Raw genomic sequence first — 51,285 nt, 5'->3', positions numbered from 1 at the left:
TACGTTATGTCTGTTTCAAAGGGAATGTGATAAATTAACCTAGAGAAAAAAAATGGTAACAGTAGTTTGCGATCATTTGCATACCATGTAATATTAACAAATTTTAAGATGGAGTTGTAAGACCAGTCTCCACAACCATCTGCCGTAAGACATGGTGTCACACGTGAGGGGTACATATAAATCGCTTCAACTTCGTTGATTATTTTAGCCTTTGTGTCTATTACTCTGGAAGAATGTTTCGCATCTTTGTACTTTCACTCATAATTGAGCCAATATTTTAACAAATATGTGAACATACATATTTAAAGCTCATTTATGTATTAGAACATTTCTTTCGTACAGCCAACATATTCGTCTTGGGAGAATCAGCAACCGTATTAATATTTAAGACCATTCTCATTTATTGTTCCATCTCAGTCGCACATTTTTCATTAGATTCCATGTTTAGATCACTCAGGATCCTCCTCAGATCTAAGTAGTAGCTCCAACAGCCCACTTTGTCTGCTCAGAACCACATATCACAGCACTGTGATGTATGGTTCTGATTGGCCGGCCGCTGTGACCGAGCGGTTCTAGGCGCTTCAATCTGGAACCGCGCGACCGCTACTGTCGCAGGTTCGAATTCTGCTTCGGACATGGATGTGTGTGATGTCCTTAGGTTAGTTAGGTTTAAGTAGTTCTAAGTTCTAGGAGACTGATGACCTCAGATGTGAAATCCCATAGTGCTCAGAGCCATTTGAACCATTTGTATGGTTCTGAGCAGACGTGACAGGTTGCTGAAGCACAGACTTGGATCTGAGGGTCATCCCGAATGATCGAAACACCTAGACTAACAAAAAATGTGCCACTGGTGACGGATAATAAATGAGAATTATGTGGAAAATTTATTTATATTCCTCAATACGTTTGACATGTGCCCAGTCTCTGACCGCTACACGTCAGTAGATCTGCAATTATAAAATACAGTGGAAGAACTTAGTACTTAAGTAAATCTTTAAAATACTATGAAAAGATAAGATTTATGTTATAAAGAAAAGTTTAGAAAAAACCACGGAGTGCTCTTAGTATTTTCTTTTGCTATGCGCTTTCTATAAGAGAGCAGTTAATCAGAAGTTAATATTGCTTTTGGAGTTCACAAACTGATGAACGCCAGCGTACTTGGGAATGTCCTGTTAATTTGTCGGCAGAGGTTCTTATTGCTACTAGCTTATCGTTTTAGTAGTTGCACGGCTTTTCCTGAGTTTAATCAACTGCACCACTGAGTTAAACGACCATATCACGCGGTAAGATAACGGCAGAGACCACATCGGAGCAAATACAGAAGTACTATTTGCAAGAGATTTCCAAAGAAGCTTCTAAAACGTGTAAACTTGTTTAATACTGAAAGCGATATCAGGGTAGATAAAGACCACTTTCACTTCTGTTTCTTCCTTGTTACAATGTGAATTAAGCTGTTTGGCCCAACATGGAACTTTACGTTTGACAAGAAGTTTGTTTCTAAAAGCAAATAATGGGTAAAAGGTATGTGCGTCGATGAAAATACTACCTAATAAGAAATATGGCTCCCTGTGTTGACAGTTACCATTAATGATAGCGCCCTATAGCACTTAACAGATATAAGTTACCATCCTGGAATGGAATATTAAGTTTTTAGAGCAGCTTTCCTTCTGAAATATTAGATATTTATGTTCTATTTTAGTAGTTTTACAGCAGTAGAAGACCTTAGGCTACACTAACATTTTTCGCAGTATTTGTTCCATATAGAACTAATTAGTGCACGATAGTGTCACCAATTTTGAAAGCACCGTGTTACAGCAGAAATGATTCATCCAAACGTAATAGATAACAAAACAAGCACAGCATTTAAGGCGACAGTTGTGAGAGACAGTGTGTGTAAAAAGTCCCGGAATGAGTGGTAAATTTTCAGGGAAGTGAAAGGGCCGATCATTAGAAGCAAAGACGTTTAGCAAACATGATTTCTAAAATGCATTCTTTAAGAGCTACGACCATCTGTATATCTTTGCTACTCTGAAACGCTTCTTTTCTATTGAATCAGTGTTCGTAGCTCTGAGGGTGCGGATTTTAGAGCTCGTGTTAACTGGACAAAATTGCTTCGAATGAGCGTTCGTGTCAGACCCTTGATCAGTGACCATTCCTAATGGGACAGCCAGTATGCTTGTTACCTTATTAAAAGCAAAACCGAAGATGATGATGTATCAAAGAAGAGAAGTGAACAAGCGTATCAGGTACGTACACACTACTGATCCATTGAATTAGATGTGCCCAATACATTAGTCAGACAGTTGATCCGCCACAATGGTGGGAGACGTAATTACATTCGAAAGTTTCAATATACTTAAGTTAATTCCACCAGTCTTCAGTGTCGGTGGATCCTGAAGTTAGAATACAAGGATGCCCATATGCATACACGCAGGAGCCAGGGCGGGGGGGGGGGGGGGGGGGCGGGAGGCAGCTAATGGAAAAAAATAAATATTGTGTAGTCAGGTGTTTTTCCTTCAAAAAAATTATTTAAAAGTCGGTATTACGCAGGTTTGTAACAGGTTCGGAACTTGTAATAATTAGGCTACTTATAAGTCACTACCGGCCGGAGTGGCCAAGCGGTTCTAGTCGCTTCAGTATGGAACAGCGTGACCACTACGGTCGCAGGTTCGAATCCTGCCTCGGGCATGGATGTGTGTGATGTCCTTAGGTTAGTTAGGTTTAAGTAGTTCAAAGTTCTAGAGGACTGATGACCTTAGAAGTTAAGTCCCATAGTGCTCAGAGCCATTTGAACCATTTTATAAGTCACCATTCGTCTTCTATTGCATTAAAAGTACTCCATACTCTAGGTCTTACACCCCCGCCCCCCTCCCTAAAATCTATCGCACGGGCGCCTTTCGGAGGCTATGTTAATGAAACGAATAACAACACGTTGAATTGTTAAACGCCAAAATGAAATCAGTCATGAAAAGTATAATACAAATAATAATGAACACATAACACAAGACTCTTTTTTTATTTACGTAGATACGTGGAGTTGATGGTCTAGCGGGTAGAGTGCTAGATTCCAGCCCTAGAGTTCCTGCGGTCAATAGTGGAAGCTAGACTCCAAGTGCCATTAGATTCCAATTGTAAATTTTCCGGGTTCGGTACCGGGTGGGAGCGGGAAGTTTTGTATGTTTCAGCTCTCCACGACAGCCCTAGACCGAGTAGGTCCTCTATCGGGGGATCAATCCTCGACGGAAAAAGGCGATCGTGGCTATGGAGTCGTCGCCCTCCCCCTCCCAGCGGCACGGTGAGCGAGAGTCTGCTCTCTGCCTGCAGTCAGAAGTTAAAAACTAATATCCCTTCCCTGATTACTGAAATGGGATACTTGTTCTAAGATTTTCACATTTATTATTATTTTCCATGTGCCTGGATTTTTCCTTAGAAAGCAGTTATATTAGTCTTATTTGTAGGTACACTGAAATTGTAATATATTGCTTTCTGGCTCAATCTATGTACTGCTCTTTCAAAACGATCTTCACTTTCTACAGTTATCTGTTCACTAGCATCAGGCACAGTTTAATGGTGTGCTAGATCTAATTTCAATTTCTAACTTTGTTTCATCTTTCCACTTCAAAACGTGTCACCAATACACTAATTAGTTAATTTGAGTCATGGGCGAAACTTCTGTCGAACACTATAGGTTATTAAAATTTCATCCGACATTGCCCCAACTTCAGGAGACTTATAAGAGGAATGGTAACGTTTTATCAACGCTGAAATGAATTGCCGAAAATGGTGGAACTCTACATCCTGCCGTGATGCCCATACAATTATTTTCGTCCTATGCCTTCCAACAAAGTAACGCTAAGATGGATAATAGGCGTGAACCTTAACGGTAATTCCTAAAGCATATGCCATTCGTCGATACAACGACAGACTCCACGCCACACTCAATTTCCCTCCTCCAACTGCGGGATAAAATAAATTTTTTAATATGGTGAGGTAAAGAGCAGATTATTTGACCACCATTACAACAAGTAGTTCGTTAAAATAGATATCATCTCCATAGCGTGGTAATTTGTTAGTGGAATGTTATTCGTATAATAGTCAAGATGAATTACATTGCACGATTTCTAAACTCCAAGTCTCTAGCTTCGATCTTAAAGAATTTACTTGCTTAATGAATTTTCCATTTTATTGGTCTGCGTGAAAGAGACATTAAAATGCATGCTGTGTTCTTCTAGCATTGTCAGTTATGTAAGCTTACACATAAGAGGACAGTTAAATCTTTCAAATTGTGCAAAACAAATGTCCTGTTTCATCTGTGTTATACTACATAATTGTATCCGATATGTCGGCGGGAATTCAGATCAAGCTCAGAATAGAAATTTAATATAGAAGACCTTTGCCAGCAACCAATAATAGAAGGGAAATGCATATGGCCACTCAGTGTGAAGCTACTCATAGTTGTAGGAGAAAGATGCACTCTCTCATAAATATCGCTGTGCTGTCATCACATATGCGAACAAAGAGATTAACATAGTGATGGCAACAGTTAATGGGATTATAGAAAAAGTTAAAATCAGCCATAGATCAGGTTTCAACATTTTGCATGGCGCACCCACCTTAGATGATAAAGGAAGCCGCCCTATGGGATCCGCGACCTCTCACAACCATTCAGAAGCTTGATGAACACAGGCAGCAGCAGCAATGTAGGAGCCATGTCGGACTAATCCGGATGACTTATTCAGGCGCTTAACCAAATTTTTGTTTTACTTGAGAAAAATTAGATATTACTAACTTTAAAAATTAGTATGAAGAATATGAATTTAGTAAAAGGCAAATACAAATACATCTGTCTTTACACGGTGAACAAATACATGACACAGAACTAACTGCTACACAGTAAAATATTATACTCATTGTTGAGATCCTTATTCACACGCTCAACAGTATCCATGTAAATGTATCGCACTCCATCTTACCTCCTTACATTTATGTTGCAATCAAATTACATGAAACATTCCTGAGTATTTTACAAATTTATCCTTACTCAAAGATTTGCTAAAAACGTTTGTTACATTGCTTTCTGAATCGACTCTACAAATGTCTATAATTCCATTCATATAGCACTCATTTACAAAATGGTAGTGTACCACACTATGTGGTTAATAACTGGGGCAATCCGACCAACACCAGTTTATTTGCTTCCTCTGGTGAACATAATCTATCCACCCACAATTCGCAGAAAGTGGGGGGGGGGGGCTTGCTTAGGAAATACCGCAAGCTATAGGAGAATCTGGAACTGCCCATACAGGACGACATACCAAGTCTACGACGAAATAGACTCCGTTCAAGAAACCCACCATTACTGCAAGCAGAACAGCTAGACGCCAGTAATACTTAAGTGGAAGACCTGTGGGACCAGAGCTGTCACCTTATTGAAAATCCTGAACAGCGTGAGTGGTTCCAAACGTGTAACTGTGAAACTGCTGGCACATGACTCGACAGGAAACTACAGGTCAAATTGAACAGAGCTCACACTGGGCATGGACGATGTGCAGACTCTTTAAAAATTGTGTGATAAGAAACTATGGGACCAAACTGCTGTGATTATCGATCCCGAAGCCTACACACTACTTAAACTAACTTCCGCTAAGGAGAACGCACACACCCATGCCCGAGGGAGGACTCCAACCCCCGGCAGGGGGAGCCGCGCAAACCGTGACATAAAACCTCAGACCGCACAGGTACCACACGTGGCGACTGTCTTTACAAATGGCGTCTTACAGTGTATCCTGTTTGTGATTGTGGGGCTCCAAATCAGACAATAAAACATCTTAGAGATGAATGCCCCTTTTGTTCCTAAAAAGGGAGTTGGAACAACCTCATGAAAGCCAATGATATGGCTCTTATATGGATTATGATCTTGGATACTTACATTTAGATAGTTTTATATGTAGTTTTGTATTTTCATATTCATGTTATATATAGTATAACTAAAGTTATATATTTGTATTTTTAAACGGCATGTGAGCCATACGAATAAGTAAATAATAAATAGCTCAGCAAAAGTAAATTATTTTGTGAAATTTTCTTCTTTCTTTGATTTCCAAAACATTAAATTTCCAAATAATCTAATTACATAACCTAGAGTGGAGTTATAATCTATAAATCCCTTGTCCAAACTACATCTACAAAACTATTTGAGAAATCAATATTTTCAGCTCTTTCAAATGTTAACATGAAACCTTTTGTTTGATATAAATATTTCAGAACTCACAAAGCATATTTACAGCAGTATTCTAATAGTTTTGAAGTCTACTCAAATAGTTCACACTGTAGCATATATCTGGCTGTCTTCTTGAGCTGATGTACAGGAGAGCACCTACTCCATATCATGACTTAAATATTGTGCCACTTTCAGTGTGAAATTTTTTTCCATTACAGTGCTGTGCAAATTTGAATGTTCAATCTGATATTATTAGCTAGAGATCTTGTATAGTTTCCCTGACTCAGAGTCATTATATCCTCTGCATAATTATAATTAATATTTATACAAAGATAATTATTTAACTTGCTCAATTCTTTCATCTGAAATCATTTGGATATCAGATTTTTATTTCTTGTAATTTCACTTTATCTTTAAAATAGATTAGCATGTTACTAATAAACATAATTATGTAAATTGCAGAATTTTCTGTCATCAGTGCCTACAGACATTCATTACATTTACTTCTTTGAAACCCGTGATCTGTCAAAGACTCATTTAAATAGTCATACGATGCTATGGACTTTCCATCAAACCAAACAACACATTAAATAACTTACAAAGTCTATCTTTTCTGTCCTTGTGCCCAGGGGCCTGCTCCACATAAACTTCCGAGAAGATTGTACCACTATGAAACTCAGTCATACATCCATTTGTCCTACACTTAAACCCTTTATTAGAACAGAATGACAACTTAACTTCCAATGTTTGTGTCAAATGGTTCAAATGGCTCTGAGCACTATGGGACTGAACTTCTGAGGTCATCAGTCTCCTAGAACTTAGAACTACTTAAACCTAACTAACCTAAGGACATCACACACATCCATGCCCGAGGCAGGATTCGAACTTGCGACCGTAGCGGTTGCGCGGTTCCAGACTGTAGCGCCTAGAACCGCTCGGCCACCCCGGCCGGCTGTTTGTGTCATAGCTGCTGAAGAATAAATATCATCCACTGTTTCTCTCTGTTGGAAGCGCTTACAACTAATCTTGCTTTAAAAGTATTACCTGATTTTCCATTTCACATGAAGAACAGTTACACTCACTGATTTAGTTAATAGTTTCTAGGTATTATATTTATTAGAAGTTCCAATTCCCGATTATTGCTCGCTTCCAAATTTCTTATTACTATTCATCATGGATTGTCAGCACTACAGACGTTTACATAGCTGAAGATACTCATGACATAATCATTAAAGCTACCAGACCTGCATTTTCCAATTGACCTTCTCAACTCTTGTTCCTGTTTATGATTACGATCGCTTGAATACTCTTCGTTATCACTATCTTCCAGTTGCTAAGTTACTGATTCACTGTCTATGCTGTTTCACTCAGAATCAGATTCCTTAACATCAGTACATCATTGTTGTTGTGGTCTTCATTCCAGCAACTGGTTTGATACAGTTCTCCAGGATACTCTATCTTGACAATCTGCAAGTGACTACTGGAACCTACATCCTTCTGAATCTGCTCAGTGTACTCACCTCTTGGTCGCCCTCTACGATTTTTACCCTCCACACTGCCCTTGAATACTAAATTGGTGATTCCCTGATACCTCAGAATATGTCCTACCAACCAAACCCTTCTTCTAGTGAAGTTGTGCCACAAATCCCTCTTCTCCTCAATTCTGTTCAGTAACTCGTCATTAGTTATGTTATCTATCCATTTAATCTTCAGCATTCTACTGTAACACCACATTTCGAAAGCTTCCATTCTCTTCTTGTCTAAACTATTTATCATCAATGTTTGACTTCTATACATGACTACACTCAATACAAATACTGTCAGAGAAGACATCCTGACACTTAAGTCTATACCCGCTATCAACAAATTTCCCTTCTTCAGAAACGCTTTCCTTGCCATTGCCAGTCTACAATTTATATCCTCTCTACTTCGACCATCAGCAGTAATTTTGCTTCCCTAATAGCAAAACTCTACTACTTTAGGTGTCTTATTTCCCAATATAATTCCCTCAGCATCACCTGATTTAATTTGACTCCATTCCGTTAACCTCTTTTTGCATTTGTTGATGTTCATCGTATCTCCACCTTTCAAGATACTGTCCATTCCGTTCAACTCCTCTTCCAAGTCCTTTGCTGTCTCCGACAGAGTGGAAAACCTTAAAGTTTTTATGTCTTCTCCATGGATTTTAATTCCTACTCCGAATTTTTCTTTCATTTCTTTTACTGCTTGCTCAGTATACAGTTTGAATAGCACCGGTGATAGGTTACAAGCCTGTCTCACTCCCTTCCCAGCCACTGCATCCTTTGCAAGCCCCCTCGGTTCTCATTACTGCCATCTGTTTTCTGTACAAATTTAAACAGCGTTTCGCTCCCTGTATTTTATCGCTGCCACCTTCAGAATTTGAAAGAGAGTATTCCAATCAACATTGTTAAAAGCTTTCTCTAAGTTTACTGATACTAGACACGTAGGTTTGCCTTTCCTTAATTTGTCTTCTAAGATAATTCGTAGGGTCGGTATTGCCTCACGTGTTCCAACATCTTCCCCGAGTTCGGCTTCTACCAGGTTTTCCATTCGTTGGTAAAGAATTCGTGTTAGTATTTTGCAGGCGTGACTTATTAAACTGATAGTACTGGTAATTTTCACACCTGTTAGCACCTGCTTTCTTTGGGATTGGAATTATTATATTCTGTCTGACATCATCTTCCATAATATAAATGATAAGTTTGTGGTTAATCAGTACTCTGTATGGAACTTCACTATACCATATTAAAATGCCAACTTTGAGATTTTCAGCTGTTATGGTACTCGTACAAAAAGACCACTTCCATAAACCTTTAAAAGTTTAACATCAGGTTTCTTCCCAAACAACATCTCATAAGAAGTTTTCCTTTAAATATATTAGCTGAAGCTCTGTTTCAAGGCGTTTAGTTGGACAAACTTCTTCAGGATAAAGTCTCCTACCTACTCTCGCTTCAGCTAACAGGCATCTTGACACATTTATAATTCACCTGTTGTATCTTTCAGCTGTACAATTTCATTTATGTATGCATGGAGGACATTCATTTAAAATGATTCCTTTCTGTCTTATAAATTGATACATATCTGAATTTAAATATTCTTTCCCACTGTCAAATCTCTGTTTGTTAGTAGTTTCAGGAGCTTCATTTTAAATTGCAGTTACATTTTCTGTGAGACAACTATAAACTTGACTTTTAAATTTGACTGTGTATACTCTAGCTGTTGTACTATGATCGTCAGTAAAAGTGCGTTAGCTTTACCCATGCAAATCATGAATTGATGAGGTCCATTCTAATCATTTCGAATAATCTCTAATGTTTCTATTGCTTTGCTTCCATTGTTTTCGAAAAGTAAATCGGTCATTTTGTTTTCAGTACAGGCTTTATACCTCATAAATTCAGCCTCTAAATTTGTTGGCACTTCATGAGCTACCTGATGACTACACAACGTTTTAAAATCATTAAAATTTACCTCTCCAAGTGGATGAATGCATTTGTCCTTTACCGACATATTATCTTTACTGCTGTCACTATTGACTTTAATCACTTTCTTGTAAATTTTACTTGTCGTATTACACAGCCTATGTCCTTTCAAAGCAGTTGTAAGTAAGTTATTTTGTTTATCACAGAATCTTCGAGATCTCACCTATAGCTACAATTTTTTGTTTGTTTTTCTGTTACTTTTACTCAGGTAATCAAATTTCTGTCCATGCATCTGACATAAAATATATTTTTCATTTCGAATGGGACCATGTCATCATAAACTGTAATACCCAACTTTTGTAGCTGGCAGAACTTCACCATTCGCTATTTTTACATCAAAAGGCTCCATTAAGTTTATGCATTGAGACATATAGTTCCCTTTATTAGCAGTATGATCTGAACAATCGCTAGTCAATAATCGACCAGTCTGTAAGTTGTCACTTGACTCAACATTATTAGAGCTACATACCATTGTAGGTTGTTCCTCCATTACAAACCTGCTCATGCCAGTTAGTTCTTTTGACATTCTTAGCGTCCTGGGTGACGGCTACCTCTTGAACCGTAAAGTTTACTCTGACGACATGACCAGTTATTGTCCCCACTGCGATGATCGCTTTGTCCATGTTGCCAACAGTTGCGACCGCCACGTAAATGATGCCCGCCTCGTATGCATGGGCCTCTGCTAGTTCTTCACTGGCAACAGCCACTTTTCAAAGCTCTTGGTTTGCGATATTCATAACGCAGCTGCTTCTTGTAACTCGTACTTTTTCCCTTTTAGCGAAAAGTGACATGGATATCACACTTTCCCTTCCATCATTTCTCCTAAATCCATCATTAGAAGTTCAGTTTTAACATATTACATTGTCTGATCGTGTTCTTCTTTCAAATCGTCTATCTAACCACCAATATAACGCAAGGATTCCGGCAATGTTCTGAACATGGAGTTTAGCTTTTTCCGCCACATTCGCACATGCTAATTTTAATTTATTCGCTGTTTTTTTTTTCAAACATACTTAGGAATGTTGCCACGCCACTATAGTCCTTTAACTTAATTTGTTCAGACTATTTCTACACACAATTCGTAGAACTGTTCTTTGGAGTATAGCTCCTAGAATTATTCATGATCTCAAATGCGGTTTCCTCATGGCTTACCAATTCTAGTTGCTTGTTCGAGACTGATACGTATACGTCGTTCATTGCAGTCACATTTTCTTTACCCACATACCCACCTATTCGGTGCTAGTTTTTGCTCCTGAAGCCGCTGCATAGCATTTCTTCGTTTTCAGACACATTTCCATTCTCTCTTTGCAGTTACCATGGTCTGCATGTCAGCAATGTCCAGTTCACAAAGCACACAGCTCGAAGACAACCTTGTTTTTAGTTCATAACCGATCGCTACTTTCGCAAATGATGCTCTTCTTTTTTAGTTTACAACCGCAGACTACTATCATCTGTAGAATATTTATTTAGAAGAAGGTAAATACAAATAAATCTGTCTTTATACAGTGAACACATTCATGGCACGGAACTAACTGTTGTGCAACAAAAATATAATACCCATTGTTGAGATCCCTATTAACACAGTCTGTACTATCGATATAAATGCACCAATTAATATACACAGGAATATAAATTTGGAACATAAGCATTTAGAAGAAAAACACAAAGATTTTACCTTGACTGCATCTCGGTTTTGTTCCTTCATTTGGGAGCATTTCAGCTTCAATCGACCACTGTTGCGGACTTTTGGTCCATAGTTAGAAAAGTGTGACCGTTATGTTCAGCATGTTGCCAAACAATGTTTGGTTCTTATTGTGGAACCTTATTGTTTGATGTTTGAGTTCTGTTTCTGGACAGTAATCATTGAAAACGTCTGGTCAGTCGTAAAGTATGTAAACCGTCACGTGTCTGGTCTTCAACATTTTTGCGGTTTATTTGGATCGTGGGTACTGCAGCTTTCGCGGCCTTATCATTCCCTCTGTGTCTACGTACAGTCCCCTCCGGATGTAAGACCTGATCAGATGCGGATCCTCATGTCAACCTGTCAATTAATGCGTCGACTTAACCGTATATTTCAAAAGTAAAAGTTGTGCTATGATGGAGGTAGTATTAATTTTTCGTTTTTGCTCGTTTTCCTTTGACGGTCGTGTACTATATGGTTTCAACATAACATGAGGTGACAACGCTGTGTAGATTCCTCCAGACGACGTTTCATTTTATCTGAGGACAGAGACCTTCTATATGATTTCGACACCTGTTGTTCGTTAAAAAGTCGTAGATCTATTTGTTTGGTAAGATCTACTAGGGGTTAGGGTTTTTGCGTACGTAGTTGAACTCTAAAATACAGTACCTAATATTTTGTAACGTCCTTGGTTTCACTCTTTTGTCGACACCCGGATCCATCCTCTCTGGCTCCAACTCTTGGTTATGGAATTAATTATACACTGAAGAGCCAAAGAAACAGGTACACCTGCCGAATATTGTGTAGGGCCCCCGCAAGCACGCGAAAGTGCTGCAACACGACGTGGCTGGGATTCGACTAATGTCTGAAGTAGAGCTGAAGGAAACTGCCGTCATGAATCCTGTAGGGCTGTCCGTAAATCCGTAAGAGTACGACGGGGTGGAGATCTCTTCTGAATTGCACGTAGAAGGGCATCCCTGATATGCTCAATATTGTTCATGTCGAGGGAGTTTGGTTGCCACCGGAAGTGTTTAAACTCAGAAGAGTGTTCCTGGAGCCACTCTGTAGCAGTTCTGGACGTATGGGGTGTCGCATGGTCCTGCTGGAATTGTCCAAGTCTGTCGGAGTGCACAATGGACATGAATGGATGCAAGTGATCACACAGGATGCTTACGTACGTTTCACCTGTCAGAGTCCTATCTAGACTTATCAGGGGTCCAAGATCACTCCAACTGCACACGCACCACACCATTATAGAGTGTCCACCAATTTCGAAAGTCCACCGTTGAGATACAGGGCCCATGGATTCATGAGGTTATCTCCATACCCGTACACGTCCATATGCTCAATACAATTTGAGTCGAGACTCCCCCGACCAGGCAACATGATTGCAGGCATCAACCGTTCAATGTCGGTGTTTTACAGGCCCAGGCGAGACGTAAAGCTTTGTGCCGTGCAGTCATCAATGGTACGTGAGTGGGCCTTTGGCTCCGAAAGTCCATATCGATGATGTTTCGTTGAATGGTTCGCACGCTGACAGTTGTTGATGGTCCAGCTCTGAAATATGCTGCAATTTGCGTCCTCTTCAGTCGTCGTTGGTCCCGTTCTTGCAGGATCTTTTTCCGGCCGCAGCAATGTCGAAGATTTTATGTTTTACCGGATTCCTGATATAGAAGGTACACTCGTGAAATGGTGACACGGGAAAATCCCCATTTCATCGCTATCTCAGAGATGCTGTGTCCCATCGCTCTTGCGCCGATTATAGCACCACATTCAAACTCACTCAGATCTTGATAACCTGCCATTGTAGCAGCAGTAAATGATCTAACAACTGCGAGAGAGTGTTGCTGTCTTATATAGACGTCGCCGATAGCAGCGCCTTATTCTGCCTGTTTACGTATCTCTGTATGTCAATACGCATACCTATAGTAGTTCCCTTGGCGCTTCCGTGTATGGAGGCACTGGGTGTGTCACCATGATGCCCAGTCAGTGTTATTGCTACTGCCCTTGTGAAGTGCTAAGAGATCGTTTTGATTAAAGGTCTGAGAGTGTCGAAGGAAGTGTTTCTGCTCCACGACATCATCTCAGCTCATTGCGTATAGGACACAGCGACACACGACGTATTTTTTGAGATAACACATCTTACCTCAAGCTTAGTATTTTCCAGACATAGCACCAACTGACTTCCTACTCTTCCCTGAAAAGCGAAAATGCAGGCTTCTATAACTAAGATCTTCGTCAAGTCGTGAGGGAAAAAATGTCGCACTTCAGGATGGATGAATAGAGAAGGATTAACACCTTCGCCTAGTCTCAAATTCGTATATCGATTTTTACGAGTCGACAATTAAAGTTTTACTCCTCTCCTTCATATTTCAATAACAAGGAATGGAACTGTTTTGTTTGTCAGCGAACTGTGAACCTGATTTTACTGTCATGTGCTTGAGAATTCTGTTGCTCTCTGCAGGACCATGAAACACAGAAAAAGCGACTCCAGCAAGGTGCTGGGTTCTGAGGCGCTAGTGCTGGGCCTGTTAGGTCTTTGGAGGCCGCAGCAAGGTGGCGGGAACTTGCCTGGAGTTCTGCTGGCGTCTGTAACTCTGCTCTCCGTCGCTGCAGTTCCTGCTGGGGCTGCTCTCAGACTGTGTGCTGATTTTCCAGAAGAGCTGGAGGATCTGGCACTCTGCAGCTACATGCTTATTATTTGCTCAGGATCTTTCATCAAGGTGAGGCTCACAACGTTTCATATAATGACAGCACTCGGAAAAGTGACGTACGGATTTGAAGGGCTGTGCAGGTCACCATGCCGATATAGCTGGTGTTTCATATTTTATTTTCTTTCTAAGTTTTCGCTTTAATATTGTTATGTAATGTTCAAGTAACAGTTGGTTCTTGCCTACGTGCCATGCAGGATCGTCCATTCAGAAATGATGAGTACACAACAGGATGCTTGCGAGAGAAGCCACTTATTGACTGCTGGCCACTATCTTGAGTGTCGGATCTAGACTGGGCTCTCTCTCTGCCACCGGGTTTCAGCTGGCAATGACATGAGCGACCTCCTCACCGTCCATCCTTCCAGAACACTGGAACTATGATCTTTTCATGATCACCATCACTGGCTGACCATCTCACTAGCCGACCAAGGAGGCCCCTTATCTATATAGCCTAAAGAATGTCTCTTTTATTGAAGAAACTCGCTCTAAAAGTTCAAATTCCTGCCTGTCGTGGGCAGGTTCCTCTCTGCACCTGAACACAACAGCTCTGAAAGAAATGTTTCTAGAAGATAGCAAATTCCCTGTGTTAGGGTTCATTGCAAAATTTTTGACTGTATTTTCGCACTGATCTAAACTCACAAATAACTCTACACTCTTTCACAGAAATGGGCCTGGGCGAGAAGAAGAGCCCTTGGTCAGATTTCACCAGGGCACTACATCTCCACTGCATCCCCTCGCCATTCCATTCTATTCTTCCCACGTGTCAAATTAGGATTATAAATCAGATCATTGATGTTTGTCAGGTACTTTCTACCAAATGACCACTTGATTACAATCCACTGATCAAGTGAATTTGTGAATCTGTCAAGACACTTCTTGCATAAATCATTAGTTTATTTTCTTGTAATATTTTCCTGGAAATTATAGTAGTGTACAATAATGTAACATAAAACTCCAACTCTTAGAAAAGATGCCCGGATTGAATGAAATCTTAGAGGAAGTTTATGAACACTGTACCAGCAGTAAATGAATGAATTGTGTTCACTCTGTTTCAACAACTCCCTCTCTTGTGTGATTGGAAAAATCAGCATTCTCCAAGTTTCTTATATAAAGCGCCATTGAACGAAGCAGGGAAACTAAAAGTGCTGACGGGTAACATTTAGTCTTTTAGAGATCAAATAGTGGTGTACTTGGAACCAGAGAAGGTATGATGATCGTACACAGTGACAAAATGGTACCAGACCATGCAGTTACCCACATGATGGGATGAATGACATCCATACTTCGTAATGCACTATGTAGCTTCTTTGGCTCGATGCAAGTGCACACACTCCATTGCATCGACGTTTAATTTCCAGAAACTTTGACCGCTCACCAATGCAATACCAAGTGAACCCTGTGGGTGGGTCGGCCAGTGAGGACGAACGGTTCTAGGCGCTTCAGTCTGGAATCGCGTGACCACTACGGTCGCAGGTTCGAATCCTGCCTCGGGCATGGATGTGTGTGATGTCCCTAGGTTTATGTAGTTCTAAGTTCTAGGGGACTGATGACCTCAGCTGTCAAGCATACCAACCTGTGGCTGGTATGCTTAATAGCGGACTGTAGTATGCTATAAAGGAGTGACGCTCCTGCAGTGACAGCATGCCTATTAGCTGTCACTATGGTGACCGAAATCTGACATCATGCTTTGCTGACTGGTCAGCCAGTCGATTGTATTTTAGCGAATCGGTTAAAGAAATGTATGTCAAAGGTATCAGGCACTTCTTTCAAGCACTTTCCCTACCTACCATCCCAGACCAACTTTCTGGAAAGAAGCAGTTTACTCTGATAAAATACGGTGACATGGGATGCCATCAATGCTCTGCTGAATAAACAAGCATACTCACACCCCAGTGTCAACGCACAGTGTCAACCAATAGCGAATGGGTGAAGTGAGTCAAATGTGTGGTTATCAGAGGGTCTTAGAGGGCAGAGTGGATTTTCATCTCCCACTTGCCGCCTAGTCGTCGTACAGAGCGCACAGTTTCTTGGTCTCTAGCTTGTGGACAGTGTGGGTGGCCTCGTGCAGCTCACCTCTGGCCTGCTCTCCAGGACAGGTCACCAGCCACACAAGTGAGAAGTGATTCCTCTCATTCTTCCTGTTTCTTTTCTTTGTTCACGGCGCAGTTAGACTGGTTGTCAGCCTCTGCTCTTGTACTGAGAATGAATAACTGTCATTGAGAATGAATAACTCTTTTATATCACCAAGTCTCTTTTGACCTTCACCAATCTCACTACATAACCTGTATAACTTGTATAATTATCGTTAGGTCTCGAGAATGACTGCGAAGTTCTCGGTTGAAATTGAAGCTGTGTGGCAGGTCAGAAATCGTCGCCACTGTTACCCACACTGTCTGGGTGCTGTGGACAGGCTAGGAATGGGTCGTGTTCGCACCTTCTGCCACGCCAGGGTCAGAGTCTAACTGTTCGTCCACCAACGCGGCTTGTGAACTGAGCCATGGGTTCACCATGCAATGGAGTGCAGCACAAAGTACACATATTCGCGACATGCTTTCCAGTGCCTGCTGTGAGTGGGGAGCACACGATTCCACTGAATGTAGCCTAACGCTGCCGCTCACAGCCATCCTCCCCTTAGTTGGCTGTTGCCCAACGGAGTCGCTCACCACGTGCCTGCCTGCTGGCTCTACTGAGAGCGTCGCCAAGTCTACCTGGGCACCACCCACCGGTTGCCGCACGACTTAGCCTGCCAGCCACGTTGTCGATACCGCAGACCATAATGTTCAATGCCACTTAGTCATTTGGCACATTTCAGTCCGTTAATCACTGATCACCAGCATTATGATACCGTCACCAAAGTGGCATCAGGCCGCTGCAGTCTATAGCTGTGTAGACCATCAGCTGATACGTGCTTCCCGTCGTTGAGCTGTGCCAAGTCGCTGCCGACCTGTAGCCACGTCTTACTTGCTAGTAGCCGCTTGCTGCAAATCATACTGCCATCCAGTTGCACGGCCTACATTGCTCTGTGCCATGCGGCCCATCCGTCACCTGTCTGTCGAAGCAGCCTGCTTGCAGCTGCTCTGCCTGAGGGTTCTAGCATCTTCCCGAAGGCCACATTGCTGTTGCGCAGTTGCAGCACTGTTCACCCTGCCAAAGACCTTCTGTCACATGCATACTCTCTCTGCTGACCACGCGTGTGGTTGCTGCCATCAAACACAGAATGGATAAAATTTTCACACTGCCCAAGTCCATGTGCCACATGCATACTATTTGTGCTGATCACACGTGCGGTTGCTGCAATGAAGCACAGAATGGATACGTTCCCTTCACTGCTGGCTCAGTGATAGCGAAAAGGAACTTCTGAGCAAAATTATAGCTTTAAATGGACAAAAACCCAAAGAACTTTCTGACTTCACCAGCAATTGTATCATTTGGAGAAGGTTGGTGTGTGCTGAAATGCAAATCCCATAGGGTTAAACTAAATGGGGACAGATTAGAAAATAGGTTTATTTCACGTGACTAGTGGCTATACAATGACGGTAGTGATGCTACCACTAGGAAGTGATGTATAACGTGGTACATGGGAAGGTGTCGGCGAGTAGCACCTTGTCAGAAGAGGTGGAAGTGTAGACGACCCAAAGTGCTGATCTAATATCAAAATTATTAACAACCAGACATGACTAAATCAGTATATCTGCAGCAGACAGCCATCAGGTTGCTGGTAATATCCTCAGTAACCGACAGCATAGACGGCATGGATGCGACAGTTTCCGATTTGGTCACCGTATAGGCAGGGGCGTTGACCGACTGATTGGCTGTGACTGCGGGCTGACTTTGGGCCTCGGCTTTTCTTCCACGCCGCTACTGTTCTATGCTGCTACAGATACATTAGTGACTGGTGAAGTGCTGTAATTGGCACAACATTTAGTTTGTTTCTCATGTACTCTGTTGCACTACCCACACGGTTTTGTTAAACAAACGTGATGAGCAGTGAGGACACTGCCATGAACAGCATTGTTTAGCGATGTATGCCCTTAAGTGTTATTTTTAAGTTGGCTTCTGTTATTGAATTTTCTTGCTAATAATATTTATTCAGTGATTGTGGTGTGGACTATTAGGGAAAACCCGTGGATCTGTATTTCTTAGAAATTATGTTCTTATTCTGATTATTATGCAGTGTTGTAAACTACTTTCAAGGACCTTCCGCCTGCCAAGATGTTGATTACCAGCTACGGAGTGTCCGAGTTGGACGTGGCATTCCCTTCTGATTAGCTTAGGTGTCATGACAAACACTGTCTCTTTTATCTTTCCTAAGAGATTTATTACTGCTAGGGAGTGTCCCTATTAAATTGTCTAAGGCAGAATCGAAATATACTATGTACACAATAGGTGGCTGTAATTTTTAAACCTGGTGAGACTGAGTTCTTACTTCAAGCCCGGATACCGAAGCTGCAGTGACGTGCAGGCTTCGGAAGGTAAGATTCATACCATTACACTCTTCATTCCTAATGTGTCTTTCAGATTACCAGCGGGAATAGGAGACTTTGGGCCCATCGGTACCTGCACTGTCGTTACTGACGATCAGCATCTGCTGCCACGGAAACCAGCAAGACACTGTGTGAAATGCCAAATTGTGGGAATAAAACATTATCTCTTTCTTGTTTCACCACACCTATTTGCTATGTCTTGGTTGCTCGTTTCCTACCTGGCTCTTTTTCATTAGTGATACTTGCTCTATAAAACTAGATTACACAAAGAATATGAAAGTGATGGTGGTAGTATACTGGGTATAATATAATTTAGGAAGTTAATTCTTTATTAAGTACTTTATAATATATAACACGCATAAACTATATGTAAGTTTGGTGCATGTACTTGTCAGATATTTGTAGTTATAAATGACAGAGACAATGTGTGATCTCATATTCTTCATATGTTTCAAGTTGCTGTAAACATTAGTGAGTTTTGTGAGAAAGAATTCAGTTTTTTTCAGCACTACAACATAAGTATAAATGCGTAGGAATAAGGTGTTGAAGTATATTCTTTCTCATTTATTGTATAGGTCTTAGCTATTTTCGTGTGATAACCAGTTTGCAATATGTGAATATGGGAGGTCTTCCTTGGTAGTGGAAACATTGTTCTTAGCTTTACCCTGTCAATAAACATGGTTTTAACCTGTCACGTAACTTATTCATAGTTTTCTAATGTTACACTGCTCTGTATTTGAGTTAATGCATCTTCTTCTGTTCATTTTCAAGAAGTAAGTGTTAAAAGTACTGCATACATATTAATTACGACCACGGAACTGACTGCTTGCATTCTGCTTTTCTCTGTAAAGCTTTCCTCCAACGATGGTACTCTGTTCGTGTTCGCTAGCTTTAACTAGCCTAATTTCACCTGAAATCTAAGTTACAATGTTCTCTTGTACACTCTTGTTCTTTTCTGATCGTAGTTTGTCGTCTTTACGTGTCTACATTGTGGTTCCCTTCTAGATGAAGGATTCCTAAGATGGTTGACTAAGATCTTATGAATCTTGCGTTTGCTGCACTGAGCCATCATGAAAACATTGAAACATCCAATTTCTGACGTCAGAAAACGACAAAAATATCTGTGCTTGCCACACTGAATTAAGCTTTCCATGATTTGTTTTGTCTCCTAAGTTCACCTTTCTTTGAGGTCATTCTAACCAGCGTACACATTTCTGCAGCGCGTGGCCGCGTCCTATCCCCTTTCCACCCTTCGCATCTCGCAGAGCAGCGTCTTCCCCACTTTCTCAGCCTCCAAGGCCTGGCAGTGCGTTCTCATCGTCTCCTTATCCGTCCTGCGGAAGCTACGTCTCACACCACAAGGAGTACCCCCTCCTCACCAGAGTACTTTGGAACGGAAATTGTGAATTTATTTTTATGTTTTTAAGGGAATTGTTCGTTTAATGTTCATGTTATGAAAAGTGGAATGCTAGTAAAGTAGACAACTTATTAACAAGGCTAACGCAGTTTTACTTGAGAATGTCCAGTTTTATTAGAGATTGAATAACAGATGATTAATATCGAAAGTTCATCCTGTTTTAAGCACATTATGACCTTGTATTTAGTCCTGCTGAATGCAGGTGGCTCCCTCTTGCCAGTTTCACGTTTTATACATCCCACACAGAATTTTAAGCAATGGAAATTTTTGTGTGATTTATCTTTCACTGGTTCCTGGGAAATGAAGCTTAAGTTTCGTTGGCCTGTTACTACTCTTATATTCTGAATTTGCCATTGAAGGAGACTGCTTAAGACATTTTTGATGCTACGAATCACCATTTAGTGTTCACATACTAGTTCTGTATCTGATCCCTTAACTGTTGTCTCTACATAGCTATAGCAATAACTATTTATGAGTGCATGAAATGTTTTGAAGCAACTGTGAAACCGTCTGTTGAATTTTTTATTGTTTGCTGAATGGAAAAAGGAAGTTTGTCACTTCTACTGTAACTGCTAATGCAGTACACTCTATTCGCTGTGCACCTGTATTGGGTTCGGTCATTTGCAGCTGACTAAATTTGGTTTGGGGAAATCAACGGTAACTGACTTTTGTTCCATAAAATACTTTCATGGTCGGTATTTGTGATATTGATCATATTTGATTTCAGAGGATACGTCTGTGGTCCAAAGCATATATCTCTGCCTAGCTTCTTCCTCTGCTGGAGATTTCACTACAGGCTTTAACGATTCAGAAAGCTGTTAGAAACTCAAAACAATTTCAGCAAACCAACTTGTTTATATGTGCCCACGCAGTAGTCCTTTTGTGGCGTCATCAGACCACTGCCTAGTGCTAAATAAACGAACAGTGCCAACTCTACAAGCTGCAGGGCTTACGTCGGCGGGGCTCCTCTGTCCAAGGAAGCTGTCGAGGCCTACGTGAAAGACAGGCCACGGCGCCTACGTCACGAAGATTGTCTTGCGCTCGCTCGCTCCGATCAGCAGACAAACTACGTTTCTCCACCTGTTAACTCGTAACTAGGCGTGTCTGTACAAACTAAAACCGAATCTTCTACTGGAATCCGCTATTATCGAATCTTACTCTTATTAGTCCTATGACGATGGGAAGTTCATGGGCCTACTTATAATTTGTTACGGGTGTTCTTGCATACAATGAAATAAAATCATGCTAAAATGATTATCAGTTGCATAAGTCACCACTTCCAGCATGAAGTGAGTACCGTTAAGCAGAAAAGACTAAATGTTATAAACAAGCCGTTATACCATTTATATCGAGTACTGATGTTAGATTAAATTTTGCTTTAGTACTGTTAATCAGTAAGACTTCATAACAGCACATTCCAGTGGAAGATGGAATTCTCGTTAGTACTTACACGCCCACCCCTGCGAGTTAACAGGTTTACAAACGCATTTTGTCTGCTGAGCTGAGCGAGCGAGCGAGTTCAGGACTATCTTCGTGATGTACGCGCCGCGGCCTGTCTTTCTCGTGGGCCTCGGGATGCTGTCTAATGACGTCATGAACCGACCGTTGAGTAGAGGGAGATCTTAACACTTCCGCTTGATGAGCTGTCTATGACTGCTTCCTGAGTCGTTAAAGCCTGTCTCCAGAAGTGAAAGACGAAATGTTAGGCACAGAATTATGACCTTAAGCCCATAATCAAATATCAGAAATATTAAATATTCCTTGCAATTGTTTAAACATAAAATAGAACCTTTCTACAATAGTACAATATTGTGGACTCTAGATTTTATTGAGTGTATTTAATAGCTTTTTAACAATTGAACCTAATTTTTTTATGCATACGTTGTGAAGGAACAGATTATCAGTTTCATTTTACATTTAAAATGGAATTTATTATTAAATTCTTAAATTATGGTAGGTGGAATGTTAATTATATAGATAGTTGATTTACAAGGCTAATGTAGTTTTCTGAAGAATTTCCACTTTATTGTGGGTTTAGTAACAGGGGATTAATCTTAAAAATTCTTAATGAGTCAACTGACGTTTGTATTTCGATTCCATTCTACAATAACCGTATTGCATGACATTGTTGATTAATTTTAATTAATTTCCTTAAATTGAACCACTCGTTTTCACATCTAGCCGACGATTCATAAACACGGGCTCGCTTACATTGCTCTTCAGCATTTTGAAGGAATTTACTTGTAATCACGACAGGCAAGGACTCGTTCGGACACACACTCGGTGACACAATTTCTTGTGCTGCTAAGGCAATGACATCGCAGTTTTCTGTTCTGCCAATATCGATGGGCAGTTGCCTGTGACACTAACCTCATTTACTTTTTGGCCTCCCCTGCTCAGTTTTTATCCTCCTGCTGTGCTACCAACGCTATTCTGTGTTTCTTCTTTCGTCAACGAAGGGTGCCTCGCACTTAACCCCTTGTGACTGTACCAGTTTTTCTATCTCGCTTTCCCATCCATGATTACTAAGGCAGCGTGCTTTCCTTCTTACAGATTCTGTCTAGGTATGTTCCCTGAAGCTCTCCTGCTGGGACTGAGCTTTGAGCTTTCTTTTATTCTCCCTGCCCATGATTAATAATCAGCTGACTTTCTTACCAATAACTTCTTATTCTGATATTTCATTTTAGTAACTCCTTTGAAGTATTCATAAATACCTTTCCAAACTTAATTACACATGTGTACACAAGATTTGTAGTTATTTCTACGATTTGCTGTGAGACTATCTATATATGCTAAAGAAATAAGACATTCTACATTGAAAGTTGGGATTTCATTCTTACTATATCTAAGTATATGAGAATAATTCGTCATAAAGTAGAACATGTTGTTTCTTAGTATTTCTATTTTTGACATGACATGAGAGCATGTGTATTGGGAGAAAGTTAGGATTTCACAAAATCAATGAAACGACAATGGCCTAGATCTGTCTACTTAGTGATCGTATGTCTCATTATTGGAGAATACTACAACAAGACAAACATTTATAATTTATTTGAATGAGTGTTACAAGTTTATTTCAAAAGATTACTTTCATTTTGATGATTAGGATTTTAACCGTAAGGTATAAGAGAAATTTAAGTATATAAAAATCCACATCCCTATGAAAACGCTACAGACATCATCTGTAAGACAACAATCACATAGACTCTAGTAAGCTGCGTTTCTGAAGGAGTGTTTGCTGCCCTTTTGTAAATCTGATCTGGTGAAATACCATTTCCCATGGAAGGGGGAGAAGTGTGTACAGGATGGCCATAAAGTCGAGAATATTTTAGAGAACTGGTGAAAAATATTTGTTTCAAATATACCGGCCACACTCTTCAAGCATTTTCCAAGCTTCACTCCTTATGCCATTTCAGCGCCTACATACCAACGAAGTTCGCTTTTCAGCACAGAAGGAGTTCACTTTGGTAGTAGCTGCTGACATGAGATGACTGAAACGATCTTCTGAATAAACCAGCATACCCACACTATTGTGTTAATCAAAAGCGAACATGAGAACTGAGTCACGCAAGTGATCACTAGTGAGTGCCGGGTCCACCCCAACCCTCATCTCAGAGCGAACCATCACTGAAAATATATCCAAAGTTCGTTTAATTTAACTCTCTTTTTTCGCCACATCCCTTCTGCTATTCACCCACACTCCTGCATATCCACGACGCGAACTAACGTCTTACATTTTGTGCAACCGACAACTCACAGCGTGGAGAGTGATTGGGCAGTAATGTATCCAGGTAGTCTTTGATGCCATATTATGGTGTTAGGAGATGATACTGCAGCACATAAGATCGCCACGCCTTATTGAAAACTCAGGATCGTAGGTAACGTGCTATTCTGTAACTATGCTAAATTACGTATTTTCATGTAGCCAGTCTGTATGTGAACTGTAGTTCAACAACTGATAACCGAAATTAACCACCACTCACTTATTTATGTTTAATTTTAAATTATTCACTTACCTATGAATTATTACATAGCACAGTGACTAATAATTTCACTTATTTTATGAATATGTTAACGACTTCCTGTTTTTACTACGCTTTCAAACAGTGATTACAGAAGTGGACAATAAACAAATAACTCATTTCATTGTAATTTTTATATGAGACGGTGAATGCAAGCATTGCTAAGAATATATTTCCTGTGCTACATCAAAATGAAGAAGATGGTAATCAGTTTAATTCCTCTATTACTATTTAGTTATTATTATTATTATTAGTATTACACTTTTCTTCATTAGGCAATGTAAACTTAACTGTTAATTCAGTCGCCTAAACGCAGTTATTTCTATAGTTGTCTTCTGAATAAACAGTGTTCCTTTTTTGTCTTCTTACTGTAGATATACGACTCTTAAAATCTAACCCCAGTGATATTGTCTTATATAGCATATTACGTAGCTGTAATCTTCCCATGTGGATCGTAAAAGATAGGTAAAATACTATTTACTTCAGAGCGGTAGGAAAAGCTCATAGTTCCCAGTGTTCTGGAAAACACCTCAGTAACAAGCATACTGATTCTAGATCTTGCTAACACGGTAGTGTCTGTACGAGAGAGCTAAATGTTTCAGGTAAGGTGTCGGAAGAAACTGTCTTCCGCGTTTATAAGCCGTTACCGATGCCGTATACTTCATTATAGATATTTATGCCCCGAATTAAGAGGATGGCGTAAAAGGAAGCTGCCATAAGAAGTATTGTTTCTTTCTTTAATTTTTTTCAGGTCGCTCTTTTCATTGGAGAAGGGGGAACACTACACGAACTTGTGCGGCTAATGAACGCCACAAGGCGGCAATACGGTAGTGGTGAGACCACTGACTGCATCCGAAACCATTACACAAGAATGATGGACACGCTGTACCGATGCTTCCAAGTGTGTGATTTTCTTTGCCCTTCAATGTCTGTAGTAACTTCTTGTTGCTTTGTAAAACTTCTTTAAGTAATGTTACTGTTTTTTATTTCTATTAAAGTAACACAAAACTACGCTCTTTTTTTTGTAATCTGATACAGAATGGAGTGGAATTTTTTTGTGCCATTATGACAACTTCCTTCACAAGAACACGATATCTATCGGTCCGTTGAATAACCTTTGCTGTAAATACCGCGTAAATAAACTTGCATTGTAATTATGTTATATCCTTCACAATATTAATTTTATAGTATTTGGTGCCCGCCATCATTTACCTGTAACTATTTTCGTTCTTCTTATGATCCACTTTTTTATTTAATTTAAATAGCATTAGCAAACATCATATATGTAGCCAGTAAAATTATACTTCAGGTGATTTAGAAAGACATTACATTTAATTATGCAAATATCATTAACTGGTCCCATTGTTATCCATATGCAGTAGAAAAAATATAAGAAATAACACAGCCACTTTACATATATATCTACTCTGAAAATAGTTTCATACAGAACATCAAATTAGGGAAAGTGGAAGACTTAATTTGCAGATATAGATGACTGTTTACAAAGACATGGCCAAAATCTGAAAGTCTTCAAATTTAGTATGCCAACGAATGCAATGAAACCACCAGTCTGCCTGCCATCTTCATTGGCCTGAGATCTGCTGCATTTGTACTGTGATTTTTAATCTGTACTTTGGCCTATGCCAGTTATTTATAAATCGCACTTTACTTATGTAAATTAAACTTATGCAGTGAGATAGTAACAGCATATAGTAAAAGCACTTAGTCAGCAATTTATTTGTACTCTGTATCTTGTAGCTAGTTACTATTAGTGTCTGAGTTAGAACATCCCTCAGGTCAGCCTCAAAATTCTTGAAGCGATGGCAACTTCCAAAGTATAGAGTTATAACGCAATGTAAATGTCTGCGCAGCATTCGTATGCCCATTACGGATGTCACACAAAATTAGCTTCGTATCACACAATGAAACTATGAACTCAAGGAATCGTCTTACCTTCTATCTGGAGTCAGGCAGCTAAGAAGCACATTTGTGTTATTCGTATTAGGCAGATAATCGCATCTCAGTTCTGAAATTAGTATGTGGTATCGTCATTTGTAGGAGCTGACCTTCAGTAATGGCCTTGTTTGAAAAATCGGGAACTCTCTCATTAGATACCGAGCTCCAGATGCCGCTGTCCAGAACAATCCGACACCAAAAGTTCAGTTGGCACCCCTTAACTTTTTTGTTTTTTGTTTTGAATATCCCAAGCATTGTAAGATACAAAAGTCATGAAAACATGCAAAATGACTATATGGCTTTTCGTAACAAGAGTATCAGTTATTTTCAAGTAAACAGGAGCAGTTTTGTATGTGTGACTGAATAACCCGTTGACTGACATATTCAAGCGATTTTTTGTATCCGCACAGATTTTTCTGTGTTTGTACAAATTATCCATTCCTGCGTGGGAGAGAATTATCATACGAAGACGATAATTGTAAAATCTGAGTTTTCCAAGGTGTTACCTTTTCTTGCTAAGAGTTTTTTAGTTGCATGGGTGTCACCTGACACGATATAGCATGCATGCAATAGGTTTGTAAGTAGGGAATAACAATCGATAGACATGCTAGGAATCTTTCAGAGCAAAAGTTTTGGTATTGCTAGGGTTAAAATCTTGTCAAAAACATAACTTTTAATGTAGTTAGCTGTGGTGAAGCATCATGAATGAGATGTTGGTGCAGAGAACACAACAGGAACCGAAATGCCTGGAAGTCCCATATTGAAAACGTAATTAAATATGATATATTAGCAAATCATTAACAATAATTTCATTTTTCTAATCTAGATCACAATTCACTCTCTCCTCCCACATTAATAGAGCTTGTTGAGGCTTTCTTTTTCTGTCTCTCATTTAAAAGAAGTATAAAATATTAAGTCTCCGCTAAGTACACTACAAATATTTTGTAGAGTTGTAAAACAATCCATATATAAACCTAGTACTGTTAAAATTAATTTGAGAGGCCTCTGTCACACTGTAACTGTCATGCAGTAATTGCATCCTTCCTGCAGCTATCAGTAATGTAGAGTACCTATCTGTATGTGTGTTTGTCTGCTTTGCACAGTATTTTGGCTAACACATGTTCTGAACATTTATAGGTTTGGTCAAGTTTCTTTTGGGAACATTGTTTCATTCAGTCATTATATTAAATGTCAGCTGCCATCTTAAGATGTTACTTTTTATCCACATGCGGTTTGTGACAACTGAAATGTCGAAATAGCATATTGCCACACAATTTTCAAGCCCACAGTCATGCTTAAAGCATCAATTTTGTCAGATGGATGTCTGTGTCCATCTGTGTGTGTGTGTGTGTGTGTGTGTGTGTGTGTGTGTCACTTGAAAAGAATCACATAACGGATTATTATGTGGATCTGTTGTGCCTTACACCAAGTGTGGTACAAAGTATAGCTATAGATGTTTACAAGTTTTGCGTAACATGTAAGTTCATGGGAAAAGTGTGTGTGTGTGTGTGTTGCTCCTATTGTAGATGAATAAGTAAGTTAAAATTTTTATATAATTTTTATTTTGTGTTACTAGTGTGAGTTGACAGGTATACTATTTAAAATAAATATCATTTTCGTATTTTTAATTGATAATAAATGTCGTTCAGACACTTATGAATATGTTAGTTGGTGAAGAACTAGGCTATGACTGGGAGGGGGGATTGTGATGTCATGGATATGCCCTAATGCCCTACATGACCTTTAGCCGACATCTAAACGTCGAACTATATCACGCCCTTCATCCCCCACAGCCAGACTACTTTAGTTCCAATCTTATTACTGGTAGGCAGCATATTGTTTACTTCCAACCATTAATTCCTAAGGACAGAAGGATAATCGCAGCAGACATTGCCCGTGATGCTTACCCTGATTTTCAGGTGATGGCTGTTCCCTCGCTGATGTGGTGGGTGGTCTCTCCGCTGCTTTCCAGTGGCGTCCAGAAAGAAGGCCAGGAAAACCAGCGACAGCTACCTGTACCTCTCTGGCTACCTGGAGACATACACTCGTCGCCGATGTACGAACTGCTTTACGTCACCCAGATCTTCTGTCTGACACTAACAGCAGAGGTTACGATGTGTTTGGACGTTTTCTTTGTTCGCCTCATGATGATGATTGCAGCTGAGATTGAAGTTTTGAATCACAATATTTCAACAATGCGTGATTTCCACTTGAATAGTGCAATATCGGATAACCATCTACGTGGGTTGAAAGGCAGCGAGCTGCCGTCGATGGTGTCCGATAGAGATCAGTCATTTCCAGCTGCAGACAACACCACGCAGAATGGTTCAGATATGGAGATGTTCTCAAGGCTAGTGAAGAATGTTCTTCATCATCAGACAGTTCTCAGGTTAGCACTAGAACACAAATGAAATCCACATTTTTCACTTTCTTGAGCATTTAATATCATACAACTTCCATACAATGTAATGAATAGAGCTTTTAGAGAAGTTGCACTGTAGTAGCGTAAATATGCTGACAAATATTTGTAAGATTTTACGTTGTGCTCGAAATAATTCTGAAATTACTAACGAAATGTAGTCTACACAAATTTCTATACACTATCGCCAACATTTCTCGAAAATGCGGTATCAATACCCGTTGCATGCTGTAACAAAGTCTTGACTTGCTATTTCTCTGTAATATATCAGATTTGAAGGTATTGGACTGTTACATACAGAGAACATGTAATCATTTTATTAAGCAATCATGCCCTAAATCATACTACTTTCATCCTATGGGAATAAATATGTATAACGTTGGGTTGAGCTCTATTGCACCTGCAAGGCAAAGGAGCGAGAGTGATTTACTCTTAATGTAGCGGTTATTAAACTTGAAACCAACTACCCAATGTACCAAAAAAATAAATTTAATAATCGGCGCTGCAAATTTATTTTTTTAACATCTGCAAGCATCTTTACAAAATCAGTGTTTATTTATTAGTAGTTTCGGTTACAATATAGCTCTCAAGTCTGTCTACTTGACAGAAAATAGTAAAAATATAGTAGATCAGATATTATTAGGGGTACATAAACGTGTGAGCAATCAATATATAACTGTTTTATATGCCACATAAGATACTCGGATAATGTCATCGTATTAAAAGAATATGTAGATACCTCTTAGGTGTCATACGTCATATAGAGTATGGGTTGACAGGCGTAGTAGAACGTAAGACATTACAAGAATAGAAAACCACCGGAACATAGGAGCCTATAACTTAATACTGCGTATCTACTGACAATACAAAAGAATGACAATGATGTGCCCGTTATATGTGAAAGGAACGGAGCAACAAATGTGCTCAGGTGTCTCAAAAATTTTGATTTCTTCTTCGGGACAACTGCTTGACATAAATACGTGGAAAACAACGTCCTCATTCCGAATGGAACGTCATTTTGAGGATCTTTCACAAAGCTTCTGTTAAATGTTGGCGGTATACAATCTTGAACGACCAGTCAACAACCAATGACAGAAATGTAGAAGATATATTAGATCGAAGCTACTGTTTCGCTACATTTTGTAATACTGAACTGTAATTCACAGTTTTACGAGCATATACGCTTACTGTGTACGATTATCTCCTTCTGGAAACCTAGCAGTTATTTACGGAACAGACTGTAACAATACCGAGGTAACAGAGACATTAAGACACCTGTAACTGTAAACTAAAATCAACTCAGAAACATGGATATTTACTGGTACTGAGATAAGCGTGACATGGTCCTATGACTATTTGTCACGTGTAGATAATGAGAATTGGAGTCCGCAGCTAGTGGTCCAACAGTCAGTGTCGCTGTCTCTAGATCGCGGTTACCAGGTTCAGTTTTCGGCAGATTCGGAAATTTTATTTGTTCAAGGACTGTGTTGTTCCCATGACTCAGTCTTTTCATGATCACAAAGACGCGCAAGTTGCAGATGCGGCGCCAAACAAAAGACCTAGGCCAGGCGGCTGAACAACTCAGATGACATCTCGCGGCAAATAATGCCTTGCTATGATTTCATCTAGTGAATATTGGGATGTTATACAAGACCCGCTGTAGAAGGGAAAATTTAGTAAAATTTTATGTTAATTTGGTGTCATAACTGCCATCCATGGTAGGACATACAGGCAGTTAGCTAGTCCATCAGTTATCGGAATGTACAATCGATCATTAAACAATATGGCAACATACCGATGCATTACATACTACGTCAAGATATGTTTTTACACGAAGGCTGTAATTTTTACTTAACCGCAATCTAAGACAGAGGAAGAAGAAAATAAAAGGCGCAGCTCGAAGAAATTATCCAAATAGGCCGAAATCGGTAGATGTAATTTACGATTTCAGAAAAGTGGATGACTTATTCACGAAAAGAGCTTCACAAGTCGAGTAAGTAAATAACGTGTTGGTTCATCTCATCATACAAGCAGTTACTCGTCTTAGCATTCATTGATATAGTTGTTTTATGTTTACCTGAGGGATATTGTGCCAAATTCTATCCAATAGGCGCGTAAAATCCTCAAATTCCCGAGCTCGTTGCTTTCCTCTTCCCATAATGCTATAAGTGCTCTAAATTGGAGAGAGAGATCCGGCGACTTGCTGATCAATGTAGGGTTTTGCACCCTCGAAGGCAAGCAGTAGAAACGTTTACCCTGTGCGGGTCGGCACTATCTAACTAAAATGTAAGCCAGAATGGCTTGCCATGAAGGGCAACAAAACGGAGCATAGAATATTGCCTACGTACTGCTGTGCTGTAAGGTTACCGCGGATGTAAACCAAAGGGATCCCGCTATGAAAAGAAGAAGCACCCCAGACCACTACTCCTGGCTGTCGGGCGGCATGGAGGGCAACGATCATGCCAGTGTCCCACCACTGTGTGGGGTGTCTTCAGATACGCCTTCGCTGGTCATAAGGGTTCATTTCGAAGCGGGACTCGTCACTGAAGACAAATGAGATTCCAGGTCGAAGAAATGCCACGGGCAGCAGCGGATACCAACTTTTCTGTGCCTGCCATACAGCCCGACGGCCTGGAGTGATGGTTTGGGGAGGCCATTCTGGGCTTACATTTCAGCTCGCACGCGAATTATTCTATTGCTTGTCTTCGTGCTTATCAATCCCTAACTGGCCCAGTAAGGTCCCAGAATCGCTTATCAGTAGAGAGCGTTTGAACGATTAGGGGAAAGGTTATTCAACCTCTCGGAATTCCTACGATCTAACGAGCCAGTTCGAAAGAGCTTGGCATGACATTCCACAAGAGGACACTCAAGACTATGTTTCTCAATTTCCAGCCAAAGAATTGCTTGCATAAGGGTCAAAGGTAGATCTACACGATACTGACGTATTCAATTTGTGGGACGTTTCTGTTGAATAAGTCATTTTTTTCTGAAATTGTATTCATTTGTTGGTCTATACATGTACATAACCTATACCGACTTTGTCATATTCTGATAATTCCTTAGTGGCGCGTCGTTGTTTTTCTTTTTCTTCTTCTTCTTCTTCTTCCAATTTCTCGTCATATATGTTCAGTTTTTCTTACGCTTATTTAATCACGTATTCACATTACGACTACACAATCAGGAATTCTTCTATTAAATATAAGGAAATGTGAGCACATCTGATTTCAGTTCGAGATTGTAGATAACTGTATTATGGATTACATCCTTTATATTACTAGATATGTGGTGAAAGATTTTTACGGCTGCATATACTCACTACTTTCTGTGCGACATTAAGTTTGAGATATGGTTGGTTGGTTGGTTGTTTGGGGAAGGAGACCAGACAGCGAGGTCATCTGTCTCTTCGATTTAAGGAAGGACGTGGAAGGAAGTCGGCCGTGCCCTTCCAAAGGAACCATTCCCGCATTTGCCTGGAGCGATTTAGGGAAATCACGGAAAACCTAAATCAGGACGGCCGGACGCGGGATTGAAGCGTCGTCCTCCGGAATGCGAGTCCAGTGTCTAACCACAGCGCCACCTCGCTCGGTCAAAGTTTGAGATACCAGTAGAGTAAATTATTTATTCCTCTATTATCATATTTATAACAGTTACTGTTGACAATAAAGTTTAGGACAAGTAAATGTGGGACATTTGTCCATATGCCAAATCGTTTAAAGAGTTGTTTAGAAGATAATGTAAAGAGAACACCACATATTATTCATGTGGCTTGCGTCTGTGCCGCAAACACTTAGTCTCTAGTAACGCATTATCCCAGAGTGTGATGACATAATACACTAGTGACTAAAAATAAGGAAAAATACTCGAAATTCTTGATTGTACAATATGATATTGTCCTTAGCCCAAATGTTGCACAGCTTGGACGTGTAACAAAAATTGCAACATGCGACTTCCCGTTCATTTTCTTATCAATGTAAACACCTAAAATTTGGAATAATCTGTTTCCTTTATCAATTTAAGTTATGCATTATTTATAGCGGTATAGTGAACTCTTGTGCCTCTCAAAATGGTGTGTAACGTATTGTACCTAATTTCAGCAACTGTCCATTAGCTAGAAGTCAATTACTGTTTTTCTAGAAAGTATTGTTTACATTTTCAAGTGTTGAAGTAACTTCATTCAAATGGCTCTGAGCACTATGGGACTTAATATCTATGGTCATCAGTCCCCTAGAACTTAGAACTACTTAAACCTAACTAACCTAAGGACATCACACAACACCCAGTCATCACGAGGCAGAGAAAATCCCTGACCCCGCCGGGAATCGAACCCGGGAACCCGGGCGCGGGAAGCGAGAACGCTACCGCACGACCACGAGCTGCGGACTAAGTAACTTCATTACCCTAGAATGTAATATATACATTGTCAGTAAGGAAAACTATTTCTTCATTTTCGGTATATGTTGGAAGTCATGAAATTAGAACAAGAGCGGACAAATAACGATCTCTGTGCTAAATCATTGGTAACTTTTTCTTATTCAGAAGATGACGTATCGTTGCTTAGGCTTTCAGAATTTCATAATGCAATAGTGTGTCGTATCAGCTAGAAACAATTAAAAATATTTACCAATAAAGAGTCAGTTGATGAACAAAGGCTTGAGAGTCGAAACTAAAAGTCTATGGATACTTATTACATAATGCCGCCCCTATCTCGACTGCACAAGAGGTTGTATTCCTCCTACACGTTGGTCACGTATTTGAAGATGGCGGGGTGAAACGTTGAAACTGGTCGCATAAATAAATTACAGTCAAAATATACAGGGCGAGTCACTAACTATTGCCACCTAGAATAACTCATAAAATAAGGAACTGAAATGTTGGTGGGACAAATGTTGTATGAGACAACGGGGGCCATAATATGACTTTGGTTTTTTGTTGCTGGGTGGGCTATCTTCAGAGATACCACTGTCAACTGTATTTTCAAATGGGATGCAATAGTTTTGTAGTCATTTTCTGATAGCGGCTATCGAGACGAATCCAATGATGTGTAACAGTAAGGTCTTCGAAGGTCAACGAAGGTCACACAGGTGGCATGAACGTCCATTTACAGAAGGTGTTCGAAGTGATGACCATTGGTATCAGTGCAATTCTGCAATCTTCTTAACATGGTTTGAATGGCATATCTTATCACATAGACATCTATCGAAGCACATGCTCTGACAATTCTCTCTCGCATACCTTCAGGTGTAGTTAGAACGTCTTTATAAAAAATGTCTTTTAGTAATCCCCACACGAACGAGCCAGCCACGACTCATCCCCTCCGCATCCAATCCAACGATTTGGGAATTGTCTCCTTAACTCATTTCTAGCCAGCAGTGAAGAATGTGCCGGACACCAATCGTGTTCATACCACATTCTTCTCCTTGTTCCAAAAGGTATTTTTTTCCTATACCAGACCTAATGTGTCTTGCAGGAATGTGGTGTACTTCCTACCATTAAGATTTCCTTCGATGAAATAGGGCCTGTAATTCCGTCTTGCAGAATCCCACACCATACATTCACCGATCACGGTTTTTGGTGTGCAACTTGCCGCAGCCAATATGAATTCTCAACTGACAATACTGTATGTTATGCACATTAACATTTCCATGGTTCGTGAATGTAGCCTCGTCAGTAAATAAAACAAATTAATAAATGTGTCATCCCTCTGAATCTGAAATTGAGCCCATAGACAGAATACAGTGCGACGCATACAATTCGTACCAGTTAATTCTTGGTGGAGACTGATATGGTAAGGATAATATTTATGGCGATGCAGAACAATACTCTGGTTCATGCGAGATTCCCTTGCGATTTGACGCGAACTAACACAGTGGCAAGAGTACCGATTTAGGTTTCCTCGTCAGTAGCTTTCCTTTGCCGTGTATGTTTCTGATGCTTTAAAGTTCCAGTTGTTTTCAATTTGTTATACACATATTTAAAGGTACGACGTGTAAGGTGAGTACGTTGAGGATATCTTTCAGCGTATAAGTCTCTAGCTCTCATAAAATTTCGTAGCCATTCTCCGTATATCGACTCGTTCTTGGAAGGAATACATCATTCAAATTCTCTTGATGAGACGATACTAGTTTTACCGTTCCTACTAGTGTTGTATTGTGAAAACGTCAAATGATGTTGACATGTCAATGGCACGTAAAATGGATACGCCGCATTCGGCGAATATTTAATATTTACACGATATACGAGAGAGAATTGCAAGAGCATGTGCTTCAATATGCGCCGAAGTCGTAAGGAATACCACTCAATCCATGATAAGAGGATTGCAGCACTGTACTGATACCAATCGTCATCACCTTCTACAAATGGACGTTCATGCCATCTGTGTGACCTTCGTTGACCTACAAAGACCTTACTGTTACACATCACTGGATTCGCCTCGCTAGCCGCTATCAGAAAATAAGTACCAAACTATAGCATCCAATTTAAAAAAACCAAAGTTGATATTTATATCTTTGACGCGACCCCACCTAGCAACAAAAAACGAAGGTTACATTATGGCCTCCATTTTACCAGCCAACATTTATCCCACAAACATTTCAAATGGTTCAAATGGCTCTGAGCACTATGGGACTCAACTGCTGTGGTCATTCGTCCCCTAGAACTTAGAACTACTTAAACCTAACTAACCTAAGGACATCACACACATCCATGCCCGAGGCAGGATTCGAACCTGCGACCGTAGCAGTCGCACGGTTCCGGACTGAGCGCCTAGAACCGCGAGACCATCGCGGCCGGCCCACGCAAACTTTTCAGCTGCTGTCATACTTTCGGAGCTATTCTAGGTGGCAATAGTTAGTGACTCACCTTGTAGATGGTTGAAGGTACTTTTGATTTAATACTGTAATTTCATAAAGTACCAACTGGCAACATTTGTAATTATTTAAATTCTGTATAATCTGATTCGTGGAACGACAAGCAGCATGTGTCCTTAGGTGACATGTTTGGCAAGATGCACCATGGAGGCGCAGAGCCACGTTCAGATAGACCGATGGCTGTAAAGTGACAGTGGATTCATGGCCCGACTACAGATACAACTTTGGACGCTAATTTAATGCCGCTCGACACCAGCCTCCGATAACTTCTGATAAGAGTCTTTTCTCTCTCGCAATTCTCCAGAGCTGTTCGTACTTTACAATGCTTCTAGTGACTGCAACTTCTGTTATCTCTCACCCTTCGGACTCTGAAATCTGTGGGAGCAACAGTCGAATACTTTGTTTGAACTAACTCTGAGAGATAGATTCCTGTGTAATAGTTTAGTCTGAATGAAATAAAAGAGTTTTATGCAGAACCTTAAGTGCATGAGGCTCCTACAAGTACCCTTCTTGAGTCACAAAATCCAGACTTCTCAAAGGGTTCCTGTGACAGTGTTTGACGCTGGTCCGAACAGACACCAACCGTCAGTGGAATTTTGTCTTTCAGCACTTGATTCTAACCTCCGTAAAATTTCAGACTTAGTTGAATTCTTTAAAGCCTTCTTGTATTCTATACCAGTGCACGACAACGGGTCGAGTCGTTTCTCCACGGAAGGGAGTATGAACATCTCAGGAAAACGACTGGCCCAACAAATGAGCAGCTATTCCATGTAATTAATGATCACTTCTTACCAGCTATGCAGGCCGCTGTGATTGAGCGGTTCTAGGCACTTCAGTCCGGAACCGTGGAGCTGCTACGGGCGCAGGTTTGAATCCTGCCTCGGGCATGGATGTTTGTGATGTTCTTAGGTTAGTTAGGTTTAAGTAGTTCTAAGTCTAGGGGACTTACGACCTCAGATGTTAAGTTCCATACTGCTCAGAGCGACTTGAAGCATTTTACCAGCTATATTCACAGCCCGAAAGCCTACTATGACAAGAGGGCTGCACAAGGCATCGCTAGCGTGGGTGAGCAAGCAGCCACCATGAGCTTCGTCAGTCGCCGCCACTACATTAGCTTCTGGCACCTACCACATTTTCTGGGACTAGGTGCTTGTCCCCTGGTGGAAAAATTCCAGGCTGACTCCAGCCGATGGTTGACTTCTGACCAAGGTGCAACGGATCGTGACACAGTCATGCAGCTACATTCCCTTCTACGCTGGTGTGGGCACCATGGCAGCACACTTCAACATTCGCAGAGGTGGGATTTACCACTGGGTGGCTGGCAACTACTGTAATTTTTCGGCCATCGTCTACACTGCTGATGCCACTCACAAGCAGTCATGCTACACGTAACTGGACCACGTGCTGGTAGCTGACCAGCAGGTATCATTATTCCTAAGTGCATTCGTCACGGCCTACCGGTTAGGTGCTAGCCCATATTATCTGGAGCTCGCCTACCACGCTGATATGCCGAGATGTGTGATTGCCACGTTGCGGCGTATGAGTGTAGTCATACGAGATATAGTAACATGACTCTAATTCGATGTTGTTTTATGAAGTTACCATCAGCCTACTTCTCGTCATGACCTTGTACTACAACCCAAACCTTCACAGAAGTGGCCCATCAATGTCAGGTCCACCACAGTGGGTATATGAATTTTACGTTCTGACCAATTTCGTGTGTGGTACTAGGATCAAAGTATGTCCACCTACTAACATAATTTATCTCACTATTGGCTACAAGTTCAAAATGGTTCAAATGGCTCTGAGCACTATGGGACTTAACAGCTATGGTCATCAGTCCCCTAGAACTTAGAACTACTTAAACCTAACTAATATTGGCTACAAGTGAGCCATGTGTATTTTAGTACGTAATGTAGACAATTCAGATGTGGAAATAGTTCATTTTAAAGCATATTGTGCTTTCAAAGTGTGGTAGAGCAATCGAAATTTCTGTGTTAACAAGTGCTGCTTAACCTGAAAACCGTAACCTGTGTTTCGTGTTCAAAATCTTATATCTTTCGAAAAATAGTACAATTTTAGTTTATCTGCAAAGTTCGAATTTACGTTTGAATTCAGAGATCTCTAATTATACTTCCGTGACAAAATTTTGCTTTCTAGCTATCGACCTTCAATCTGTGTCTTGTTACACCACCATCTTTGGCGATGTTCCATCTCTGTCTTCTGCCAGCTACGTCTTTTTTGTGTTTTAATTTATGTAAATTTTTCTTTTGAGGATGAGGAGTTTCCTTTTGCATATTACGAAAGTATGTAGTTAAACGATGTAAGACATAATACATGTTATCAAAACGCATCATTTTAGTAAGATTTGTTGTGCTATATTGTCGGAACAAGTAACGTAAATGGATAACCATAAATTTAACATTTTTTTTACTACTAGTAACATTCATTTGGTCTTAGCAGAAGCAGTTAACTCCCCACTTAGCAGCTACATGTGTTTACATAATACACACAAGTTACACACAGAAATAGCATGGGTCACTTTTTACGCATCAGTTTTGACGGACATGGCAATCTTTAGTTTTTACCTTAATAAATATGTATTACTGTTGTACTGCAACTTTTGGCGCTATCGACAGATGATGGCAAACGTTTGATTCTGCAAGACAAAGTCGGTATCCCACCATGGAGTCGCTATACTGTTTAGATGAGTGCGAAAGCTTACAAAACCCTTGTTATATATCTATATGAATGTGTATTACAACTGCTCAATATGCTATTGCATCAGAGAGTCGTGTATTTTCCATTGTGTTACAAGAGAGAACAACAAACGTTTTGAACTGCAAGATGTAAAATGCAGTGTGACTAGGACCTCCTGTCGGGTAGGCCGTTCGCCTGGTGCCAGTCTTTCGATTTGACGCCACTTCGGCGACTTGAACGTCGATGGGCATGAAATGATGGTGATTAGGACAACACAACACCCAGTCCCTGAGCGGAGAAAATCTCCGACCAAGCCGGGAATACAACCCGGGCTCTTGGGACTGACATTCTGTCGCGCTGATCACTCACCTACCTGGGGCGAACAGCTGCAAGATGAAACTAATTCCCTAACATCGTGTCACCATAATGTTTAGCTGACCCTGATAGCACTATTAGACACGAGTTTTTGACGGACTTAGACGTTACCACGTTCATTTAGGTGATTCTAATTGACAAGAGAACATTTAGGCATAAGTTAAATGGACAGTGACGCCCACGTATGTTTAGTAACGCAGAATGTGTGTTATACTACGCTGTGCTGAGAGTCAGATGAATTGGATTTTAGCAAGATAACTTTTTTCGGAACAAAAGAACTCACACAGCAAATTCACTGCTGATGGCAGCCTGCTAGCCTTGTGCCAATTGACGGGCTTTGTAAAACAATTTAGAAGAGGAAAATAATTTATTTGAGCCTCTATTATACCCTGCACAGCCTAGTGTACGAATATTAAAGTTTGCTTTTACGCAAAGGTTCCTTTACATACTTTTTTCGGTAAATGCTTTTCAATGTAGTCTCTGCTTTTGGATACTTTCACCACAGTTAAGATGACTAAATCGTGATTGCATGTCCTTATCTGCTGTCAGCTCTCGAGAAAGATAACTCACCAACCTCTCACGGCTATTCTACCTTCTGCAGTGACACCTCTCGATAATGTCAACAAAAAATGCCATAACAGATAGTAGCTGGAGCTATTAGCAAAGGTTCAGTTATGGACATGCCTGGAAACGTAGCGAATAAAATTGTGACATCTGCCATGTTTCAAAATATGGATTCCGCAATCATTTTTTCAGGCAGTTTCAACATTACTCAACTTCAGTGAAATGTAAGAATTACATTTTGTTTCGTTTTCCTTTCTGTTCCTTACTGACGATACAAGACAATAGTAAAGTGGTTAGTGGTGGAAACAGTATAGAGAATGCATTAAATACATTGTACTAAATAAACAAGTAAATAAAATACGCGAAAAAACGTATACTTCTTTTTAGAAAAAAAAATATGTGTTGGAAATTGGGACGGTATTTAGGTACGAAAATCTCATTGAAAGGAATGTGTCAGTACTATAGTTTAAAATTTTTACCAAAAATCTCGAAAATCTCTTGACAGGTTTTCTTCAAAATATTACACAATGGCCTTAAGAACGGACGTTACCTTCATATCAGTAAGGGAAAAAGGATTTTAGCAAATATCTCAGAAAGTTCTTGAGCGATTTGCATCAAATTTTCACAAAATTTACTACAGACTTTTACAAGATACACTAATAAATGTAAGGATATAGTCCATATATTTTAGAAGTATGTATGGTACATAAATATAAATGTAATACATTAAGAGGAAACATTACCAGTAAACATCTCGGAAAATGTTGACCGGTTTTTTGCATTTTTCTCTACACTAGAACAATCTTTCGGACGGATATAGGCTACATACATTTTAAACATATGTGGCATATAAATATATATGTGATAGATAAGGAGGAAATGTGTTTAACAAAAATCTCGGAAACTTCTTGACAAATGTACTTGAAGTTTTTACACAATACTTATATAAAATTTCTGACAAGAGTAGGCAGTATTTTTTAAATACATATTATATGTAAATATATATATAGAACATAAAAAGGAAACTTTGGTTAGCAAAAATCTTAAAAAGTTTTTGAGCAACTTATTTCAGATTCTTACAGCTGCTCTACTAAATTAAGGGACACACTGGCTGCATGTTTTCTTTTTTTTTAAATATGTAAGTATAAAAAAGTATTTAAGATATAATGGGAAAAGGAAGTTAGCAAAAATCTGTAAGAGTTCTCAACTGCTTTCCTACAATACCGTTTTACGGTATTCTATTAACCTTCAGATGCTCATGAGTTACATATATTTTTTTAAGAATAGAGAGAAAGAAAATGCTGTGCTGGAAAAATGTGCGGACTGCTTTTTTTTTTCTTTTTTGCATATCAAGGTTTTTAAACAATTAGACAAACCATTTGATATAATCCATTATGGAGTCGAGGTAGCGGTTGTCGTTATACTGGTTATCACTGTTAGCATTCAACCGCGACTCTTATACATATTTTAACAACGCGTTTCGAGAGACAATGCAATCCATACAACCTGATGATGAGAGCATTGTCTCTCGAAACGCGTTGTTAAAATATGTATAAGAATCGTGGTTCAATGTTAACAGTGATAACCATTAGACAAACCGTTTATTTCACATACATTATTACCCCTTATATACCTAATTTTAAACAAAAAAATTATATATGACCGTATGTTGTTTTTTCCTCTTTGTCGCAGTCAGTTTTAAGAGGAAAGAGAAATGTTGTATTTATAACTTATCGATTTATACTTAGAATACTCCTATGGAATATTGATCATCCGAAACTTAGCAATCTTACACATTCGTAGATTACAACTATAAGAAATACTGTCATTGTAGCTACTTCCCTCATAGACTCAGCTGTTGGAGAAGTCTGCCTTGTATCCCTGATATTAATTACCCTAAGCAAATTACCTATTCATTTTGATTGACTCCATTTCCTTATCCAGCGTTCGCCCACAATAACAATAAACAAGGCTGGGATCTGAAAGAAAGGGTAAGAGGAGGATGCAAGGAGGAGATGGACTGTAGGAGGGGGAGAAGCTGGAGATAGCCAAAGAGGAGGGGGGGCGTAAATGGAGGAGATGCATAGAGAATGGAGGAAGGGGAGATGTACAGTTAGAGTAGGGGAGAAGGAGATTAGAACATACATACAATTTGTACACACATATAACAACTGCGAAGCGTTGATGACCTGTCTAATTTGTGATAAGTCCTCAGATGAGATGCTGCCAGGCTTTAAAATGTTAAATTATGTATTTTGGTGTGAAAAAGACTATCAAAGCTTAACTAAACCACTATGGCCTTATATATAAAATAACATAGAAAACCAATCAAACTTGTACCATACTTATGCATAAACAAAGAGTAAATTTTCATCAAATGACACCTATGTAAGAAAAAATGACTTATTAACGAAACTGAAAAAAAGAAAAGAAAGTATTAAGGCATTTTCTGAAACCGAAATGATGAAAGTCATACGATCATAGCACTTTGTCGTATTTCAGAGAACAAAGGACGATGAGCGAAATGCATACTGTAGCATAATAAAACCATTCTTTGTGACTGAAGGCAAATTTTTATTTCACATTTTACTAGGACAATGTAGTCACGATTCTACTATCGACTTAAGTTCCTACAATAATGTCCTTGTATACTTTTTAGTTTTTGTTTATTTATTTTATTTTTATAGCAACACCATTATCTATGTTGATTAATGAAACTGAAAAAAGAAGGAAAAAAGATAACAGGTTTTTTGCACAGAACGATGAGACAAAAATCATACGAGCAGAGCACTCTGTCATGCGAAACAACAGAAAATTTACTGTCTAATATAACATCTTGCATTGTATGGTTAAACGCATGCTTTCATATCGTATATTATTTTTTTGCAGGTCGGTCTCTTTGTTGCAGACGTCAATGAACATATCTATCTTCATTCTTCTGTTTATCAACATGGCAAACTTATGTTCCAATATGTTTGTCACATGTGGTGTAAGTAATTTTACTTAATCTATGATAAAGTGTAAACAACATTTGCATGATCGGTAGTGCATATAGCAAACGCTTCTATTGGTTTCTGTGGAGACACCAATCAACACTAAGCTCGAAGGCATCGCTAACTCAGAAAATGTTTAGCAAGGAAGACGTTCAACTAGTGCAAAGCTGTTTTGCTTTGATAATTGTGTTGTGTCCGTCTCAACAAATTCCTGCATGTGTGATATTGAAGTATCACATGTATACTTACGTAATGGTTCCAAACATTTGGCTTGCGCTTATATCACTAGCATCTTCTCAGGAGGAAATTTTGTGGTAAGTTCCTATACGACCAAACTGCTGAGGTCATCGGTCCCTTGGTTTACACACTACTTAATCTAACTTAAATTAACTTACGCTAAGGACAACACACACACACCCATACCCGAGGAAGACTCGAGCGTATGACGGGGGCAGCCGCGCTAACCGTGGCGGGATGCTTCAGACATATCGGCTACCCAGCGTGGCTTGTGAGGAAGAAGAGAAACTCGTAATCTACGAATAATTTTCCTATTAATATGAAGTAAATGAGTATTAAGAGCTATTAGTGATGTAATACAGCGACCACACTTGCTTTTTCGTCACTGTCTTACTGACCAATCGCTGCTTGTTTTCCGCATTAATGTTGATGTGGCATATGTTCATGACACCGTTATCTTGCTAGTCAAAGCCATCTGACAAAACTGAGGATACTGCTACAACAAAGCAGAAATCATTGTTGGATCAATGTAATATATCCTCATTTTCCTTTAATTCAACTTACACTGCATTCAGTAACATGAAATGAAATTAAAATATGGCATTAGCATATTTCTAGGTAATTTTTCTTGTAATGTATATTTTCCTGTTTTCTATACTAATCGCAACTTTTGGGGACTGTTTTCGTCGATTCAAGTTTATGGTAGCAAACCTAAACTAAAGAATAGTGATTCTTTAACTAGCAGATTTTTTGTATTTCACACTGACTCGTTATGTAATTTTTAGTAAGATTGTAATGACTACGCACCATTGTAATGGTGTTGACATGAAAGTTTGAGTAGCATCAACTGCATGAGCTCATAGTGGGGTTTACTTTCTCGCTAATATTTTTCGTACAGTAGTTTGAAAGTGTGTTACGCGTAGCACCCTCTTCTGGGAACTCTCGCCATTAACTACATTAAGTTTACGAGAACGGAAGTATTCGTAATTTTAAAGCAAGAAAAATTCCTGTATAAAATGCCATTATATCTTCCAAACGCAACAAAAATTCTGACTTGATTAGCGTGTACTATTTTTGATTTGTTGTCAAGAGCAATGTGCATTGTCAACGTCACCTAGCAGAAGACGTGCTGTGTTGGTGCAACATAATTTTCATAATATTAACTGTGATAAGCTGACGCAGCAGTGAGTGTAGAAGGTGTTACAAATGAAACTAATTAAAAAATCCATGCAATTCGCAGGTTTGTTTACACGCTTAGGCCGACATCCGAATTTTCTTTCGTGTGAGTCCACGTGCACTGCACTTATGCTCCTCGACTCTAATACACAACTAGGACGCTACATTTAAGGTCTTGATAAGGTTTCAGGGTGGTGTCGTGTTTGTCAAATTTCTTTAACCGTTCAAAAAACTCAATTGCACCTCTTGACTACGTTATCAACGAGTCACAGTCGGAATCAGTAAACTCTACACAAATACCTAGGATTAACGCTTTGTAGGGATATGAAATTGAACCATCACATCGGCTTAATCATAAGTAAGGCAGGTGGCAGACTTTGATAGAATACTAGGGAAACGCGATCGGATAACAAAAGACGTTGCTTACCCGTGTGACACATCCTAGAATATTACTCAAGTATGTGGGACAAGTAACAAATGGGACTAACAGGAGACACTGAATTTATACAGAGAAGGACACAACAAATGATCACAGGAGAGTCTTATGCGTGGGAGAGTGTGCACTCGTATGGGGAAGAAACTGACCTGCCTCACGCTTGGAGACAGACGCCAACTATCCAAGAAGCCCTATATACAAAATTTCAAGAACCAGCCTTACATGACGATTTTAGGAATGTACTACAACCCACCTCACATCACACTATATGTATCATGAGGACAATGTTATATTAATTACAGCTGACACACAGTCGATTAAACAATCATTCTATCCGCGTTCCATACATGAGTGCATCAGGAAGACTTCCTAATTACTGGTCAGTGGGAAGCACCCACTGTCATGTACTACACAGTGATTTGCTAGGTGTAGATGTAAATGTAGATGTGAAGTAACATTTCATAATCCGTTGCGGAGAGTTCTTTCGTGCGATACTCGCAGAATCGCTGTTATTGCTTCCTAAGTCATGAGTAATGCGTGACACTTTACCAAAGTATTAATTACCTTTGATTCTCGTGTAGTGATTGCAGTCATGCTTATACCAGTTAATGTAGAAGTCATATGTTTTGCATACTTACCCAGAATTCTTGCTCTGCTATTTTGTAGGCAGTTGTGTGTGTGTGTGTTGTTTAGTGCACACGCAGGTAGCTTCATAAATACATATGTACAGTGTTATGTCATAGGAATATAGTTTTACAAATATGGTCAGCTGATTTCAAGGGCAATCAACCATTGTTCTGTTATGAATAGCTGCTGCAGAGAGACGGAAGTCTGACAAAGGCTACGAAGGCCCTCTTCACGATACCTCCTGTCCTCTTCCAGACAGGGATGTACTGCATTTTCGGACAAATCACAACTGACCAGGTATGTAGTGATCTATAGAATGCCACTCAATTGTATCACATGAATTTAGAACTCTATTTTTTATTTGTTCGTTAATTTCAGAATGTTACATACTGTATCCCTGTATAAAAAGCTGTAGAGTTGCATGGAAATTGGAAGACTGTAGCCAAAAAATTACCACCATGGAGAGAAGGAAAACTATAATCTGGCACTGTAGAAATGCAAATCGACTTTACTCACACCTGAGGTTGTAAACTATACCAGCAGGGTTGGCCAAACTGAGTGGAAATCTTCAAGAGAGAATTCCTCTACTATCCTGCACCAAGAATGGAAAAAAAATTCTAATCCTTTTTTAATAAACCTGTGCTGTATCTCGTGTATGACGAGTGGATCTCCCAGTCGCACACTGAGATTTATTTCATTGATGCAGTACCAGATATCTACCAAGAGACTGTTTGCGAAATTTAGTAGCTCCATTGAATAAAATCTGAAGAGAGAAGAAGAACAACATGGACGTGAACACAAAGTGCAATAAGTCCTGCAGCCATATAATCAACTAACATGCTAATAAAATTCTATGTATTAGGAAAGGTTCCACTAGACAACTCGAGAGGTTGTTGAAAATATGAACCAGTGCCATTATAACATAAAATTCAATATTGAGTTGGGGATTTCCACCACTGATTTCCTAGAATCAACTTACAGATACAAAACTGTAAATGGAAATTTTAAATTTATCTGGAGAGGCACCTTTACTGACATGTTCTTCCCAGTTTCTTCTCTACATCCCACAGCTTATAAACATGCAGCATTTCACCACATGATCCACGGCTTCCTTTCCGTAACCATGTCCCAAGAAGGTTAACAACAGTAGTTTAATACAGTAAAACCAATAGCTACATCAGTAATTTAAGGTCCAACATTACTCACAACTTTCTCAGTTGTAAAAGCGGATAAAGAAGCCAGATCTTTAATCTACCCAGCGAACAACATAGACCAAATAGGAAGTGGTGCAGATCACCATTTATAGGTATAATTTCTACCTGGACAAGGAAATTTTGAAAGACAAAGAGTTTCTTTGTGCTTATCTGTTTTCCATTTAAATTTGTTAGACGTTTCTTCAACGCAGAGAATAAGCAACCTTCCATCGTTAGAAGAGAGGTTCATAAGACTCTTTGCCAAGAATGTTAGTCCTGCTATATAAGGTACACTGGGTATCCGATCTGTACTAGGCTCAGACAACATCGCTGAAGCTGGAGATTAAAGAAGGCAAAGTCATCCTTTGTTGAATATTGTTTAAATTAGGACCATAGAACGGCAATAGATGTAGAAGTTCGACACGTAGAAGGAACTGGGGTAAAACTCACACAATGTAAATATTAGATATTAAAAAACTGATGTGTGTATCCCGACTTTTACTATGGAATGAGTAGCCTCAATTTAATTATTCACCCCTCTTAGGCAATGTGTAAACTTCCACATAGGATGGGAACTTTGGTGTCTTTATTCCTAATTAGGTTATAACACAAATACACATTCCTGTCCACATAATCCAAAGTCTCTCCATTCATAGTTAGACTACATACTGTCCTAATGAATATTATAGGGGTGTACAATACAAATATACCTATGTTAAACTAGCCAACACTGATAAATTTTACTTTGTGGGTCGTGCACTGATAGATTAAGATTTTGACAGTTTTTCTTTGCTTGGTTGCTGTCTTTGAAATCAACAGTCTTATTGTAGAAATGACTTAAAACAAGGAAACTATGTCATACATGAATTAAAAAAATGAGAAACAAGTCAAAATAGTATTTCCTTTAGTTAAAGCAACATAAATGTTTCACTAAGAACTCACAGTTGAATCAATAAAAATTTAAGATAACGCTCTATGCACTTTTGATTTCAATTAACTTCCTGTTCCCAATGCTACGAGAAGATTATTTCAGTATGTATGTATTTTCACTGTTGAGGCTTTACCCTGGACGATCATGACTTTATATAATTATTTATACAAGGATTGTCTCTTCAGTGGATTAACTTTCTGGACCAATTCATTGAAAGTGGTCTCTTTACAAATTTCATACTGGCATTGCTTGAGAAACTTAAATTGTAACTATGTCCCTCATTGCAAATAGCAATGAACTGTCTGCTATCTGTACTGAGCTGACCACAGCTACGTCTTCCAGAGTACTTTTCCATTACTATGTTTAAAACCATTTTTCTTCACAGACACTGTGGACTCTCACATTCCGTTGGGGCTCTTATCACAAGTAAACAATTCTTTACAAGTAAATAGCCCTATACTACATCCACCTTCAAAAATGTATACACCGGTTTACTCTGATGCCATGGTGCTATCACATTTTTGGTCACTATAAAACCGTAATACATGTTCATTACAAATGTAGCGTCAGTAGTCCTAGTGATTGTCAGCTAATCCTTTAACTTCCGTACCCAGAGGATATACACATACAAAACGCTGTCAATAAATGTAAGAACTATGGCGTTACGAATTCTGCAGATGTGCTATCTCACCACCAGTAGTGACTGTGAAACATTTTACCAAGTTCGTCCTTAATGAGACATTCAATGTTACAGAGTGAGAAGCTGTCCGACTCGGCCTTCGGCTGTGGTTGGATCAACTGCGATGCTCACTTCAAACGCAACCTGATCATCCTCATGATGATGGTGGGAAGGCCAGTCGAGATCACAGTTGGAAAGACGTGTCAGCTGTCGAAGCAGATGTTACTCCAGGTTAGCAAGCAGCACATAAATCTTGAACATACATTGCCTGATCTCTGCCTGTTTCCGTAAATTTTCTCTCTATTGGCCCCTCCCGTGCTAAGTTAACTACTCAACACGTACTATAGAGCTGTCGCCTCGTTCGAAAAGGGACAGTTGTGACGTATGTGTCATCCGTTAATAATACGTAAGGTTGTCTTCCTTTTGAATTGGGAGCAGGAGTATGTAGTATAAGGCGGATGATGAATTCACGGAAATGGGAAGACTGGCGGAGTACCGAAAAAGCCTGTGGGGAAAGTAGTGTGGCGCGAAATTCCGGTAATTTACCAGCTGTTAGTTCATCAATTACAACCACAACTGAAATTCTTTAAACCGGTGCTGCCTTACACCCCAACAGGCCTTTCATCACTAATATTCTGATAACAGTGAGGATTGTCCGCAGATTCCTTTACGATGATATTCATACCACTAGCTCTTCATTTCAATCTTTCTCTGTCCACTTAAGTCTTATCGTTCTTCTGTAGCAGCATCACGTTTCAGCTGCTAATTACTCCACCCCAGCTGTCCCCTAGTCCTGGGTTACTGGCATGTAATGCTGCTTTTAGAACAAAACTGCTGTTTTAGAAACATCTGCCTCAACTTTGTTTCAGTACTGAAACCTGTACAGTACTTCTGTTAAAGGCTACTGATTTACCCATGGGTATCTATTTCTTCTGTATGTCTCTACTTCTTCTACCCTTTGTAGCTTTGCATACTATGTGGCTAAATAATTCAGCTCTGTGCTTCCTCCATCTCATTCTGCTATGCAATTCTGACGCCTTATCGCTTTGTGCTAGTAATTTTGCAATAACGTTTGTAGCTATATTCTTAAGGAAACTGCCGAACAATGCTGATTTCGTTGCTTCTGACATTTTCTTGTGGCTTTCCCGGTGGGTGTGAGAGTGACTTTTAATTTTTTTTTCAGCTGCCAATTATTCAAATGTTTCAGATGCACACTCCCCTGACTATATTGGAGCATAGCTTTAATACAATTACAGACTTTTTAAGCAATTTTAAGTGTTTTTTTTAAATGCAGAAACATTTTCTTTGTTGCACTGTATAGATAAATACTGCGCCCTGTGCGGAAATATATTCATTTTACACACGTAAACAGAATAAGAGACGAAAAAAGGATTCGCGTGTGTTTTAGAATGATGGAAATTTCTATGTCAGCATGGTTAGGTTCAAACTGACAAAGTTCTTGTGATCTTTCTGTATCTGAACGTTTCCTCACTGGCATCAAGACAAGACAGGAATGCAGCAAAGTCTGTCTCATGTTCGAAATCTGTTTGCCAAAAAATATTGTGACGAAAACCTAATATATTTATCCTTTCTTACATATGTATTCAACTAATACAGAAAGTCCCATTATTTGAGAAATATCTTCTCGAAAATTCTAGGAGAACTAGTTTGTATTTGAATCGCACTCCACTTACACACGTGAATCTATTACTGAACGTATTTAAGAATAGGGTACTGCATAGTGAAATATATTTCGTGCAGGTGTTTCTGCTGCAGCCACATTGGTGGTACGAACCAAACCATATAACAATATATATTTCGTACAGGTGTTTCTGCTGCAGCCACATTGGTGGTACGAACCAAACCATATAACAAGATGCAACAGCCTAAGATCATATTAGATGTAGTTTGATAATTCGTACAAACCATGGAAGCCTATAATCATAGAAAAGAACATTCTGATATCAATGAACTTAATAAAAATAACGTTGAAGTAACGAGGAAAGTATGAAAACGCACGTTCGTACATAACAAGCACAACACACTAACATGTAAGATTTACGTGTTTGAAATTGTTAATGAATTGTATGTGAGGTGTTAGTATGAATCCGACAGCCACATTTCACGGTTTTTCATTGTTTAGCCTTTTTTAATCTGTTCTAATTAGGTATTGTTCTACCTACAGGTGCTCAACGGAACTTACGTCCTGCTGAACATGCTATTCCAGGTGCACAGCACTGAATGAAATCTCAGCAGTGAATGTGGTTGATAAGTGGTACAGTGTTCAAAACACATCTCCACTGTAGTCTGGAGTAAAAAAAAATATAGGAGTACTAGTACAAAATTGGAAGACATATAGCAAAAGTTAATTGAATATCTTATATAAGCTAAGACAAAAATTTCAAATGAATAATACAGTTGTTCACAATACTGCTAGTTTAAATTATTATGCACACTCTTTCAAATGACATTTTCAATATTTGTTATCTATAGTGTGTGACATATCCTCATACACAGTTACAAATCATTTATATGTTCACCTGAATAATAAACAATGACAATTTATACCAATCAAGTAATTTACCTATTTGTTGTGATTATTATTTCTCTAATAAGTAAATTAATTCAAATCTTCACTTGAGTGAGGAAATAGCAACTAAACACAGCAATGAAATTAACAGCACTAGTTGCAGAAGGGGACACTTGTCTAAACAAATTAGCTTTGTCATGTTAGTTATGTCCCTTTAGCGTTGTGTCCGAAGAAATAATTACATTTTGTTACAATTATCGGATCTACCAATACACAATATTCATGATTCCAGTACATCTAAAACATAAAATACACTCCTGGAAATGGAAAAAAGAACACATTGACACCGGTGTGTCAGACCCACCATACTTGCTCCGGACACTGCGAGAGGGCTGTACAAGCAATGATCACACGCACGGCACAGCGGACACACCAGGAACCGCGGTGTTGGCCGTCGAATGGCGCTAGCTGCGCAGCATTTGTGCACCGCCGCCGTCAGTGTCAGCCAGTTTGCCGTGGCATACGGAGCTCCATCGCAGTCTTTAACACTGGTAGCATGCCGTGACAGCGTGGACGTGAACCGTATGTGCAGTTGACGGACTTTGAGCGAGGGCGTATAGTGGGCATGCGGGAGGCCGGGTGGACGTACCGCCGAATTGCTCAACACGTGGGGCGTGAGGTCTCCACAGTACATCGATGTTGTCGCCAGTGGTCGGCGGAAGGTGCACGTGCCCGTCGACCTGGGACCGGACCGCAGCGACGCACGGATGCACGCCAAGACCGTAGGATCCTACGTAGTGCCGTAGGGGACCGCACCGCCACTTCCCAGCAAATTAGGGACACTGTTGCTCCTGGGGTATCGGCGAGGACCATTCGCAACCGTCTCCATGAAGCTGGGCTACGGTCCCGCACACCGTTAGGCCGTCTTCCGCTCACGCCCCAACATCGTGCAGCCCGCTTCCAGTGGTGTCGCGACAGGCGTGAATGGAGGGGCGAATGGAGACGTGTCGTCTTCAGCGATGAGAGTCGCTTCTGCCTTGGTGCCAATGATGGTCGTATGCGTGTTTGGCGCCGTGCAGGTGAGCGCCACAATCAGGACTGCATACGACCGAGGCACACAGGGCCAACACCCGGCATCATGGTGTGGGGAGCGATCTCCTACACTGGCCGTACACCACTGGTGATCGTCGAGGGGACACTGAATAGTGCACGGTACATCCAAACCGTCATCGAACCCATCGTTCTACCATTCCTAGACCGGCAAGGGAACTTGCTGTTCCAACAGGACAATGCACGTCCGCATGTATCCCGTGCCACCCAACGTGCTCTAGAAGGTGTAAGTCAACTACCCTGGCCAGCAAGATCTCCAGATCTGTCCCCCATTGAGCATGTTTGGGACTGGATGAAGCGTCGTCTCACGCGGTCTGCACGTCCAGCACGAACGCTGGTCCAACTGAGGCGCCAGGTGGAAATGGCATGGCAAGCCGTTCCACAGGACTACATCCAGCATCTCTACGATCGTCTCCATGGGAGATTAGCAGCCTGCATTGCTGCGAAAGGTGGATATA

At 39.9% G+C, this 51,285-nt stretch overlaps 1 protein-coding gene across 1 annotated transcript; it reads left to right on the top strand.

The window, feature by feature from the left end:
- The first annotated feature begins 2,205 nt into the window (after positions 1 to 2,205).
- LOC126200504 (odorant receptor Or1-like) lies at positions 2,206 to 49,432 on the top strand. Its single transcript, XM_049936717.1, has 7 exons — positions 2,206 to 2,246; positions 13,866 to 14,124; positions 27,911 to 28,380; positions 41,805 to 41,904; positions 44,568 to 44,681; positions 47,263 to 47,418; positions 49,373 to 49,432. The coding sequence occupies exons 1-7, from the start codon at positions 2,206 to 2,208 to the stop codon at positions 49,430 to 49,432; spliced, it is 1,200 nt and encodes a 399-aa protein (XP_049792674.1).
- Positions 49,433 to 51,285: the final 1,853 nt, after the last annotated feature.

Source organism: Schistocerca nitens, chromosome 1 (genome assembly GCF_023898315.1).
Source record: "Schistocerca nitens isolate TAMUIC-IGC-003100 chromosome 1, iqSchNite1.1, whole genome shotgun sequence".
Classification (NCBI taxonomy): Eukaryota; Metazoa; Arthropoda; class Insecta; order Orthoptera; family Acrididae; genus Schistocerca; species Schistocerca nitens.
The sequence above is the reverse complement of the archived record's forward strand: the minus strand, read 5'-3'. Positions and strand labels throughout refer to the sequence as shown.

Coding starts and splice junctions, on each gene's coding strand:
- LOC126200504 (XM_049936717.1), top strand. CDS start 2,206: ATGATGATGTATCAAAGAAGAGAAGTGAACAAGCGTATCAG. Junction 28,381..41,804: donor CATCATCAGACAGTTCTCAG/GTTAGCACTAGA, acceptor ATTTTTTTGCAG/GTCGGTCTCTTTGTTGCAGA. Junction 44,682..47,262: donor GACAAATCACAACTGACCAG/GTATGTAGTGAT, acceptor TCAATGTTACAG/AGTGAGAAGCTGTCCGACTC.